This window comes from Bos indicus x Bos taurus, chromosome 17, assembly GCF_003369695.1.
Source record: "Bos indicus x Bos taurus breed Angus x Brahman F1 hybrid chromosome 17, Bos_hybrid_MaternalHap_v2.0, whole genome shotgun sequence".
Taxonomy (NCBI): domain Eukaryota; kingdom Metazoa; phylum Chordata; class Mammalia; order Artiodactyla; family Bovidae; genus Bos; species Bos indicus x Bos taurus.
The window spans coordinates 28,611,834-28,683,478 of record NC_040092.1 but is presented as its reverse complement, the minus strand read 5'-3'; the positions used below and the strand labels follow the sequence as shown (position 1 = coordinate 28,683,478).

Sequence of the window (71,645 nt, the reverse complement as noted above, 5' to 3'; positions counted from 1 at the left end):
CTGCTGGAGTCAGGAATAGTTGTTAGGCTTCTATTTGTGAACCGGTTCTTTGTTTCTTTGAATGCAAGCATTTGGCTTTGGAGGTGACACTTGTGTTTGGTTCTTGTTGTCTTGGTAAAATGCCCTCTGGAGTACATTTTGGGGAAATGATTTTATTATAGCTATCAGTTCAGTTCAGTTGCTCAGTCGTGTCCGACTCTTTGCAACCCCATGAATCACAGCACGCCAGGCCTCCCTGTCCATCAACAACTCCCAGAGTTCACCCAAACTCACGTCATCGAGTTGGTGATGCCATCCAGCCATCTCATCCTCTGTCGTCCCCTCCTCCTCCTGACCCCAATCCCTCCCAGCATCAGAGTCTTTTCCAATGAGTCAACTCTTCGCGTGAGGTGGCCAAAGTACTGGAGTTTCAGCTTTAGCATCATTCCTTCCAAAGAACACCCAGGGCTGATCTCCTTTAGAATGGACTGGTTGGATCTCCTTGCAGTCCAAGGGACTCTCAAGAATCTTCTCCAACACCACAGTTCAAAAGCATCAATTCTTTGGCACTCAGCTTTCTTCACAGTCTAACTCTTGCATCCATACATGACCACTGAAAAAACCATAGCCTTGACTAGATGGACCTTTGTTGGCAAAGTAATGTCTCTGCTTTTGAATATGCTATCTAGGTTGGACATAACTTTGCTTCCAAGGAGTAAGCGTCTTTTAATTTCATGGCTGCAGTCACCATCTGCAGTAATTTTGCAGTGATTATAGCTATGAACCTATTTTATTATAGGTATGGGGGCTTCCCTCATAGCTCAGCTGGTAAAGAATCTGCCTGCAATGTGGGAGACCTAGGTTCGATCCCTGGGTTGGGAAGATCCCCTGGAGAAGGGAAAGGCTACCCACTCCAGTATTCTGGCCTGGAGAATTCCATGGACTATACAGTCCATGGGGTTGCAAAGAGTCGGACACGACTGAATGTCTTTCACTTTCACTATGAACCTATGACTAAGGAAAAGAATGACTTAACCCTCTCTTCAGGCTCCAGAGAAAATTAGTTAAGATGAAACTATTTTGAAATCCCCAAATTGGTTTTTTGTTTATATATATGAAGTTAGAGAAAGCTGACTTGATAAAATATTTTTTCAGAATTCTGGCTCCAAAAGAACAAACACACTTCTAGGACAAAGTTTGAAGTTAACTCTTATCATATATTTGAAATATAAAAACAGCCCACTTTGCTTGAGACTTCAGCCTTGGGTTAATTAATAGAACTTCAAACCAAAGGCGTGGGGAAGGGTGCGGGATGGAAAAGAGGCTTTTTAAAACTCAAATAAGTAAATTTATTTTTGGTTTTACATTTGCCAGGTGAATTACCATTACATACGAGGTCATGATTCCTTGTCTTTCTGCTTGCCTGTTGTGTTGTTTAAAAGAGGGATCCTCGTGTGGAAAAATTTAGGAAAAAACTGTTGGACTTCACCCTTTGGATTTTGTCCTGCAGGAATGCAATTCTGTTCTTTGTGTGTATGTTTGCATTTGTCTTGTGTGTAAGTGTGCTGGCTGTGGGAAACTCAAATGGTTTCCTGAATGCAGCCGCTTGAGGTGCATTCTCCACAACTGAACTACTTTTAGTTACAAGCCAATGAAATATAAAAAGTTGATTTTCCTTTGTAATACAGCTTGGTTAAAATACTCCCAAGATTCAAAGTCGTCCATTAATGGATCCCTAAATTATGCATCCATGGTGCAATTAGAGCTGTTTTACAATAGAGAGAGGATAAAAGATAAAAATTATAAATTAATTGGGAACTTACCTGGTGGTCCAGTGCTTAAGAACGTACCTTGCAATACAATCCCTGGTGGGGGAATTAAGATCCCACATGCCTAGGGGCAAATAATCCATGCTCCACAACTACTGAGCCCCACCTGTGCTGTGACTGGAGTCCATGAGCCAATCCGTGCACTGCAATGAAAGATCCTACATGATGCAATAAAGATTCGAGTGCCACAACTAAGAGCCAACACAGCCAATAAATATTTTTTAATTATAAATGAATATGTTTTGTATTTAAATAACTGACTCAGGAATAAGTTTTAAAATAGGCTATGAGGCCTCTGTGTGTCTGGATATAAGTATGTCTAATGATTGTGTCTTTGTCTTTGGAAAATATTCTGAGGTTATTTTGTAAATGAGCTCTATTTACCTGGCTTAAAGAAAAGTAAATGTTTACAAATCAAACATTTTAAAATGCAATAGAGAATAACCCAAATGAATTTCATGTTCACTTGATCTGGGAAATATTCAGTATTAAATTAATAATCTGATATTACAGTTAGTTTAAGTTTGTTGATTAATACAGACATGTCTTTAGAATCATCAAATTCTAGGTACTTTTATTGTACCTAGATTTGCTAAAAGTCAATAAATTCATACTATATCTATTGCAAATTTGTCAACAAGAAAATTAACTTGGTATGATGATACTATCACAAGTAATACAATAGAAATGGTATAGGAGCTTTCAGGTGAACTCTGTAGAAATAATTATATTTTAGTTTTTCCAGATTCTTACTAAACTTCAAATGTTAGAATTTCACTAAATTAACCTAAATGATAAAAATTCATTGGAGGTCTAGGTCATATTTAATTAGAATAAAATACTACATCATTGATTGCTATAGAAGCCTAAGTTTATGTATTTTTTCCTTTTGGTAGGAGAAAAAAAACTAAGATGCTTGGGCTTATTAGTCACATATCTTACACCACATTAAAAAGAGAAATTATGCTATGAAAAAATGTATGTTTTTAGAAGTTATGTAATATTTTCTTAATGTAATGTAATACTTAGAAAAAAAACTAAGATGCTTGGGCTTATTAGCCACATATCTTACACCACATTAAAAAGAGAAATTATGCTATGAAAAAATGTATGTTTTTAGAAGTTATGTAATATTTTCTTAAGTTTTCTAATCAGGAAATACTGATATAATAAACAGTACACAATTGTTTGCTTCTTGATTTTCATTAGAGATTAAGGTTTTTTAAGGGTTAAAAATTGCAATGTAACTAAAGCTACTAAAATAATAAGAGAAACATTTCAGTCTGTAAATAAATCAGGATTTATGTTGTCAGTGGTAGAAGATACAAAGACTGGAAATACATTTGTTGGGCAAAAAAGAATAATTTTGTCCTAGAATTGCTTGTTTATGAAATGGAAAAATAAGGGACAAACTAATATGGATCTAGAAAATGATAAAATAGTTTGTGGAAAAGGATCCTTGAGAAAATCATTTTGTACATTGTCAACATTAATATTATATTAAATTCCATTAAATAAAATGAATTTTATTATTAACAGTAAGCTGGAATTTGTTTTTCTCTCTGTGTTAGAACAAAATTTTCCTGATATATTGAGCTGCCTTTGATAACAGATTGTAATCTTCTTTCTCTAGCTAACTTTCAGTATTCCAAAGGGCCCCTGAGGCATCTCAGAAAAATGTTTAAGTAGGGTTATTTGGTAGATTAAATTACAGAAGTGTTGTAAAATAAAACATAACATTAAACCTTCTTTATATCTATAAAAATGTACATTTTAAGTGTTCCAAAAATCATAGGAAATTCCTGGAAATCATATATATCCTGACATAAAATATTATCTGTCATCAAAATTGAAGCTCACAAAGACTGAACCTGAGAATTAGGGAAATGCCCTAATGGATTTTCATGTAAAGGCAAACACAGAATCTGTAAAGCCTGTGGCACATGTAGATAAAGTCCATTCTGTTCCCACAAAAAAATTAACCCTTCATTGTCAGACTTTTGCCACCCTGATGTCCTAACAGCATGGCAAAAATCTGCTCATAAATCAGAGAAATTAAGATTGTTAACAATAGTTGTGAATTTAAACAACTGGGCTATGGGAAGCACAAGACAGCTCCTTGACTCTTCCTAGCTCCCTGGCAAATCTCATTTTTTATTTGATGGGTTAAAATCTTCCCTTGTTGCAAGGCTGATACACTCAAAATGAAAAAAGAAATGGTTATAAAATCCATTTTTCACTTGGGGTATGCTTCTACAGTCTCTAGTGATCAAGGTACCTACTTCAACTGGGCAAATCATATGAGCCTTAACAAAATCTCACATACTTCTTGAGATCACCACTGTCACTATTATCCTGGGTCATTAGGTAAAGTACACAAAATTCATGGGAAAAAATGAACTCAAGCAGGACAAAAATGAAGTACATGGGATTGAATGAACTGATAAATATAATGTTATGCCTTTCTTATGACTTTTCTATTTTTATGATTTTATTTTGTCTGACACAATTGGTTTTTAATCTTTGTCTCTGAGATATAAGGAAACATTTCCTTTTAAGCTGATTATACTTTATAACAACTTGATAAATTATACCATTGTAAATGGAATTGAAATATACATCTTTTATATCTACCTGACCCCTCCAGAAATTAGAATCTCTCAGGTTCCCAGAAGCTTTATCAAATGAATAAGGAAGGTAATCTCTTAACAACTGAAGAATCTCAAAATATTTTGTGGACCTTGAGAGAGAAGAATTCACCTAAATCTACAGATGGAATCTGTGACAAAGCCTTGCTGTGGCTTTCCTGGCCTTGAGAGGCCTTTTAAAAATTCAGTCTGAGATTTCTGAATAAAAGTTACAGCACGGTCAATTTTAAAAAGCCTTTGTGTTTGGTGTATGTGCTTGACTGAGAAGCCAAGGGGACGAAGCTACTATCTGTGGGATTATGACTGAAGGCCTCTAAGTCAGAATCCTGCCCAAGTGAAACAATATGGCAGTGCCACCAGAGCCTCCACTGGCCTCGGATAGCCGGTCTTCTGCTGTCCCCGCCAGCGGGCTGCCACCCATGTCCCTCCAAGCATGGCCCACCCCGCCTTGCGTCGGGACCAGGTCGGGTGAGGAGAGCCCTTGTCCTGGGAAACGGGGTGCATCTGGAAAGGTGACCGCCCCCTTGCCCATCACTCACTGCACGTTCGTGAGGAACCTGGTGCTAATCTAAACCTTTCCTAGGCGACCTGCTTCTGGGTCAGGGTTTTCCTATGTATCAGAGCGGCTCCCTTGCTGCAATCTACCCAAAGTCAGCTCTCAACACAAGGGTTTGAAAAAAAAACAAAAATTGACAACAACAAAATGATAAAGGAGAAGAAAAAAACAAAGAAAAAAAAAGCCTTGTGAATAATTAACCAGACATTTTGCAAGCAAATTGATCTTAATTTGGCTATATTTGGTAAAAATGAAGGTAATTTAGAAAGAAAAATATTATGTTGTAATAGATACTAAATTCTAGTTTTGTTAACTGAGGTCAATTTTTACTGTTTAAAACTTACTTCCCAAAAAGAACTTTGTTGCTATGCTACATTATTGAAAAGTCTGAGTTACTAAGAAGATACTCTAAACTTGTTTCTGAAGATCACTGTAATCTATCTTTAGATGAAAATCAGATGCTCCCTGACCTATAAACAGGGGATTATGCATACTAGAAAAAGCATTATTTAAAGGGCTGTCTCCAACCTAGATGAAAGAATACTCTTGCCAGGTATTCTTAAGTACCCCATGCACAAAGAAACTGAAGGGAATTAACTCAAATTCTTATTTCCCATTTAAGAAGGGCCTCCGCATTGGACTAGTCTACAGAAAGGACTGCTGACTTGCTGACCTCAAACAACATTCATACAAAGATAAAAAGACAACAGCAATGGTAGGCAGCAGACCCAAGAATCCAAATCAGGCCTGTAAGACCAGTCACACTACTTTAATTGAGATATTTACTCAATGTTTATCTCCCTATCAATGGTTAAAGTTATTCTTTTACTTTTAACCACATTGTTGTCCTGCATAGCATAGAAAAAGGATTTCCTAATGGAGTTTTCACAGAGCATAACTACTCATGATGTGTAGCACTATTAAAAGTCTACTGATGAAAGAACATGTACAATGCTTCTGTGACAACTGGGTATGGATGACAAAATGCCTAGCCTATGAAATGTTTCCCTGTTAGCATAACTTCTGACCTTAGTCACAATATCTGATTAGTTTCCCCTAATGTGGAAATTACTGGAAAAACCATAGCTTTGACTAGATGGACCTCTGTTGGCAAAGTAATGTCTCTACTTTTAAATATGCTGTCTAGGTTGGTCACAACTTTTCTTTCAAGGAGCAAGCATCTTTTAATTTCATGGCTGCAGTCACCATCTGCAGTGATTTTGGAGCCCCAAAAAATAAAGTCTGACACTGTTTCCATTGTTTTCCCAATGCAAAACATTGTTTCCCCATTGTTTCCCTATAAAGAAAGCTGACCTCTGAAGAATTGATGCTTTTGAACTGTGGTGTTGGAGAAGACTCTTGAGAGTCCCTTGGACTGCAAGGAGATCCAACCAATCCATCCTAAAGGAAATCAGTCCTGAATATTCATTGGAAGGACTGATGCTGAAGCTGAAACTCCAATACTTTGGCTACATGATTCAAAGAACTGACTCACTGGAAAAGACCCTGATGCTGGGAAAGATTGAAGGCGGGAGGAGAAGGGGATGACAGAGGACAAGATGGTTGGATGGCATTACCAACTCGATGGACATGAGTTTGAGTAAGCTCCAGGAGCTGGTGATGGACAGGGAACCATGGGGTCGCAAAGAGTCAGACACGCCTGAGCGACTAACACACAGCACCAAGGGAGACGATCAGCATCTGGGACAGGCAGCTGACCCACCATGGTATAGAGTGATAGATATGTTGATTATATCAATGCTTTCTATTGAAAGATTTGCAATCAAAAGGGGAAAATGATGGAAAATTTTTTCACATGTTGAGGTATGGGAAAGTGACTCTGGCTTATACATGATTTAATTTGAACTTTAGGCTAAACAAAACCATCTATTTGTGGCCTAAACATGCACTGAATATCTGCTTTAGCCAGTAAGGAAAAATGCATTTAAAAATCAGAATGAAGTAACTGTGATTCATACATCCAAAATGGAGCTGGGTGGCCATTATGGATGTAGGTTCAGACACAATCCTATATTACTAAGAACTTGAGTTAGCTAAACTTTATCAGACTTAAGGACATCATCAGCCATTTTATCAAAACATTAAAACAAAACATTTAACAAAACATCAAAACATTAAAGTCTACTGATGAAAGAACATGTACAATGCTTCTGTGACAACTGAGTATGGATGACAAAATGCCTAGCCTATGAAATGTTTCCCTGTTAGCATAACTTCTGACCTTAGTCACAATATCTGAAATAAAATATCAAAAGCTATTATATCTGTTAGCAGCTGCCAATCAGAACCTCATGGTCTTAATGTCTCCTCACAACTATGAAATCTTTCTCCTACTTAAGAAATAGTAGTGGCAAAAGAGCTCAAGCTATAGCCTGTCAGCAAAAGGCAGAATTGTATTCATTAATAAAATGTCTTTAAATTATATTTTGGCAAAAAAGAAAAACACTCCAAAACTTATTTTCCCAGTTGCCATATAAAATAGGAGGGTTCTTTTCAGGAATACTACAAGGGTGCATTTTAGTCATTATCCTTATTGTAATTGTCTAATTGTCAAATGTTTGTCCAGGTGCTATAACAAAACAATCAAAGAGAGAAGTAATGTATTCATAATACAAAATGTTGATGCTAAGCTTGGGAAGTAGACTATTTCCAACTTTGTGTCCAATTTCCCCAAATTGAGGCAGGACTACAGGGCACTTTAGTAGGAAATAGCCACAGTGGCTGTTTCACATTTGCTCAAAGAGTTGGGGAAAATTAAAACAGAAATGGAAACTAAAACTGAGCTCCTCTGCCAAGTTTCAAATTAACCTCTCAATCCTAAACTTTATCCCCTCTCTTATTCCACACCTGTTCCCCCTCAAGACTGAGGAGTATCCAAGAAAAGCAGTAAAATGTTAACAGAGCAGGACCCTATAGGGCCTTCCCAGAATAACTTCCCCCACCACCCCTCATCCTGTTCATGCATTCAGAAATGTAGGAAAACTTTAGCCTCCTAGGCCTTCCTCAAGTTCCAAAGAACAAATTTAATCAGAGAAGTGAGAAAATGCAGAAAGGAAAACAGTCAAGCAAGAAAAAATAATAGATTAGCCATTAAACAAAGTCAAAGACCTTTAGTTTCTCAAGGGCTATAAATAACATGCTAATAAGCCTCTTCCTTTGAGCTGTTTTGCAGATACCGAAACCCTCACCAGGTTGAAGAGGTTAACTGTAAGGTGCCCGCTAGTACTAGACCCCAGACCAGTTAGACACAGAAGGTTGGCGATCAGTTCAGTTCAGTTCAGTCGCTGAGTCATGTCCGACTCTTTGCGACCCCATGAATCGCAGCACGCCAGGCTTCCCTGTCCATCACCAACTCCCGGAGTTCACTGAGACTCACGTCCATCGAGTCAGTGATGCCATCCAGTCATCTCATCCTCTGTCGTCCCCTTCTCCTCCTGCCCCCAATCCCTCCCAGCATCAGGGTCTTTTCCAATGAGTCAGCTCTTCTCATGAGGTGGCCAAAGTACTGGAGTTTCAGCTTTAGCATCATTCCTTCCAGAGAAATCCCAGGGCTGATCTCCTTCAGAATGGGCTGGTTGGATCTCCTTGCAGTCCAAGGGACTCAAGAGTCTTCTCCAACACTACAGTTCAAAAGCATTAACTCTTCGGTGCTCAGCCTTCTTCACAGTCCAACTCTCACAACCATACATGACCACGGGAAAAACCATAGCCTTGACCAGACGGACCTTTGTTGGCAAAGTAATGTCTCTGCTTACTCCTCAGCTAGCTAAGGAGTAAGCGTCTTTTAATTTCATGGCTGCAGTCACCATCTGCAGTGATTTTGGAGCCCAAAAAAATAAAGTCTGACACTGTTTCCACTGTTTCCCCATCTATTTCCCATGAAGTGATGGGACCGGATGCCATGATGCTGCTGACTCCCAATTACCTCACCGCCAGCAAATCAGAATGTCCACAACCTGATGCACCCCACAAACCCTCTGTCTCATCGTGTCCTTAAAAACTTACTGAAAACCCTCAGGGAGTTCGAGTCTTTTTTTTTTTTTTTTTTAACTTTACAATATTGTATTAGTTTTGCCAAACATCAAAATGAATCCGCCACAGGTATACCCGTGCTCCCCATCCTGAACCCTCCTCCCTCCTCCCTCCCCATACCCTCCCTCTGGGTCGTCCCAGTGCACCAGCCCCAAGCATCCAGTATCGTGCATCGAACCTGGACTGGCGACTCGTTTCATACATGATATTATACATGTTTCAATGCCATTCTCCCAAATCTCCCCAGAGTCTTTTAAGCACCACTTTCTGTCACCACAAACCTGTTTCCGTGGATTGGTTGTACTGTGGATGGCTGAGCCAATCCAAGTTTAGTTTGCTAACAGATCATTTTTCTTTCTTGTCTCTAATCTTTTTTCATAAACTGTTCAGCTCTACCTAGCATAAGGTTCCCTGATTCAGTGGGCCTAATCTCTCCTAACCTTCCCATCTCAATACAAAGCTTCTCGCCCTACCTCCCATCCCCTCAGCTCGGAACTCTGTCAGAGCTTAGTCCTCTGTGTGTGCTCGGGACCGAGCTGTCAGCACGGGGAGGAACAGAGCTCTCGGGGGCTCCCTCTGGAGCTTCAGGGTGGAAGCCCGGCTGCCGCCTCTGCTCACGCGGACAGCTCGCCAATCTGGGCTCGGCTTGGGGACGATCGCCGATGGCCGCCCCGACCGCGGTGGTTGAGCTGCCACACCGGACTCCAGGGTCTGGGAGTCAGAGTCCCTCGGGTAGGAGGGTCCTGCCACTGCCGCCGTCTGGACTGTAAGTCTTGGAAGCAAAGGCAAGGGCTGCAGTCGACTCTGGGAACAGTAGTCCAAGCGTGGATGGCTTGGACTGAGGCTGAAGCCGCAGTGGACCCTGGGAAGTGTAGTTGTTTGAGGCCCCGTTCACCTTGTGGGCGCGGGGCTTACTGGGAGTTGTCGTGTGGGGGGCTCTCTGCCCGCGAGGCGCGGAGGCCGCGGTGGGTGCTGGGAAGCAGAGCTGTCTGAGGCCGCGGCCTGGTCGCGGTCGGTGGCTGAGGCTCCGGAAGGGGCAGTTTGCGGGACTCTGGCTCGGGGTCCCCGTTGCAGAGACAAGAACTGTCCTGTACTGACCGAGGTAGGAGAAGGGTCCGCCCTGCCCGAGCTGGCCCCCGCCGGGGCTGAGGTGACCAAGGGCGGTGGCCTCATCCCGAGCTCTGGAAGTCGTGGCTGCCCAGCCGGCAGCGCGGAGGAGATGCCCCAGCTGCGGCCCCGTTAAAGGCTGCGGCGCTGCGGCCTCGGGTCCGGCCCAGGCTGGGTGCCCCTGCCGCGGCGAGGAGGGAGCTGTCGTGGACGCCCCTGATCCTGCGTGACGAGGGCGGTGGTTGCGGAGCGACTGGCCCCCAGCCCGGCCCGGTTCGCCCGCACGGCGCCGCGGGCAGTGCCTCAGTTTCTTTCTCTCCCCTCCAGCTCTGCCCTCCACGCTACGTTCTCAGCCGGCCCTACCCTGAGCCATGTCGCAGGTAAATTGTGTTTCCTTTCTTCTAAATGCAGATGTTTACACAGGCTTTCCTTCTCCTGTAACCCCTACCCTTGTACCTGCCCTGCCTCCCTCTCTCGTGCTTGAGAGGACGTGAGAGGGTTCGCTGGGGGCTCGGCGCTGGGGGCGCTGTCCCGATGTGGGCGGGGTCTGAACGTAGACCTGGCTGTCCCGTTCTCCTTTTGCCAAACAAATTGGGTGGAATGAGGAGTGCTTTAGGCTTCTCTCTCCCGCTGCCGTTCTTTCACTTATTCGTCCTGTTTTTATTGATTATTTTATTATTATTATTTTATTGATTGTTTTAGTTGAGGCTAAATGCTTGGCAGGCAGTTGTGCTCCACAGAGGTGGGGGACAAGAAGGCCAGCCAGTCCAAATTATTCCGTCTGGATGCAGTTTCATTTCTCTGTCCTGCTTTTTTTTCATGCTTGTCTCCAAATCCAGAGGCTCTCCAACTTTTGCTGGGAGTCCAGTTTCCTTCTGTACTGCAGATCCCAGTGCAGTATATTATATTAGGAAACAGCTTCCTTTATTAGCCAATAATCTATAACAAGTTATAGCGACTTGAATTTTTGTTTTTAACTGTAAAATATAACTCTGTCATACCTCTGGAACTGTTACTAGTTTGGGACTTTTAAAAATCCCCTTCATGCCTAATGGCTATGTGGATCACTCCAGTGCTGCAAAGCAAGGGCTTATTATTCCCCCAACCCTGAGGGAAAAAGCTTTAGGTTCCACCCTGGAATGTCCTTATACTTTAGTCTTTATTCTCTTGTTCCATGACTTTGCTGAAATTGTCTCCAAGTTTCACAGCTATTTCTCAGAAATGGGGATGCCTGGGATAAACCTGGGTGTGTGTCCCTTAAACAGGTGCTGCTGCTGTATGCTACAGCCAGTAGTGACTATGAAGAAATTCTTGTCAAATCATTTTAAAATGTTGTTGTTGGTTTAGTCACTAATGCATATCCAACTCTATGCAACCCCATGACTGTAGCCTCCCAGGCTCCTCTGTCCATGGGATTTCCCCAGGCAAGATCAGTGGAGTGGATTGTCATTTCCTTCTCCAGGGGATCCTCCCGACCTAGGGACCGAAGCCATGTGGCCTGTGCCTCCCACATTGGCAGGCGGATTCTTTACTGCTGAGCCATCAGGGAAGCCCCCGCTAAAGTAGGCTGGTATTAAGGAAAATATACATCCCTTATTAAACATAAAGGGATTGTCTTCATTATTCATAAAGTGTTGTGAGATCTTAAGAATGTTTACATGTTGTTCACATGTACAGTCACAAAATTATAAATTATCTCAGGACAAAGCATATTTTTTTTCTTCAACTACACAATAAAACAAAACAGCTAAGCTCTTACTTATATTCTTAATAATAACTCAGAATACTGAAAACTGTCATTGCACTACTTACGTACACTGTCCACCCTCCACAGTGGACTCATTTCACTCCTTGATCAGGGCCTTTGGGAGCATAGATGCTGGTTGTACAGATGTATGTATGTCATTTCAGGAGTCAGTGACATTCAGAGATGTGTCCATAGACTTCTCCCGGGAGGAGTGGGAATGGCTCCAGCCTGCTCAGAGAGATTTGTACAGACATGTAATGTTGGAGAACTATGGCCACCTGGTGTCACTGGGTAGGTATTTCCTCTCATCTCCTCTCATGCAGAACTTGACCTTTAGGATGACTGTTGTGAATCTTGATTATCTGACTGAATATTCCCAAGGAAGGAAAGTTTTTTTTGTTTTTTTTTTTCTTTCAAGAGGAAGATTATAACTTCAACTAGTGTTTTGACATCTTTCATATTTATATCTGGCATTTCTAATAATGGCCTCTTTTTTGGTAAGGATTCAAGGACTAATTTTGAATGTATTTCATTTTCCACAAGCAGGTCTTAACATGTCTAAGCCAGATGTGGTTTCCTTATTGGAACAAGGGAAAGAGCCCTGGCTGGGGAATGGAGATGTAAGCAGAGAGCTGTTTCCAGGTGAGTGAGTGAGAAGCTGGTAATGAAGTTTTTTAAAATAACAACCCAACCAGTCAGTGAGAAAGCAGTACTTTTTTTATATGTTGGATAGAAAGTTTTCCTTGAAAGGTACCAGAGATACGGGAGGGAACTGTGAGGTCTTGCCCATGCAAGGGGATCACTTCACACCTACCTACCTGTCTGCCTTCAGTTCTCTTCTCATCCTTTTTCTCACTTTATTTCTCTTCTCTTTCTTTCAAAAATTGACATATGTGCTTTTATTGTCTTAAGTTAAAAGGTGTATATTTTTTCCTTTATATTGCTGTTCTAACCCTCTTAAGTGATTCATTAGGCTTTGGTTAATTAATGGGTTTATTCCTTCACTAATATATTAACAATATTTATTTTTTAATCTCATTAAGACTTTCTTTTAGGTAGTATGCCTCAGAGAGTAGAAGGCATGGCATAGTGAGATAGTGGGTCTGTAAATAACTTGGTTAGAGGTCCTCAAGTTGGCAGTTCAACAATGAGAAGAAAGGAATTTCCAGTTGGTGTTAAAAACCTGGGTAATTGAAATAGGGATAGTAATAACAGAAATAGAAAAGACAGAAAAAGGGTCAGTTTTTGAGAAAATGTGGTGAATTAGTTTGAGATATACATGGTGTGAGTAGAGGACGGTATTTCCAAGTAGAGAGGTGCAACAGACTACTGGAATATGTCTTAGAAAAGAATTCAAATTAGGAATGTAAAAGTGGGAATCTTGTATTAAGAAGGAAAAAATAGAAGCAATGAGATTGATTGAGAAGGGCTTTGAAAGCCTTCTTCATGTTAGGTTGAAATAAAATTGCTGGTGAAGCTCTTTAAAAATCAATATGGCCATGCTCCGCCATTTAAGATTCTGACATAGACGACCTTTGGAGCCTAAATTGTATGTATTTATGACAATTTGCATAGGTTCTGTAGTTGATTCTGAAGCCAACCTCTGTTGGAAATATACTGGCCTTTAGAGAGTGGTCCTCTGGAGATAACAGGTGAACATTTACATTTAAAGAGAAGAAGCTAATGGAAGGACTAGTGACAGGACAGAAGATGCCTTGAAAACAGAGTTCTGACTTTGAGAGCAAGACTTTCAGGAATAAGGACATGGAAAGAGAGTCCCGTATGGCTGAAAGTCACAAGGTGGGACAAGTGCCCAGAAACTTCCTCATCAAAGAATGAGTTGAATAAAAAGCCTCGAATACCACTACTTTAATATAGCTCTTGAAATTTTTGTGTGCTCCTTCCAGTACCCCCTTTTTTTGGCGAGTTAAATTTTATTTGGGGCAAAATGAGCACTGCAGCCCGGGAGACAGCACCTCAGATAGTTCTGAGGAACTGTTCCCCCATAACTTTTTTGAAAGGTGAAATAGCTCACAGAAATAAGGCATAAAACATAAACATGCAGCTTAAATTATTATAAGACACCCATGTAACTACCACTCAGGTCAGTAAACACAGAAGTCCTGAGTCCCTAAGAGCTCTTTGGGTGCTCATCCCAGTCACCCCCCACTGCACCCCCTGCAAAGGTAATTAATTTTCTTTAATGATAGTAACTTCCTTGGTTTTCTTTATAGTTTTTTCAACTGTTTGTGTCTCTAGTCACTTGTTTACATCTGTATGTTTGTGAACTTTTTATACAGATAATCATAATATGTATGTTCTAATTTACTTCTCTCAAAATTATTATAGTATTCAGGTATTTTGCATATTGATCTACGAGTTTGTTTCATTGTACAAGTAGATACAACCCAGTTTATCCATTCTGTTATTGACAGGTTCTTGGGTTATTTGCAGTTTAGGGCTGTTGTAAGTAACATTGCTGTTGTCCTTGGGTCCTGGCACATCCTGGCACAGGGTTCCTATGGTTTATATCTAGAACTGGGATTGCTGAGCCAGAGGATGATGTGCCTCTTTCACATCATTAGATGATGCCAAAATGTTTTCCAAAGTGTTTTTACTGACTTTGCACTCCACAGACACCATAAGTGAGTTCCTCTTGCTCCCCATGTTTACCAAAACCATGTACTATTAGATATCATAATCTTCACACCTGTCAGGAGATAGCACACCTGTCAGGAGTGTGTGCAGTGGGAGCTTAATATAGTTTAAATGTGCATTCTACAATTACTGATGAAGTTGAGCACCTTTTCATATGTTTATTGAGTATTTTTATAAATTTATAAAATAAATATAAAGTTATAAAATAATTTATAAATTAAAATTTTTATAAATTTACCCTCATTTATGAAGTGCCTCTTAGTTTTTGCTGAGTGTGTGCAGTGGGAGCTTAGTGTGTGCAGTGGGAGCTTAATATAGTTTAAATGTGCATTCTACAATTACTGATGAAGTTGAGCACCTTTTCATATGTTTATTGAGTATTTTTATAAATTTATAAAATAAGTATAAAATTATAAAATAATTTATAAATTAAAATTTTTATAAATTTACCCTCATTTATGAAGTGCCTCTTAGTTTTTGCTCATTTATTGTATTCCTTTCTTGTTTTGTAGGAGTTACAAATTTTGGATACAAATCCTTTGCAATTCTGTTCACTTCAAATATCTTCTCTTACATGTGACTTACTTTTCCCCTTAAAACCTCTTTTAATGAACAGAAATCTTAATTCTAGTGTGGTCAGATTCATCAGTCTTTCCCTTTATGAGGTTTTTTTTTTTTTTGGATGTGTTTAAGAAATATTTCCCTACCATGAGGTCATGATGATGTTTTCCTAGATTTTCTTTTTTAAAAGCCTAGTCGTTTTGCCATTCACATTTAGATCCATGGTTCACTTTGGATTTATTTTTGTGTATCACATGACTTAGTGGTCAATTTTGGTGTCTTCTTTGTTGTCTTCCATTTCTCAAGGTACCATTTACTGATATGTCTGTCCTTTCCTTCACTGGTTACTCATAAATTAAGTTTTTGTGTCCTGGGTAGGAAGAATCAATATTGTGAAAATGACTATACTACCAAATGCAATCTGCAGATTTGATGCAATCCCTATCAAATTACCAATGGCATTTTTCACAGAACTAGAACAAAAAATTTCACAATTCATATGGAAACACAAAAGACCCCGAATAGCCAAAACAGTCTTCAGAAAGTTAAGTTTTTGTGTATGTTTCTGGGTTCCCTATTTTTTTTCTATTTTTCTATCTTTGCATAAATCAATACAGTCAGTTATGGATTTAATACTGGATAACATTTGATTGTATTTGCCTCACCTCATTCCTTTTTTTGCTGAATAATGTCATTTACAGACATCTTGACACTTCACTATATAGTACTTCATTATCATGTATAAAGTATAGGGATATTTTCTATACAATTGGAATATTTTCACATCAGAATAACAGTTTTCCCTAATTTTGTTTTAATGCACTATCCATATATAAATGACTCATAAATGTGTTTATAACTGGATTATCTTTTCCTTGTGGGATGATGAAATATTCCTCTATGTCCTGTAACTCTGAGTTGTAACTTTTTTTTAAATATTAAGACTTTTGGTCTTATTTAAATCCTGTTGAGATATTAACTTTATTTAAGCAGGCTGTCAATATGGATAAGTTCTAACCTGTTTTCTCTGTACATGGTTCCAACGACAGTCTGGTTTTCAAAGCCTTTGCAGGTCTATTTTATTTGTCCCCATAAGCACCTCTTAGTGGCCTTTCTGGAACTTAGACAGTGGGTTCAGCTTTAGGTGTGCTATTTAGGGTCAGATCCATGCATGCACAGTTCAAGGATGAGCCCAGAATTTCATACACAACTTTATGCGATCACTTTCTTGAGCTCCTTTTTTCACAATCTCCCCTTTCCTTTTTGGCTCGCAGGGCCCCCTCTTTCAGGTCTTCTGGATAGAAAGGTAGACCTTTAGGTTCCTCTTTGCACTTCTGTAACTTTGTCTGCCTCTGTAGCCATGCAACAAGGGGACGGAGAGAAAAAACAGGGTGAGGGGTATTACCCCTGTACTCTTAGGACCATAGGTTTTTCTGCTGAGGGAGGAAATGTTACCCTGCCTTGGAGTGTTAATTGCCTATATGGCCATCCCTGCTGCAGCGTGCTTTGAGTTTGAGCAGAAGAGAATGGGAAATGAACAAACAAGATTTCTCTGTATGGACCCCTTTCCCATTTATAAGACAGAAATAGAGGCTTCTCTTGGAGCTCTTTACCTATTGCCCAGTTCTTGCTTTCAGATTGCATTTAACTTTAGGCCTGGAGAGAGTGGAGATGGGAAAAAATACAAGAAACTCACCACCAGTTGTGTTACTTTGTGTTCTGACTTCCTTCTGCAGTCAGCTTGCTACCATTTACCTTTTTAGAGTGCTCAGCTAGCTCCTTTATGCACTGTTCATGGTTTTCACTTGTACTTAGTGGGAGAGCAGCCAGAGTGTACTTACTCCATCTGTACACGCTGGGAGCCATTCATATTTTATAAGTGAAGGGAAAAAAAAAACCTCAGAGTTACAGCATGCATAAAGATCATGCTAATAAAGTGAGAGGATGAGGTTCAGTTTAGACTGAGCAAAAGTATAAAGTGTAGGAGGAAAATGGTGAGAATTAAGGATGGTTCTGGAAAGCACTGACTGGTCAGATCATACAGGTATTTTACAGGCCGTATTAATGAACTTAGAGTTCATCCCTAGGCTAATAGGAAGTCATCCAAAGATGTTAGGCTGGCGAGCACTTTAGTGACATCCTTCTGGCTGAAGTTTGGGAAACAGATTTATTGGAAGCAAGCCTAGGAAACAGGATAGCCATTTAAGAGTTATTTCCATAAGGTAATCTAGATGTAATCATCACCTGAACCATGGAGGTGTCCAGGGAATGGAAGAAGGTATACAAATGGCAACAAAGTAAGGACGTGAACTCAGAAAGACCTGGTGATTGACTAGATAAATGACATGACGATGACTGAGGAATTGTGATTGACATCACTTTTTTTGCTGGTGGTATTATTTCTTGGAAGAAAAAAAGGATGAGCAAGTTTGAAAAAAGAAAGATTATATCAATTTGTAACTTACTAAATTTTGGATCTTTGGGATACTCAAGTATATAAATTCAGTAGGCAACTGAATATTCTAGATCTTGAGAGAGATCACAGTGCTTCTCAAATTTTAGTCCTCTGGATTGTTTTAAAACATACTTCCAGGCCCCTCTCCAGAAATTTTGAGTGATTAGGTGTGGAGTAGAACTCAAGAATTTACATTTTTAACAAGCCCCCGTGATACTGATGCTGAGTTAAAGTACACTTTTAGGAGTTACCTGTACAGCTTCTCAAGATTTTGAATTTTCTTTGTAAAATCTCTGTACCCCTGTTGTTGAGTTTATTCTTAAGCAACTTTTTAAAGTTTCTTTTCTAAGAAGTTATATTGCTTTTCTATAGGAATGCTAATGACTTTGTATATTTATCTCTCTCAGTCTTTAGCATTTTAATAATATCTTAAACCTTCCCTGCAAATAATATAATGATTTTTCTATTAATTAATAAACTATTTTTTTAAAAAGCAGCTTAGGTTCACAGCAAAACTGAGTGGAAAGTACAGAGTTCCCCTGCCCATTCCCACCCTTGCTTGGTCTTCCTGACAACATCCACAGTATTACATTTTTCACAACTGATGAACATACCTTGACATATCAGTATCACCCTAAGTCCATAGTTTACCTTAAAGGTTCTTTCTTGGTGTTGTACATTCTGTGCATTTTGACAAATGTTTAATGACATGTATCCATATGTTAGTATGATACAGAATAGTTTTACTGCCCTAAACATTCTTATTCTCTGCCTATTCATCACTCTCTTCCCCCAACCCCTGGCAACCATGGATCTTTTTACTGTTTCCATAGTTTTTCCTTTTCCAGAGTATCATATAGTTGAATTCATAGTATTTAGCTTTTTCAGATTGGCTTTTTTCACTTAATATTATGCATTTAAGGCTTATTCCTTTATACCTTTTCATGGTTTGATAGCTCATTTCTTTTTAGTGCTGAGAAATATCCCATAGTCTGGCTGTATCATGGTTTTCCATTCTCTTACTGAAAGACATCTTGTTTCTAAGTTTTGACAGTTATTAATAAAGCTGCTGTAAACTTCCATGTGTAGGTTTTTGTGTGGACATGTTTTAATTATTTATGTAAATACCAAGGAATGTGATTGCTGAATTGTATGATAAGAGGATGTTCTGTTTTATAGGAAACTGACAAACTGTTTTTCAAAGTGGCTGTACCATTTTTCATTCCCACCAGCAATGAATAAGAGTTCCTGTTGTTCCACATCCTTCCAGCATATGTTGTTAGAGAATCGAATTTTGGCTATTTTGATAGGTGTGTAGTGGTATATCATTTTAATTTACAATTTCCTAATGACATATGATGTTGAGTATCTTTTTATATTCTTACTTGCCACCTATATATCTTCTTTGGTGAGGTGTCTGTTCATGTCTTTTGCCTATTTTTAAATTGGGTTGTTCATTTTCTTATTGTTGAGTTTTAAGAGTTCTTTGTATATTTTGGGTAGTAACTTTTGTCAGATATGTATTTTTGCAAATATTTTCTCTCAGTCTTTTCATCCTGTCTTCTTACTCCCTTGACATTGGCTATTTCAGAACAGAGGTTTTTAATTTTAGTGATGTCCACCTTATCAATTACTTCTTTCATGGATTGTGCCTTTGATGTTATATCTAAAAAGTCATCAATATAACTAACATCATCTAGGTTTTCTCCTTTGTTATCTTCTAGAAGTTTTATAGTTTTGTATTTTACATTTAGTTCTGTGATCCATTTTGAGTTAATTTTTGTTAACAATGTAATCTGTGTCTAGGTTCATTTTTATGCATATGGATGTCTAGTTGTTCCAGTACCATTTTTTGAGAAGGCTGTATTTGCTTCTTATGTTGTCCTTGCTCCTTTGTCAAATATCAGTTGACTTTAATCATGCAGATCTGTTCTGCACTCTCTGCTCTGTTCCGTTTATCTCCTTGTCTAGTCTTGCACCAGTGCTGCTCTATACTGATTACTATAGCATTACAGAAGTCTTGAAGTCAAGAGTCAGTCCTTTGACTCTTGTTCAGTGTTATGTTAAGTATTCTAGGTCATTTTCTTTTTTGTATAAACTTTAAAGTCAGTTTGTTGAGATCTGTGAAATAACTTGCTGGGATTTTGATTCGAATTTTGTTGAATCTGTATACCAAGTTGGAAATAATTTTAAACTTCCAGAGTTGCAAATGCAGTTGTCATTTTCAAGTCATTCTGACAGCAAATAAAGTTTAAATAGAGGTGAGGATGATTAACCACCTATCCTTTATAATTATTTATCTTCCTAATAGTTTTGTTTTTCCCTCACCTTCAATTACTTATTTTTAGTCTCCTAATTCACCTACCTCTCTCTTATTTAATGTCTTCTGAATTTCTGGATTTCTGGATATACTGCTCAGATTTCAAAGACATGACAACTATAAAAGTCATGCAATGCTAAGATATGTTTTTCAATGTAATTCTCATTTTAAAATGGAAGAATGACATTTATGTTACTCAATACAAAAAATAAAAAAAATATTTGCTTTGTTTTTTCAGCTTCAAAGTCAAATGGTGAGATCAAAGAGTTTTCTCCAAAAAATGTCATATTTGAAGATGATTCATCCCAGTATTTGATAATGGAAAGATTTCTAAGCCAAGGCTCTGAGTATTCCAGTTTTAAAGAAGGCTGGAAATGTGAGGGTGATACTGAGATGCTGCAGGGAAATCAGGGATGCATCAGGCAAGTGACAGCTTCACATCAAGAAGCCCTGTCTCAGCATGTGAATGTCAGTGCTGTGGAGAGACCCTATGGATGCCATGAATGTGGAAAAACTTTCAGTCGGCGCTTTTCCCTTGTGTTACATCAGAGAACTCATACTGGAGAGAAACCATATGTATGTAAGGAATGTGGGAAAACCTTTAGCCAGATCTCAAACCTCGTAAAACATCAGATGATACATACAGGAAAGAAACCCCATGAGTGTAAAGACTGTAATAAAACATTCAGTTACCTTTCTTTCCTCATTGAACACCAGAGAACACATACTGGGGAGAAACCCTATGAGTGTACTGAATGTGGAAAGGCCTTTAGTCGTGCCTCAAACCTCACTCGACATCAGAGAATTCACATAGGAAAGAAACAGTATGTATGCAGGAAATGTGGGAAGGCCTTTAGCAGTGGCTCTGAACTCATTCGTCACCAGATTACACACACTGGAGAGAAACCTTATGAATGCATTGAGTGTGGAAAGGCATTTCGCCGTTCTTCACATCTTACCCGACATCAGAGTGTCCATACCTCCAAAACCCCCTATGAATGTAATGAATGCAGTAAAGCCTTCCGTTGCCACTCCTTCCTTATCAAACATCAGAGAATTCATGCTGGAGAAAAGCTATATGAATGTGATGAATGTGGTAAAGTTTTCACATGGCATGCATCCCTTGCACAACATATGAAAATTCATACTGGAGAAAAACCCTACGCATGTACTGAATGTGACAAAACCTTTAGTAGGAGCTTTTCCCTCATTCTACATCAGATAACTCATACTGGGGAGAAGCCCTATGTATGTAAGGTATGCAATAAATCCTTCAGCTGGAGCTCAAACCTTGCTAAACATGAGAGAACACACACTCTAGAGAACCCCTATGAATATGAAAATTCATTTAATTACCACTCATTCCTTACTGAACACCAGGGAATTCACACAATAGAAAAAACCTAAGAATGTATAGGTTAAAAAAAAAAAAGTAGTTAATGCCTTACTTTGACTTCAGTGAACTCTTGAAAAGAAGCCTTATGTGAATATGTTGTGATTAAAATGTGGTCTATGCTGTAGTCAGTATTCTGGAGAAAACCCCCAGGAATATTTGGGAAAGCCATTAATAGCTGCTCATTCTCTTTTGTAACAATAGAAGATGAAATCAATCAGTATTGAGAAGATTCTTCATCTGGTGATGGTGGTGGTGGTGGTGGTTTAGTCACTAAGTCGTGTCCAGCTCGACCCCGTGGACTGTAGCCTGCCAGGCTCCTCTGTCCGTGAGATTTCCCAGGCAAGACCACTGGAATGCTTTGCCATTTCCTTCTCCAGGGGATCTTCCTGACCCAGGGATCAACCCTGCATCTCCTGCATTGCAGGCAGATTCTTTACTGCTGAGTCACCAGGGAAGCCTGTACTTTTTCCTGGAGATTAGAAAATTCATAATGAAGAAAAGTCAAACACAATGAGAAATTTTAAAATACTCTTCCTAAGGGGGGAAAAGCAACCCTATAAATGAACTTAACACAGGGTGACTTTCTTCAGTATTTCAAACCTACTGAATTATACTGGGGAAAAACCACCATTGTAATGAGTGTGGCAAAATCTTAAGAGTTCTAAGAAGTTATACTGGACAAAATTGATGTGGGAGTTTTCTGTTTTTTTTTTTTTTTTTTAATGGGAATGTTTTGGCTTTTTTAAAAAGCAAATTCATAAAAGCTATGAATAAATCTTTTGATTTATAGTAAATTAAATGTGGTACTGGCTGAGTTTGTTTCTTCACAGCAAATGTGATTCTTAAACTGCAACTATCATAATATTGATATCAAGAGTAGCGTGCTTTTGTAAACATAAAGATACAGAAGCATTTTTAGATATTTTATGGTTTTAACTTTGAGTCACAGTTTGGACCTAAGGTTATGATAATTCATGTTTACACTTGAATCTGACTAGTTGTCTTAATCAATCTGAAATAACTGTAAATAAGGTACATCACAGGAAAATGCCAAGGTTGTTTTCCTCTTTTGCTCAAGAACATTTCTTTTGTAATCACATATTTGTCAAATCAATTATGTTTTCATCTCCACATATACCTGCCCATTCTTTATTCTCCCATTTTAAAGATTGTCTTATCTTTGAGGCATCTGACTGCTCCTTTTAAAGAACTTCTCTTGCATTTAGTACACGAAATACATGATTTAGCACTTGGATAAGTGCTTCATTCGGAGAAGGCGATGGCACCCCACTCCAATACTCTTGCCTGGAAAATCCCATGGACAGAGGAGCCTGGTAGGCTGCAGTCCATGGGGTCGCGAAGAGTCTGACACGACTGAACAACTTCACTTTCATTTTTCACTTTCATGCATTGGAGAAGGAAATGGCAACCCACTCCAGTGTTCTTGCCTGGAGAATCCCAGGGACGGGGGAGCCTGGTAGGCTGCTGTCTATGGGGTCGCACAGAGTCGGACACGACTGAAGCGACCTAGCAGCAGTAAGTGCTTCATTAATGCATATTTTTTCATGTTCTTTCACAAGGTGAAAGCTAACATATTTCTTTTCCACTCAATGTAACAACAAAACACATAGCAGCTAATATTTACTTTTCTAGAACCATTCAAAGCCTCAAACTATTAGAACAGCTCCACTCTATAAACCCCATTTTCCTATAGTGGTGGCCACTATGATTAATTTCCCTTGCATCCTGTGGCAATCTTTGATGAACAAGAATATATTTATCATCTCAAATATATTTGTTACATTCAGAGGTATGACCATAAACTTCTCCCAGGAGGAATGAGGCTGATTAAACTCTGCCCCAAATTTTTGTATGGGAATGTAATGATGGAGGACTATAGGAATCTGGTCTAAGGTGGGTACTATTCCTCCAAATTCAGAATCTGAATTTAGGAATCTGCCTTCTCCATAGGAAATATCAGGACGTAAGCTCCAAGTTGCCTGGCTGAATTTGTAGTCCATGTTCTTGAAGTAATGTTTTAAATTGGTACAAGTTGGAAGTGGCATGCATTCTGCTTTGGTTCTTCTACTGCTTCTCTTCCCTAGGATCTAGGAAAAACATAATATTTTGAATTATCTGTTTTCTCCTTATAAGCAGGACTTTCTATTTCTAAACCAAATGTGGTCTCCTTATTGGAGCAAGGGAGAATGAAGAATGATGGAAAAAATGGGAACAGGCCTATGCTCAGGTGAGTGAGGGGCACTCAGGAACAGAGTGTCTTTGCAGGCCACCACAAAGTCAGTTCACCAGATATGTTGCTTGAATAATTTTATAAAAAATAAGAACTTTCCCCTAAAATTTACTTCATGCAGCATCATTCTGAACTACATAATTCACCCAAAGTTCCTCTTGTTCGTTTGTGGTAAAATACTTCAGAAAATAAGAACTATGTTGTTGTTTTTCATTTAATTAAAGTACAGATAATGCATCAAATACATTAAAATATAGTTAATTCCTAAATTATACAATAAAAGATACGTCAAAACACTGAAAAGAGTGAAAGTTTGGATATTTTCATTTATACAGTATGCTTTCTTTGTCATAGCAGTGCAGTGCTGGCAATTTTGCTTTCACTCAATTTTAGTACAGAAATCTGTATTACATCTTTCCATGGTTAACATAACAGTTTTTTTAAATAAGCTATTGCAGAGGTAGCAGAAGACTAAAAGAAAAGCTTCTTGTTTTTCAAGATGAAATTCAGTAACAATGGCCAGCCAAATACAAGATAGAAAAGAAAATGGCAGAAATAAAGTATATGATGTACTTTAAATTACTCGTATATTATTTCAGTTCCAATTTGTTTGACAAAGAAACAATAGTGACATATAGTGTGACCATCTCAATACATGTGAAAGGGTAAACATCCAATATGAACATTTTAATCTATGTAGTATAAGGAGTTTGTATTTCAGATATACAAGTATTTTAGGTTTGCATACTCAAAAGATGTGAAACACCAGAAGGAAACCATTGTAGCTCTGAAAGAGTTGCAATATTTTTATGACTCTGTTGTCATGATTATCCAATTATCCATACTAAAACAGAGACAGAGGAGAGAGAAGGGAAAAAAGATGAGTGTAAGGCACAGACATTTAGGACAAACTCAAAAGTTCTAACGTGTAGTTACAGTCTTTTAAGAAGAGAGAATGACAGAAGAAATAGTTGAGGAATTCACTCAAGAATCTTAGAAATGATGCAAGATAATCTACAGATTCAAAAAGCTGAGCAAATTCCAAGCAGGCACATTGTAATAAAAAGTAAAACCTGGTTATCTAAAACTGGTATGGGATAGGAGAGATTACCTTCAAAGGAGCAACAATAAGACTGAAAACTTCCTGCTCAAATGAAATGATGGAAGTCAGATGATAATGAAACAATGCCTTTAAAGTGCTGACAAGGAAAAAAACCAGAGATCAAATTGCCAACATTAGTTGGATCATAGAAAAAGCAAAAGAGTTCCAGAAAAACATCTGCTTTATTGATTATGCCAAAGCCTTTGACTGTGTGGATCACAACAAACTGTGGAAAATTCAAGAGATGGGAATACCAGACCACCTGACCTGCCTCCTGAGAAATCTGTATGCAGGTCAAGAAGCAACAGTTAGAAATGTGCATAGAACAACAGAAAGGAGTATGTCAAGGCTGTATATTGTCACCTTGATTATTTAACTTATATGCAAAGTACCTCATGTGAAATGCCAGGTTGGATGAAGCACAAGCTGGAATCAAAATTGCCGGGAGAAATACCAATAACCTCAAATACACAGATGATACCACCCTTATGGCAGAAAGCAAAGAAGAACTAAAGAGCCTCTTGATGAAAGTGAATGAGGAGAGTGAAAAAGTAGGCTTAAAACTCAACATTCATAAAACTAAGACCATGGCATCCGGTCCCATTGCTTCATGGCAAATAGATGGGGAAACAGTGGAAACAGTGAGAGACTTTATTTGGTGGGGGGGGCGGGGGGCTCCAAAATCACTGCAGATGGTGCCTGCAGCCATGAAATTAAAAGATGCGTGCTCCTTGGAAGAAAAGCTATGACCAACCTAGACAGCATATTAAAAAGCAGAGACATTACTTTGCCAACAAAGGTCCATCTAGTCAAGGCTATGGTTTTTCCAGTGGTTATGTATGGATGTGAGAATTGGACTGTGAAGAAAGCTGAGCACTGAAGAATTGATGCTTTTGAACTGTGGTGTTGGAGAAGACTCTTGAGAGGCTGTTGGACTGCAAGGAGATTCAACCAGTCAATCCTAAGGGAAGTCAGTTCTGAATATTCATTGGAAGAACTGATGCTGAAGGTGAAGCTCCAATACTTTGGCCACCTGATGTGAAGAACTGACTCACTGGAAAAGACCCTGTTGCTGGGAAAGAATAAGGGCAGGAGGAGAAGGGGATGACAGAGGATGGCATCACTGACTCTATGGACATGAGTTTGAGTAAGCTCCAGGAGTTGGTGATGGACAGGGAAGCCTGGCATGCTGCAGTCCATGGGGTCACAAAGAGTTAGACACAACTGAGTTACTGAACTGATACTGATACCAATCTAGATTTCTATACCAACTAAAAAATCCTTCAACGTTGAAATAAGGATGTTTCAGATAAACAAAAACAGAGGGAATTTGTGTAGCACAGCTATGACTAAAAGAAATAATACAATGAGCTCTTCAGGCAGTATGAACTGATCCTAGATGGAAACTCGCAATACAGAAGTATTGGGAAACTAAGGCCTATGGGCCAAATCAAGGCCAGTGAGCTAACAATGGATAATATTTTAAATGGTTGCTTTAAAAGATGAATATGCAAGAAATATAAATGAATTTGACACAGTAGTTTGTGGTAGTTTAAAATATACATGAAACTAGAGAAGCATGATAATTAATACATGGTAAGAGGGGATGGATGGATGGAGCCAGCATTGGGAAAGTGGTAAAAGTACTTGTTTGGCTCTCTCTTGATCTAGGGGCCAATTAATTAGTATATTCTATTTGAGAAAATTCACTAAGCTATACACATTTCTCTATTATGTTTCAGTAAAAAAAAAAAAGAGTTTTTATAAGTCTCCCCCAAAATTATTAAGCTTCAACTTTAAAACAAGAAGTTACTACCAGAATTCCATATTGTCTTAGAAAGCAGCAACCAATGCTTCACGGGACTTAAGATACCCACACAGAGTTAAGGCTGGATCAAGTTTTGTTACTGAGAAATGACTTCAAATAATTTTCTATTGAACATTATACAGTACGTCTCAGGACAGGAAACTTGTTCAGTCCTTCAAAGAAATTTCAAAGCAAAAAGGCAGCAGACCTTGGAGACTGGGTGTTAATGACTTGGGAGAAAGAGAGCAAGTCTTCAGTAACACTTTCAAAAAGTCTACCTTTAAAGGGTAGGAGAGAGGAAAGGTAGTAAACAAATTTGTTATACTTTTAAAACTTTTTAAAAATTAATTTTTAAAGTATTACATTCTGTATCACCAATACTCTCAATATCACAGAGGAAAACATTATATATAAAAATGGAAATTGATCAGAAAATAGAAATTTCAGATTCAATGTGAAATTTTGCTGACTGGTGAAAAATGTAACTTTACCTGTTTGCTATGCCTTTCTTAAATTATAGGGCAGTTTATGTCATTACATTTATTAGTCTGTGAATTTCCTACTGATGTTAAATATGTTAATTACTGTCTTAACAGAACTCTTTATGCTAAGTAAATGACAATTTTCTGTAATTCAAATTTCACACAAGAACTGCTACAGTAGACTCCTAGTTTCCCAGGATTTTTACAATAGCCAGTGTAATTTTTAAAAAAGCAATAATTTCAACCTCTGAGGAAAGATTTCTAAAGAACTTCTGATAGCTCTTCAAATAAAATATACACTCATGCTGGAGCTGGTATGTGGCCTACATTCCAACCCAGTCTCATATATTCTTCTCTTTACCCCCTTGCCTGTCCATGTTCCACTGACCTATGATTTATTTAAAGAAACAAACGAGGACTTTTGTTCTTGTTATTCTACTTACAAAGCTATTCTGTCCCTCCACCTCTCCAATTCCCCATGGATGACTCCTTTCTTTTCCTTCAGGTTTCAGCTTGAATGTCACCATCTCATGGAAGCCTTTCCTGACTGCCTTATCTAACATATGTTTCCTTATTATTACATCTCATTTGTTTCCCTTATATTATGAATTTTGCCTAGAGGTCAGTTTAGATGAAGTCTAAAAAGAGCCCAGGCCCTTTAGCAACATTTTCAAAACATGCCTTTAAAAAACTGTAGACAGAAAAGCTGGCTTAAAATATGTTTTTAAAAAATTATCTGATATTTTTAAATGGCTAGAATTTATATATTCAACAATAGCCTGAGAAAATATATTTATAACTTTGAAGATATTAAAATCATGCTTTTGAAAATTATCTAACTAGTTTATGTTGGAATTGTTTACTATTTTAAAAAAAATACACAACTTAGCTCCATTTACTACATAACCTAGAAACTTTGACAACAAAGAAGTAAAACAAAAAAATTTATGACTCAGAAATAACCACTGATAATATTTTGGAATATATTCTTCTAGGATAGTTCAATGCACATATATACATACATATTTACAATATATATTTTAACAAAAACATGGTTATACTCAACTTAAATGTGAAATGCCAGGCTGGATGACTCACAAGCTGGAATCAAGATTACCATTAGAAATAGCAACAATCTCAGATACACAGAAGATACCACTCTCATGACAGACAGTGAAAACTTTTCACCCTATTAATGAGGGTGAAAGAGGAGAATGAAAAAGCTGGCTTGAAACTCAACATTAAAAAAACTAAGATCATGGCATCCAGTCCCATCACTTTATGGCAAACAGAATGGGAAAAAGTGCAAACAGTGACATTTTATTTTCTTCAGCTCCAAAATCATTGAGAATGGTGACTGCAGCCATGAAATTAAAAGATGCTTGAATGCTCCTTGAAAGGAAAGCTATGGCAAACCTTGACAGTGTGTTAAAGAGCAGAGACTTCACTTTGCTGTATAGTCAAAGCTACAGTTTTTCCAGTAGCCATGTACGGATGTAAGAGTTGTACCATAAAGAAGGCTGAGCACCAAAGAATTGCTGCTTTATGGTGCTGGAGAAGACTCTTGGGAGTCCCTTGGACTGCAAGGAGAACAAACCAATCAATCCTAAAAGAAATCAACCCTGAATATTCATTAGAAGGACTGATGCTGAAGCTGAAGCTCCAATACTTTGGCCCCCTGATACTGGGAAAGACTGAAAGCAAAAGAAGAAGGGGGCAGCAGAGGATGAGATGGTAGATAGCTGCACTCACACAATGGTAATAAATTTGAGGAAACTCTGGGAGAGAGCAGAGGACAGAGGAACCTGGCATCCTGCAGTCCATAGGGTTGCAAAGAATTGGACATGACTTAGCAACTGAACAACAGCAACAATTTAAAAATCAAAATACAATATATTCCCAGCTGTCAATAAACACAGAACATTCTAATGAGCATATTATATTCCATTTTATGGAAATACATAATTTTAAAAAAACAATTAGCTGTTAGAGGGAATTTAAGAATTTTAGTTTTTCACTACAGTATGAAACTCAGGTGACTGTTGTTACTTATATGTCGGGAGCCACATTAGGCATTACTGACAAAATGGAGGCACAGCCCCAACTCCCTCTCCTTGTTCCACAGGCACGGACCTGGGATGAAGGAGTTAGGCCTTGTGATTCTGACTTGTTTTTTCCTCTCCTTGGCTGAGTTGACTGACAAGAATATTAAGGTGCTTATTGGTCTTGAGAGGAACATGAGAAGGCACAAAGCCTTCTGCAGCTGTGCTCAGAGAATAATTCATAGGGTTAATCATTGACATTTGTTCAAGGACCTTTACAGAAGAGTGTTCCAGGATGAGCACGTAGGCAGCAGCTTGAGGCCATGGGAGGGATTGCTATCTGAAACCTATATGTGAGGGAAATGTTTATGGCAAAGGAGTTTGCTGAATTTACGGCTTCAGATCAGATCAGTCGCTCGGTCGTGTCCGACTCTTTGTGACCCCATGAATCGCAGCACGCCAGGCCTCCCTGTCCATCACCAACTCCTGGAGTTCACTCAGACTCACGTCCATCGAGTAGGTGATGCCATCCAGCCATCTCATCCTCTGTCGTCCCCTTCTCCTCTTGCCCCCAGTCCCTCCCAGCATCAGAGTCTTTTCTAATGAGTCAGTTCTTCGCATGAGGTGGCCAAAGTAGGAATAATTAAAATAGAAGCTAAAGATTTAAGGAATGTTGTGATTTTAGCATATTTTACTATAGCTTCTAGAGATTAGGAATTTTGGAGATATTAGTGGTTAGAAGCCTTTTAGAGAAAGTGAGCTCAGGATACTAGGGGCAAACAGGATTTAGAAAGATAAGAAATAAACTGAGGAATGTGGTATGCAGCCCAGACATTAGCATAAGTTACTATGTATTCACAAGGACACATGAGAAGAAGTAGATAAGAGAATCGCTGAGGCGGGAACTCCTTTTGAGGGGCAACAATGATTTATGGAGACAACAAATCTGGGTCAGGGGGAACTGAAAATGCCAAACCTCTGACCTAATGCTTTTGTAAAAGTATAAAAGAGAATCTTAAGCTTAAATAAATATTCAGTCCAAGAAAAATGAGAGGCTGCATCGTTACTCGGTGACACCGCCCATCTCTTCAGGTTGATTCCCTGGCTGCTGGAGCTGGTCTCCAGCACTTATACATGTTTGAATGAAGGATTCTTCTATAAAAGCTAAGAAAAAATTGCTAGGTTAAAGGCTAGGAATATTCTCACTCTGCACATATACTGCTTACGTGTCTCCCAGAAAGGTTTTATGAATTTTTGCTTCCATCAGTAGCCTAAAGAACACAGCACCGTCACAAGTATTTGGGTCATTTCACTCCTTTTCTATGAACAGTGACCAAAGTATACGAATTTGAGGATGTAGGAGGCAGGGGGAGGGAACATGAATAATTAAACTGCAGTTCTCTTAACAGTCTTAGTTTCTGCATGCCTGTCAATTGTTGGAATATCTTGCTATCCTGACTGTGACTCTGATGCTTAAAGAGAAAAGACATTTTGATTCCACGCAATTTTTGCCTTATACAATCACTTAAAACCCAATTCTTATTTTAAATTCATCCTCCACTGAAACACTAAGTAAACAAAAGACACATAATTTGGGGCGGGGGGTGGGGGGGTGGAAATACAAATATTTAAATGAGTACCTATTATGGGCCAAGTACTAGGAATAAAACAATTAACAAGTTAGAGTTCCCATCTTACCAAAGCTTAAAGTTTAGATGGTAAGATACATAATTAAATAGGAAATACTGTGAAAGTTTGAAAAGTATGTTAGAGCAGATACAGGATACAATACCTAAAGGATGAACAGGCCAGGTTAAGGTCCAGAGAGAATGAAGAGATGGAGTAGCAAGGGATGTGGCCTGAAAAGACAGGTAAAAGTTTGAGCATAAAAGGTCTTGTAAAACATTTAAAAGGAGGGAAAAGACAGTGGAGGATTTAAAAGTGAAAAGTAATACAATCATATTAGTGCCTTACACTAATCACCCTGGGAGCAGTGTGGAGCACAGATGAAAGGAAAGCAAAATATACTAACAATCTTATTCATGCAGTATTGGTTGTTATTACAAAATATCTGGAAGAGAAAATGGATTAAATGTACATTATAATATATCCACATAGTCAAATACTAAGCTATTTGGATGAAATCAATGAAAGAATGAAACAGCATGCACTGACATAGAAAGATATGCTTTTTAAAAAGATACAGAATGAAAGCTATGACTCAATCTTTATAAAAAGGAAAAACCAAGGTGAAATATGCTGGGTGAGACTGGGCCTGAGTCCACAGCTTCTGGTGTATCAAGTTATTGATAAGCCAAAACTAGTACATAAATTCCAACCCCCATTTAAGCAGACCACAACTCCTTTGCTGAACATCATTTAAGATGATCTCCTCATGCAAGGACCACATGCATTTTGGGATCCTTTTCTAACTGCTGCCTGCTACTGCTATACCCTGGAGGGCTGCAAACACCTAATGAACAAAAGGAATATTTGGAGCCATAGCATGGATGCAGGTGCTCCTTTCCAGGAGCACCTAGAAAGGTTACGTAGGAAGTTAAGCATGAGCAAGCAACAAGCGATGGCCTAGCCAAAAAGGATGCAAGCTGATTTCTAAACCCCACCCCAGGCATGGCAAGGAGAACTCACAGATATGCTACAGAAATAAACCGCAGTGACATGTGGCAGAGGCACATGGCGGATGCAAACTAACCACAGGGGCTTCTCCAACTCCTGCACATGGCAGCTGTGTCCTCAAGTAACCTTAGGCAGCAGCTGCTGCTCCTGCTGCTGCTACGTAGCTTCAGTCGTATCCGATTCTGTGCGACCCCATAGACGGCAGCCCACCAGGCTCCCCCGTCCCTGGGATTCTCCAGGCAAGAACACTGGAGTGGGTTGCCATTTCCTTCTCCAATGCATGAAAGTGAAAAGTGAAAGTGAAGTTGCTCAGTGGTTTCCAACTCTTCGTGACCCCATGGACTGCACCCTACGAGGCTCCTCCATCCATGGGATTTTTCCAGGCAAGAGTACTGGAGTGGGGTGCCATTGCCTTCTCCGATTAAGGATTCATAAATATCCTAAATATTCATACATCTGATTATAGCAGACTGAGTTAAGGGAAAGATATGCACAATAGAGTCTGTTGTTATGTAACTTGCAACTGTCAGTTGGCCTTGAGTGTATGCCCATTTGCATTCCCTTTCCTGACTGGTGGCGGATATAAACCCTATTTTGTACAGGGCAGAATCAAGATGAGATGTGGAGAATAAAAAGGGAAGTCAAGAGGGCTTGTGGCCAATCCTTCGGGGCTGGCCTGTTCTCACATCTAGGGAGTGTACTATCCTCTGTCTGTTAAATAAAAGATCTGTCTGCTTGAGCTGTAACCAGTCTGTTGTCTCAAATCCTTGCTATGATGAGATAGGAGCCGAGAAATCCTGCCTGAGCTATAATTAGTCCGACATTCCAAATCTTTGTTATGATGAGACAAGAACCGAAGGAGAGAAATAAATGGACCTGACATTTCCAAGCTACGTGTGAATCCTATTAGAATATCCCTCATCTTAGAACCTGCTGGGATTTAATCTAGGCCCCTCTAAATTTTGTTTTCACTGGTCACAGCCCAGTATCAGCCTACCCTCAGCTCTGATATTTTCTGTCTGTATAGCCATCATGACAATCTTCTGTATTCCTCATGCCACAGTCATAAACTCCAAATTCATACCCTTCTGGAAACTTTCCATGGTGCCCTCTGAGATCTCCCTGAGTGATAAAGAAACTCCTTTATTCCTCAATAACTTCCCTACAAATTCCCTTCATTTCTTTGTATTAACAAACTTGGCTACCCCATGACAAAAACTCTGTGTGCAGGCTAAGTTGCTTCAGTGGTGTCTGACTCTTTGAGACCCATGGATTGTGGCCCACCAGGCTCCTCTGTCCATGGGATATTCTCCAGGCAAGAATAATGAAGTGGGTTGCCATACCCTCTTCCGGGGTATATTCCTGACCCAGGGATCAAACCCACATCTCTTACATCTCCTGCATTGGCATTGGCAGGCAGGTTCTTTACCACTGAGCCACCAGGGAAGCTTGGAAAAAACTTACTCAACAACATTCACACGAAAGGGCTATTTATTCCCATGCACTCCGTATCTATAGGCTGTTCTAATCAATTGCTACCTCTTGTAAAAAAAACAAAAACAAAAACGCCCAAAACGAAAAAACTATTTGAGACTCATACCAGCTAGTTACAACTTTCTCTCTTCTTTGTTGTTACCTTCTATTCAACTGGACTCTCATCATTCACTTAGACTTTCCTATTTGTTTTACTGTCTTCTCCAGAGGAGGCCTATTAGTAACTGGAGCACGGTGAGGTGTCAGGGGGAGAGGAAGGGCGGGGGGTCACTTTCACATACATAGTCTTCTTCTCTAAAGCCTCTGACCAGTCTTTCATTCATTTCACTCTTGGTAGATTATCTTGGCATGAAATCTATAGTCTCATTTCTATATTCTTTCTGCTGGCCAAGAACAGGGGGAATGACTCATCTTGGCCATGCAACCTGCCTGGGATAAGGAATTTTGTAGCTGGACACATGTTCTCTAAGCAAAACTGGGGTACTGTTAGTAAAAGAGAAGGAGGAAACATAGCAATTAGCAGTTATCTGCTGCACTGGGCCAGAGAGTAGTTCTTAAGAAACCAAACAAGCTGTATTGTACAGCTCAGACACTCTTAAGACAGCTCTTGCTGCTGCTGCTGCTGCTGCTGCTGCTGCTAAGTCGCTTCAGTCGTGTCTGACTCTTGAGAGTCCCTTGGACTGCAAGGAGATCCAACCAGTCCATTCTGAAGGAGATCAGCCCTAGGATTTCTTTGGAAGGAATGATGCCAAAGCTGAAACTCCAGTGCTTTGGCCACCTCATGCAAAGAGTTGACTCATTGGAAAAGACTCTGATGCTGGGAGGGATTGGGGGCAGGAGGAGAAGGGGATGACAGAGGATGAGATGGCTGGATGGCATCACCTACTCGATGGACGTGAGTCTGAGTGAACTCAGGGAGTTGGTGATGGACAGGGAGGCCTGGCATGCTGTGATTCATGGGGTCGCAAAGAGTCGGACACGACTGAGCGACTGAACTGAACTGAACTGACTGATCCACACTGTCCTTCTGACTGAGTTTGCTTCCTGGAGCGTTTGGCTATAACATTTCATGCATTGGCTGGGAAGCTCCTCACTATGAGGAGACAAGTCCTATTTGGGGCTACTCTGAGACTTTGCGACTCAGATCTTCTAGAGGGGGGAAGGCACCTCTCCCTTCTGGAAAGAGTCCATTTCCCGAGGCCTGGATCTTTCATATTAGTGGGTAGTGAACAGCAGCAGGGGAGTTGAGCACTTGGGTAAGGAGGTTCCCACCCAGCAGGGTGGAAGAGGGGGCCTGATCAAACCCCTGGGAGGGAATGGGGAAGACACTGACTGTGACTGTTATAAAGGAGGTGCTGTCCGCATTGTCTTGAGGTAAATTATTACCAGGCGATTGTGAGAGGGCTTTTGAAGGAAAAACTTGGGTGAATGTCACAAAGAAGGTGGTGTCCACGTCGTCTTGGGGTGAATTATTACCAGGCAATTGTGAGAGAGATTTTGGGGAAAGAAACTTGGTCTTTGTGTGCTCATATTCTGCCCTCCTCGAGAAGGTGTCCCATCTGTTGTGAAATTCTTGATCCCCTCAGAATTGTCAGGCTAGAAGGAGGGGGATACATAAGTGAGTATGAATTGGCTTTTCCGGAGATGGCCTGGAACATGGGATATTTAACCCATCTGTGTTTTCATCTGCACCTGATCAAGCCCACCAAGGTAGAACAGACTTAGACCATGTGGTGTTCTGGTTGGGCCATCCAACCAGCAGGTGAAGACACGCTGATCCCCCTTCTCCCTCTGGGATCCGGCAGGTAAGGCTCTTCTCACCCCAATGGCAATTTAAGTGTTTCATTGAGTGGAAACAGCAGAAGTACATAGGGTACTGAGAACTTTGTACACAGAACAAAAAGAAAAGGAAGAAGAAGGTCCAAGAAGGTAAGCAAGATGGGGGGAAGTGAATCTAAAGCAACTGTATTGGAGTGCATGATTAAAATTTTAAGAAGGGATTTGGAGGAGACTCTGGGGTGAATGAAACGGCAACCCACTCCAGTGTTCTTACCTGGAGAATCCCAGGGACAGGGGAGCCTGGTGGGCTGCCGTCTATGGGGTCGCACAGAGTCGGACACGACTGAAGTGACTTAGCAGCAGCAGCAGCAGCAGCAAAACACCACTTCCTGTTTTAGATGTGTAGCGCTAGTAGGATGGAGAAGGCAATGGCACCCCACTCCAGTACTCTTGCCTGGAAAATCCCATGGATGCAGGAGCCTGGTAGGCTGCAGTCCATGGGATCGCTAAGAGTCGGACGTGACTGAGCGACTTCACTTTCACTTTTAACTTTCATGCATTGGAGAAGGAAACGGCAACCCACTGCAGTACTCTTGCCTGGAAAATCCCATGGATGGAGGAGCCTGGAGGGCTGCAGTCCGTGGGGTCGCTAAGAGTCAGACACGACTGAGCGACTTCACTTTCACTATGGGGTAAAGATGGTGCCTAACCACCTCCGCATACTCTGAGGTCGAATGGCCCACTATGGGGTAGGAATGGCCACCAGAGGGCACCATGTACTTCAAAATAGTGGAAGCAGTCTATACAGTAGTCACAGGAGAGCCAGGACACTCGGATCAATATCCATATATTGACTCGTAGCTATGGTTGACTCGAGATCCTCCTCCTTGGGCAAGGCTCTACATTCAGAAAGGGAAAGGGAAAATATTAATGGTACAAAAATTGATGACAAAAAAGAAATTTTGCAGGATCCAGACAGGGACGATTTGCACCTTCCCCCATAATGGATGACCCACTGCCGTCCAATTCTCCATCTGGACCGGAGGCCACCTTGCCCAATCCAGGGCCTGCTGGGGCTCCCGCAGCTGCCCTCCCACCAGCTCCCCCAGAGATCATAGAGCTGCCATCTTGGCAAGCTCCAATCCCAGCAAAGGAGCTTCTAGTCAACACCCACAGGATTCAGCCCCAGAGAACCTCCTAAACTATACCCACCTCTCCCAGTGAGTACTGACAGGGAAGGGGGAAGGAAACACTGGAGGCTGCACTCCGCCAAGGAGCAAGGGGAAAGGGCTCCACTACAAATGCCCCTCAGAGAGCTTCAGCAGCCCCAGTTCAGGGAGCAGACGGACATTACCACCAACCTCCTGTAGCTTGTCATTACCAACCGTTTTCCTCTATGGACATATTAAATTGGCAGAAACACACTCCACCGTACTCGGAGGAGCCACATGGCATAATCAGGCTGATGGAGACTATTTTTCCAACCCACTGTCCTACATGAGATGGCATAATTCAGTTGCTACTCTCCCTCTTCAGCACTGAAGAAAGACACAGGATCCATACTGAGACTAGAAAATTGCTATGAGAAATGGTCCCTGAGGGTATCATGAACCCACAGTGGTGGGCAGAATTAGCCACCCCTGATGAAAGGCCTGATTAGGACTATAACATAGAGGGAAGGAAGGGGTGGCTATTTTGCAATGTCTCAAGAGGGGGGCCCGAAAGCTTGTTAATATGGCAAAACCTAACCGAAGTAGTCCAAAAGGAAACTGAAAACACCTACTGAGTTTTATGAAACACTATGCAAGACCTGTAGACTTTCAGTTTAGTTCAGTTCACTTGCTCAGTCATGTCCAACTCTTTGCGACCCCATGGATTGCAGCACGCCAGGCCTCCCTGTCCATCACCAACTCACGCAGTTTACCCAAACTCATGTCCATTGAGTCAGTGATGCCATCCAACCATCTTATCCTCTGTCATCCCCTTCTCCTCCTGCCTTCAATCTTTCCCAGCATCAGGATCTTTTCAAATGAGTCAGCTCTTCGCATCACGTGGCCAAAATATTGGAGCTTCAGCTTCAACATCAGTCCTTCCAATGAACACTGAGGACTGATCTCCTTTAGGATGGACTGGTTAGATCTCCTTGCAGTTCAAGGTACTCTCAAAGAGTCTTCTAAAACACCATACTTCAAAAGCATCAATTCTTCGGAGCTCAGCTTTATTCACAGTCCAACTCTCACATCCATACATGACTACTGGAAAAACCATAGACTTGACTAGACGGACCTTTGTTGGAAAAGTAATGTCTCTGCTTTTGAACATGCTGTCTAGGTTGGTCATAACTTTCTTGCCAAGGAGTAAGTGTCTTTTAATTTCATGGCTGCAGTCACCATCAACAGTGATTTTGGAGCCCCCAAAAATAAAGTCAGCCAATGTTTCCACTGTTTACCTTTCTATTTGCATGAAGTGATAGGACCAAATGCCATGGTCTTAGTTTTCTGAATGTTGAGATTTAAGCCAATTTTTTCACTCTCCTCTTTCACTTTCATCAAAAGGCTCTTTAGTTCTTCACTTTCTGCCATAAAGGTGGTGTCATCTGCATATCTGAGGTTATTTATATTTCTCTCAGCAATTTTGATTCCAGCTTGTGCTTCATCCAGCCCAGCATTTCTCATGATGTACTCTGCATAGAAGTTAAATAAGCAGGGTGACAATATACAGCCTTGACATATTCCTTTTCCTATTTGGAACCAGTCCACTGTTCCATGTCTATTTCTAACTGTTGCTTCCTAACCTGCATACAGATTTCTCAAGAGGCAGGTCAGGTGGTCTGGTATTCCCATCTCTTGAAGAATTTCCCACAGTTTATTGTGATCCACACAAAGGCTTTGGCATAGTCAATAAAGCAGAAATAGATGCTCTTCTGGAACTCTCTTGTTTTTTCCATGATCCAGCGGATGTTGGCAATTTGATCTCTGGTTCCTCTGCCTTTTCTAAAACCAGCTTGAACATCTGGAAGTTTACGATTCACGTATTGCTGAAGCCTGGCTTGCAGAATTTTGAGCATTACTTTACTAGCGTGTGAGATGAGTGCAATTGTGCAGTAGTTTGAGCATTCTTTGGCATTGCCTTTCTTTGGGATTGGAATGAAAACTGACCTTTTCCAGTCCTGTGGCCACTGCTGAGTTTTCCAAATTTGCTGGCATATTGAGTGCAGCACTTTCCCAGCATCATCTTTCAGGATTTGAAATAGCTCAACTGGAATTCCATCCCCTATGTAGTCAATCACTTTTGTAATCTTTACGGCACCTATTGATGTAAACTACAATGTATAACCAGCTGACCTTTTAAATTATGAATCATGACTGTAACATGATTGTATCTCTCTTTAACATTTCCCAGGCTAGGCTTAAGGAATTTGGGGATGTGGGTTTGAGCATGTACACTTAAGGTATATAAGATTTTCACAAAAGTCGGTCGAGGTCCCTGGCTAAAGAGGAAATCTGTCTCGGACCCACTGGTGTAATAAACTGCACTCCACTATCCATGTTGTCCTTCTGAGTGAGTTTGCTTCTCGGAGTGTTTGGCCACAACACAGCATTTGTATCTCAAGCCTACCCTGATATCAGACAAACTCCAAAAGGCAAATGGAGTATTAGCCATGACCAGCTCACAAATAATTGAGATTGCTGATAAGGTATTCAGAAACAGAGATGTGGAGGCAGAAAAGGAGGCTGATAAAGAACAGAGAGAAGGTAACAAGAGAGCCGACCAGAGGACCATGGTACTGGCCACAGCCTTGGGAAGACCCCTCCCTGGGCCTTCCCCCAAACCTCCACCCTCTCTAAATTGGGGTTGTTCTCCTGGCAAGCCTCCTGCAAGGAAGCCCAGGACAGCCCTGCAACCAAACCAATGTGCCTGATGCTAGGGCTTTGGTCACTGGAAAAATTAATGCCCCCAGAATAACAGAGGAAACGAACTGGTATCGGCTGTTATAGGGCTGGCTAGACTAGAGACTGAATAGGGGTGCCAGGGCTCAAAGACACAAGGTCCCTTATGAAGAACCCGTGGTAAAACTAAAAGTGGGGGACCAAATTATTGACTTTATGGTGGATACTGGAGCAGAAATGTCAGTGGTGACCAAACTGGTGGCACCCCTCTCAGAAAAGGCCAATGCTATAGAAGAGGTAACTGGGGAAAAGCTGATCAGATCATTTAAATGTTTACCCTGGAAATGCCAGATGGGGGGACATCAAGTGACTCATGAATTCCTGAATGCCCAGTACCTCTGCTGGGAGAGACTTGTTGTCTAAATTGGGGGTACAAGTGACCTTTTCCCCCAAGACAGGCCCACTCTCCGGGTGGGCTCAACCACCTATTTACTCTCCCTCTCAAAAACCCCTAAAGATGAATGGAGGTTGTATGACCCTCTGGAAGGGAAACCAGATGGGCTAAACAATCATGAGAGAGAGAGCTGATCTGACAATTCCCTGAGGTTTGGGCAGAATATACCCCGCCCCACCCCCCGCCCTGGCAGGGCTCACCCAATATCAAGTTCCGGTGGTAGGAGAATTCAAACCCAATGCCATATCAGTCAGGAAACGTCAGTACCTGCTACCTCTGGAGGCCCGAGTTGGCATCTTGCCACATATTAATAAGCTATGACAGGCGGGCATCCTGATTGAATGCCAGTCAGCCTGGAACACACCAATCCTACCTGTAAAGAAGGAAGGGGTCTAGATTACAAGCCTGTGCAGGACCTCAGACTGGTCAAACAAGCAGCTGTAACCCTATACCCCACTGTTTCTAACCCCTATAACTTGCTCAGCCTCCTCTCACCTAGTGCTAAGATCTATACTTGCCTGGATCTAAAAGACGCATTTTTTTTTTTTTTTTTTGGATCTGCATTGCTCCAGTATCTCAGCCCATTTTTGCCTTTGAATGGGAAGATCTAGCAGGGGGCACCAAATGACTATTTACTTGGACTCGCCTCCTGCAAGGATTTAAGAATTCTCCAACCATTTTCAGGGAAGCCTTGGCTTCCAACCTGGACTCATTTCACCCAGAAAGGTTTAGATGCTGGCTATAATAGTACGCAGACGACCTGCTGTTGGTTGCAGAGAATAAACAGGCCACCCCGCAATGGCGGGGGAAACCAACTGGCAGATAGAGCCGCAAAACAAGTGGCTGAGGAATTTGTAGGTGCTGGGGGTGGGACTGTTAAGATTCTTGTGCCCTCGAGAATGCCAATGCCGGAGTTAACTTCAACTCTCCCACAGTATACCCTGCCCCAAGACCAGCTGGCTGAAACAGAAAGGGCCACCAAAAATGAAAAGAGTTTGTGGGAACTGCTGGATCACAGGCTGCTAGTTCCCGAGGCATTAGCCCCTTCATTAGTGTCTCAGGTACACCAGACTACCCACTTGGGATGTGACAAAATGTAAAAATTAATTTGGAAATATTTCTTAATACCACGGCTTTCTTCCCTGTGTAAAATGGAATCCCAGAACTGTTCTGCTTGCTCAGAGGTCAATGCTGCCCCGGACATAAGCAGAAATCTCCAGGAATACAGTTAAAGGACACTGTGACCTTTGAACATTTAGAAGTGGGCTTTACTGAGATGAAACCCTGCCAACATGATTGTTATTTACTGGTCATGGTATGTACCTTCTCAGGATGGGTGGAGGCCTTCCCCACCTGAACTGAAAAAGCAAATGAAGTGGCTTGCTGTCTGCCTCAGGAAATAATCCCCAGATTCACGTTCCCACCAAGTATATGATCAGACAATGGCCCTGCTTTCACAGCTGATTTAATTCAACCGGTATATAAAGCTCTAAATGTCAAATGGAAATTACATACAGCATATAAGCCCAAGTTCCAGAATGGTGCAAAGAACTAACTGAACCCTTAAAGAAACACTTTCAAAATGGATTATAAAGACTGATTATTCATGGATGGACTTACTTCCAGTGGCCTTGCTCAAATTAAGAGTGACCCCGCATTCCCATGGTTATTCTCCTTATGAAACTGTCTATGGGAAACACACTCCCATAGTAAGACAGGTATTAGCAAATTTGCCACAGGTAAGAGGGGATGGGATTTCACAGCAAATGGAACAATTAAGTAAGGTAATAAACCAGGTAACTAAGTTTGTCCAAGAAAGGGTGCCATTCCCCCTTGGGGAACAGATTCATGAATTTGTGCCCAGTGATCAAGTGTGGGTCAAGGACTAGAAGTATGATTCCTTGGCCCCACACTGGAAGGGTCCATACACTGTTGTTCTAACTACACCTATAGCAGTTAAAATCGCAGGTGTCACTCCCTGGATCCATCACACAAGGGTGAAGAGGACATACCACGCAGACCTGGAGGATGCTGAGTGGACTGCACAGAAGGACCCCACTGATCCCCATGAAACCAAGATCATCTTAAAAATAAAAAAGTAAAAATGAAGCTCTGCAATCAACTCCTGCTACATGGACTTTCCTGTATCATCTTGGGACTAACCATAATTTCAACACAAAACATTTTTATCTCATGGCACATTCCTATGCGAACTTCCATAACACTTCTAACTGTTGGGTTTGTGGGGCAATGCCTTTGTCAGTAATAGATAGATTCCCTTGGTGGGTGTCTCCCCTCCATAGAGAGGACTTTAGCCCCCTCTGTTCCTTTTTGAGACAACAAAGAAACAACAATCTCTTTGGTAACTCACCATCTGTCACTTCTTTCTTGGTATAAACTGAAATCTAATCAGATTGATCAAGGCCATGGGGTGACATCTGAAGTAAATGCAAGCTTTACAGAAGTGACAAAAGCCTATAGTTTTTACTTAAAAAAATAGTAAAGATAAGAACTCTATGGCCAATAAAAGGGGCCAATCCATCAGGTACTTTGAACAATTTTACCAGATATGGGGTGAATATTTTTGGATGACTCCAGAAAAAGCCCAGCCTATTGTCCCTATCCCTATCTGCTGGGAACAAAGGGAGCAAAAGATTGGATTTGGTGACTATCCCATAGATCCAAAAGAATTGAAATACATGGGATACTTATCTTCTGAGCAATGTAACCAAATATTAGAGGTCACCTATTGCCAAGATTTACCAGCTCGCTGGCCTGGCTCAGACTGGAAAAACAACCCTGGGATCCGATGGGTGGCCCCTAACAACATTCAATGGCTGTGCGGGTCAAATTTATGGTCTTGGCTTCCAGTTGGTTGGGTCGGCCGCTGCACTTTAGGATTTGCCTTTGCTCATGGAAGTATTAAGCCATCCTTATAACAAGCCCCAGTAAATTTGCTGTATTTACATGTGTGGTGGGCAAGGTATGTATTTCAATGGTATGATTATCTAGCTGCCTTGTTCATACCATCTATAGGAACAACAGATATTATAATTAAAGTAGAAGCTCTAACTAACTTCAAGAAACAGGCCCTCCTGGACAACACAAAGGCTATCCAAGCTTTAAATGAAGAACAAATACAAATAAGAAGGGAAGTGATTCAAAATTGGATGGCTTTAGACATACTTACCGGAGAAGGCAATGGCACCCCACTCCAGTACTCTTGCCTGGAAAACCCCATGGATGGAGGAGCCTGGTAGGCTGCAGTCCAAGGGGTCGCTGAGAGTCAGACACGACTGAGCGACTTCACTTTCACTTTTCACTTTCATGCATTGGAGAAGGAAATGGCAACCCACTCCAGTGATCTTGCCTGAAGAATCCCAGGGACGGGGGAGCCTGGTGGGCTGACGTCTATGGGGTCGCACAGAGTCGGACACGACTGAAGCGACTTAGCAGCAGACATACTTACAGCCACCCAAGGAGGGACCTGTGCTATAATTAAAATTGAATGTTGTGTGTATATTCCTGATTTATCTGGCAATGTATCAGCTGCTCTAGATAACATGAAAAAACAGGTAAAATCTATGTTTAATGATAACCCTCCTTTTTGGACTTCTGTTTGGCCATGGATAAAGGGCAATTGGTGGAAGGCTATGTTAATCTTGTTGTAGTTGCTCTGTTAATTTTGTTATGTGGACCTTGTATTCTCCAGTATATTGTCTGGTTGGTGTCGCTGAGATTGGCTGCATTCACCCAAATATATGCCAAAAGAGCTAATGTACAATACATCCCTACGAGTGATGCTCATACTAGAAGTTGAGAGCATCAAGAAGGGGGAATGAAAAAGCAAAAGAGCAGGTTGCCCTGACTGGATAAAAACCAGGCCAAGCAGACCCTGTAGCTAGACCTCCTGGAGCCAGAAGGAATGCAACATCCACCACGTAATCTTAATAATACTTATTGATGTAGACCAAATTGTATGTCCAGATAGCTTTAGAATGTAAATTCATGGCTGTAACCTGACTGTATCTCTTACTAACATTGTCCAGAGTGGACTTTGGAGAATCTGAGGATGTGGGCTTGGACATGTACACTTTGGGTATAAAAGGTTGTCACAAAAATCAGTTGGGGTCCTTGGCTAAGGAGGAAACTCTGTCTCGGACCCACTGGTGTAATAAACTGCACTTCAGGGGACTTCCCTGGTGGTCCTGTGGCTAAGCCCCCAAGCTCCCAATGCAGGGGGTCTGGGTTCAATCCCTGGTCAGGGAACTAGATTCCACATTCCACAACGAAGAGTTCACATGCTGTAACTAAAGATCCCACATGCCGCAATTATAAGATCCTGAGTGCTGCAACTAAGAGCTGGGGCAGCCAAAATTAATGAAGTTAAAAAAAATAAATAAATACATAAACTGCACTCCACTATCCACACTGTCCTTCTGACTGAGTTTTCTTTTTGGAATGTTTGGCTATAACACCTTGACCAAATCCCTTTTCAGCAACTTCCCTATGTTTCTCCTACTATCCAAATTTGTCCATGTTTATTCTTTACTTCCTCATCCTTTATCATTAAACTCATCCCAATCTACCACCCATCCTCAATATACCATTCAGTATTTACACCTAGTTCAGTTCAATTCAGTCGCTCAGTTGTGTCCGACTCTTTGCGACCCCATGAATCGCAGCACGCCAGGCCTCCCTGTCCATCACCAACTCCTGGAGTTCACTCAAACTCATGTCCATCGAGTCGGTGATGCCATCCAACCATCTCATCCTCTGTCATCCCCTTTTCCTCCTGCCCTCAATCCCTCCCAGCATCAGGGTCTTTTCCAATGAGTCAACTCTTCAAGGTGGCCAAAGTATTGGAGTTTCAGCTTCAGCATCAGTCCTTCCAATGAACACCCAGGACTAATCTCCTTTAGGATGGACTGGTTGGATCTCCTTGCAGTCCAAGGGACTCTCAAGAGTCTTCTCCAACACCACAGTTCAAAAGCATCAATTCTTTGGTGCTCAGCTTTCTTCACAGTCCAACTCTCACATTCATACATGACCACTGGAAAAACCATAGCCTTGACTAGACAGACATTTGTTGGCAAAGTAATGTCTCTGCTTTTCAATATACTATCTAGGTTGGTCATAACTTTCCTTCCAAGGAGTAAGCGTCCTTTAATTTCATGGCTGCAATCACCATCTGCAGTGATTTTGGAGCCCCCAAAAATAAAGCCTGACATTGTTTCCACTGTTTCCCCATCTATTTCCCATGAAGTGATGGGACCAGATGCCATGATCTTAGTTTAACCTCATAGTAGCATTTAAACAACTGATTTTACCTTCCTTCTTCAAACACTAATTTGTTCTGGTTTAGTAAAATTCTAGTTTTACTTACTTTAGATATAGGTCTCCTTGGTCAGTGGTAGACATTCTCTTTTCACACTATCCATTTTCCCTGTGCAATTTTAGTAACCTCCACAAAACCCATTACCCAGTCTATCTCCTGATGTTGCTAAAATTGTATCTCCATCCTAGACATCTCCTCAGGTCCAGATCAACATATAAGCCTGCTCATCTAATGTCTCATATAACATGAGTAAGACAAATTGTAACTACTGCTTTTTACTTCCATCATAAGTTCCTCTTTCTGTATTTTGTTTCTTAATAAATTAGAGCTACTCTGGTCAGTATCTGTAACACCAAGTAGCAAATCTCAAGGGTTCACTCAGCATTTAAAATCAGTAACTTCCCCTTTACTTGAAGACTCACTGGTTTTCTCATGCTGAAATGTTGGGATTTCCTTCCTGCTTCTCTGACACCTGCTTTCAATGACCTCAGCTCCATCCACTCTACACTAAGCCCAAAAGTTCTATCAACATATCATTTCCATTCCTCCCTTTTCTATGGTATTATCCAAATTTGTACAGTCAGCATAAAATATTTAACTACAAACCTTGTGACCTTTGTCTTTAAAAAAAAAAAAAAAAGACAGTAAGATTACTGTATTGACTCTATTCCAATAAGCTTATTTTTCTCATATAAAAATATGCCCAAATATAGGCAGTGTAGTGCTGGTACAACCATTTGAAGATATCTTTGTGAAACCAGGATCTCTCTGACATCATCCTTATTTAGGCCATGCTTGTCATCCTCCTGGTCACAAGATGACTCATTCAGCTTTATGAGTGCAATATCCAAAGGGAAGATAGAATGACAAAGTGCAAAAGGCAAAGAGAAAACACTAGATAGATCTGTCCCCAGTAATACTGTCTATATTTGATTCATCAGGAATGAGGGGAATGGCTCCGCATGGCAGCAAAGCTGCTGAAAAGAGTTCTATAATTAGACGTGTTGATATAAGCTAAAATAGGATTGCCAGTAGGGAGGGATGAAGTGAATATTCATTTGGCTACTAGCAGTATCTGTCACACCAGGCCAGAAAGCAACTCTCAAGAAAATGCTAGTAAAGTAGTATCATATAGTTCAGATACTTTGAACTTAATACAATTAACTTAAAAAATCAATAAGGTAACTGCAAACATATTAAAAATACATGATTTTAAACACTCATGGATCAAAAAAGACTTAATGTCATAGTGGATATTAGACAACACTTAGATTTAAAACAAAACAAATTATCATAGACCAAAATGTGTTATATAGCTAAAGGTGTGTTTATAGGACTATTGATAGCCTCAAATGCTTATTTTAGAGAACAAACACTGAAACAATGGCCATGAAATCCACCTTAAGACAATGAAAAAGGCAGCCTCACATTCTTAACTGTTACAGGGTTTCTCTTCCAGTGTGAATTCTCTTATGTATAATAAGTGAAGAACTCTGACTGAAGGTTTTTCCACATTGAATACATTCATAGGGTTTCTCTCCAGTGTGAGTTCTCACATGTCTTCTAAGAGAAGAAGAAACACTGAAGGTTTTCCTACATTCCTTACATTCATAGGGTTTCTCCCCTGTATGAGTTCTCACATGCATTTTAAGAGATGAGAGACCACTAAAAACCTTCCCACAGCCAGTGCATTCATAAAGATTCTCTCCAGTGTGTATTTTCTTGTGAACTTTAAGGTGAGAGCTTGTGTTGAAGGCTTTTCCACAGTCATCACATTCATAGCGTTTCTCCCCACTGTGTATTCTCTTGTGCACTATAAGGTAAGAACTTGTGCCAAAGGATTTTCCACAATGATTACACTCATAAGGTTTCTCTCCAGTGTGAGTTCTCACATGAACCTTAAGAGATGTTTTTTGACTGAAAGCTTTTCCACACTGATTACATTCATAAGGTTTCTCACCAGTGTGAGTTCTTACATGTCTCCTTAGGGTTGAGGAATCATTGAAGACTTTCCCACATTCTTTACATTCATATTGTTTCTCACTCATGTGACTTCCCTTGTGCAAAATAAGATTAGAAATCCTTTTGAAAGTTTTTCCACACTGATTACATTCATGTTTCTCGTCAGTAGGAGTTTGCTCCTGTTGCTCAAGGGATGAATGATGACAAAAGATTTTGTTTTTATTACATTCATAGGAATTCTCCACCATGAGAAAATTGTTGCATATAGGAAGCATATTATTATGTTTGAAGTGTGTATCACATTTGCAATATGTGTACACTCTCTGTGCTATTTGAGTTCTTTCAAGATGCCACAGAGTTCTGTCAAATTCATGACTTTCACAGAGCCTCTCACTTACAGAGATATTTTCAAAATTGTTTAGGATTGGATTATGCTTCAAACACTCAATATTTAAGTAACATTTATGGCAATGTTTACTGGTAGAAACTCTCCTTGAAAAAACAAGTGTTGATCTAAGTTTAGAGTTTTCCTCTAATTCATGATAGTCAAACAATCTCTCCTGAGATGTTGTCTTCTTTTGAGTAAATGTCACTTGCCTCAAAATTCCCTCTGGGATCTTATGTTGTTTTCTGATTCTACCACATTCCCAGTCTTCTTTTAATGTAGAAGACCAATCATCCATTGTGAATCTTATTATTTTCATGCCACCAGATGATTTTTCACCCAAAATATTCTGATTATAAGTTGACTCTTTGGTTTTGAATTGAATCTCCCAGTCTGGACAGGTGCCTTGGCGAATTCTGCTTTTCACAGTTCTTATGTCTTCTTGACCCGACAGGGAGATCACAGGCTTGCATAATTGATATTCCACTAAGGTGAGATTTATATAGTTTTCCAACATCACATCTCTGTACATACTTCTCTGAGCAGAGTCCAGCATCATCCACTCCTCCTGGGTGAACTCCACAGCCACATCTTTAAAAGACATTGGTCCCTGTAACCAAGTTGCTGGGAATCCTGGCACTATCCTTTCCCCCTTAGTATTTCTCATATAGAAACAGGCAGAGTCCTGTGCAGGCAGAGCCCATATTGAGGATAGGTCAGTGGCCGCCATCTTGAGCGTTTGAATGTGACATCCACCTGTACAACAGGGCTGAGAGATCTGGATACTTTTTTTTGTTTCTCTGGTCCAATCAGGTCAGGAATGCATTTCACTGGGTGTCCTCCCTGTAGCCAAAGAGGCAGGTTCGGGTAAAAGAAGAAAGGTAAAAACAGGGTTCCATGGGAGGCAAGGTAAAAAAAACAAACAATTGTAGACCCTCCCCTGTACCTTCCAGCAAGGTCTCATCAATTTAAAACATTTATTGGGATTTGTATTGATATGCAACATAGTCATCTTTGGCCCCCTTCTAGAACTACTGCCTTGGTTATTTATACTGGCTTCTCCTGTAGACTACTACTGAGCTCTGGGTAGAAAAACAAGATTTTTAAAAATTGAAGTCAAAGAGAATCAGTTTAAAAAAGGCACATTTTCTTGAATTTCATGCATACCTTACTACTTTTTCAGTTCACTTTTTAAAATAAAAAATAATTTTCCTGCTAATCACAACTGTTTTAGGTAAATTTATTTATTGTATATGTAACTAGGTATTTACCTAAACAACCTCACATGTAATTAATAGGACTAATGATTTGGCTGCTACCCTACTTAGAATTTTATTGGAGTTGTTAAAGGTAAACGTGACTTTGAAACAAATGTTCATTTGATTACCTTCAATTTAATCTCTGTCCCCAAAGTCCATATTTCCTTATGATAATTCATTCTATCTAAAACTTGAATGGGATTAACAAAGAGGCATGAACTATGTTCTAAGTTTTGAGACTGAGGCCTTTAAATTTCAGATGGTACAATACTTCCTGAATAATTTTTATAATATAAATATTGAAACAACTGACACATTGTGTGAATAGAAATGAGGAATGCTTGGAAACTTTAAGGATCACAACAAATCATGCAATAATATATTACGCTAATATTTTTACAAATCTCACTTTTTTAAGGTTAGTTGATAACTTTCAAATATAAGACTTCTATCTCAGTATTATACTCTAATAGAGTTCAAGTTTAATGGACAAAATTAGAGAACTCACATTTTTATTTAGACAAAGATCTTCAACAGGTAGATTTTATGTACCTAATCCAGAAGTGTACATAAGACTGTCATTTTAATGTAAATCATATAGAAATATACATCTGATTTGTTCCTTGCAGGTATCCTGAGTATCCAGAACACTCCCCATCATACATGCCCAGAACTGACTCAATTAACAACTACAAACTGAAATTAATCACTACCATTTAAAATTGAAACAGAAGTCCAGTATCTATCCCAAAAGATTTTGAGCCCAAAACTTTCAAGGGAAAAATCATTTTACCAAATAGAAGAAAAAAATCTGTGCTTCTCGAATTACTCATGAGACTAGTAAAATCTTGCAAGGATAGTACAAAAAAAGATTAAAGTGCAATCTTAATTATGAACATTGAAAAAGTTCTAAGTAAAATATTAGTTAATTGAATATGGCAGTGTATTAAAGTAATAATACAATGTCACATTCAAGCAGGGTTTAACCAGGAATGCAGGAATGGCTGAAAAGCAGAAAAACTATTATTGTTATTATAATGTCAGGTTATAATGAACACTCTTGTATCCATCACTCTTGTTTTGAAGCAGATCTGTCTGGGAATGATGTATTACTCATAAATATTTCAGAATTTATCTCTGAAATTAAAAACTCCTAACCAAGATATTATTATCACACCTATAAAACTAGTAATAATTCCTTAATGTCAAATACACCAGGCAGTCTTAAAAATTTTCTGTTACCTCATAAATGTTTAACTCCACTCCCACCTTGTTTCTTTGACTCATGGTTGAAATAACGTTCATACAATCTTACATTCTTTAATTTAAAGTTTGCCACAGAGAAACGATATCTCATTACTGTGATACAGCTCAGTAACAGATTAAGGTGTGCGGACAAAGGATGTCACAACAAAGGATGTTGTGGCTTTCAAGCCATCCAGCCACTACAGCCACCCTAGACTATGTATCCTGAGGGGATTCAGCATGGAGAAACACAGGATACTGACCCTAGATAGATAAGGCGCATAGCAAAGGAATAATTACAATAAACTCGGACTCTTGCATCTTCCCATACACAAAAAGTGCTAAATTCATTAACCTGAGATATCTAGTTTTCTTTAATTAACAGTATTTTTTTGATGTTCCGACTACCAGTTCTTTCTTATAAAAACTCCTATATATCCTGGCTCCTCCCTTCTCTTTGGAGCAATCTCTCAAAGCTATTAAGAAAATTCACAGAATAAAATATAATTCTCAACTTTCAGGTTGTGTATTTTTTTTCAGTTAACAGTTCTGGCAACCAACTAAGGGACCCAGAGTTGACTTCTCTCCTTCACATGAACTCTACAATGAGCCAGAGTCTTAGTACAGGCCTCCTGTGCCCATCTGCCTCTTCAAAGAGTTCAAATGAATATGGTGAATCTCTCTTGCTTCTCCTGGTTCTCCCAACTACTTGCTGATGATACCGCATTTTATTTGAGGGTGTACAACAGGTACTTGGCTCACCAGGTGAAAGATACTAGGGGCGCTTGGTTGACAGACACTATAAAAAAGTTACCACTGCCACCACCCTACTTCACATACACAGTTGGAAGATCCTGGGGGACCCAGGATGAAAGACAGCAGGATTTGTTCAATTGAAAGACACTTTAAAAACTAAGAAAGACACTGAGTAATCTGGGCTGAGTGGTTAGGTAGGAGGTTGACCTGATGTTTTTCCTCAAAAGGCTACCTTAGCAAGAATTTGTCAGAATAAAAGTGAAAACATTACAATAGCTTTCAGCTCTGAAGAAGGGACATCTCAGGGCCAGCAATGGCTTTCTCAGGCAACTGAGAAACTTGCAGGAATGCTAAAGGCAAATCTTCATAGTGTCCAGCTATCCCTATAGGGAAATCCATTCAAGTTAACTTTAAAAACTTACTCTCCTGGGGACAGAAATAAGAACTAGACACTATGTGATCAAAGCACCATGATGGTCTTCTACTACCAGAGGGATAACTGAAACACATTAGAGGAGCAGAGAAGACTCTAGGGTAAAAACCTAGAGGAATTAAGCTCATAAGCAGCACACTGGTCCACCACATAATTTCACTGGCAAATTTTATCCTCAACAAATTCAATTTTAAAATGGGAAATAGATTCTCTCAGGTAAGCTAGGGGAATCAGAAAGCCAACCTCCAACTAACACCCTAGCTAGATTTATGTACATACAGAGCTCATACTTGCAAGAACCTACCTAATTGGGGATTAAAGGAAATCTCACCCTGAAAATGACTATGATGGGGCCCTTTTTCTGCATACACAGTCAAGTTAGAGAAAGTTAGCTTGATAAAACATCTTTTCAGAATTCTGACCTTAAAGATAAAAGCCCTTCTATGGTGAACCTGCATTTCTCTTTCCTGTGTCTTTGAGACTAAATGTTCTACCTGTTCTTATGTGGTATATGTGTGTGTGACTTGAGAACTTGGTCTCTGCCATCCAAAAGGCACACATATCATGTTCATTTGATGACAAATATCTGTCTGACTGTACCAACTGTTTGGGGCTTTTTGCCATCTTAACCTTCATTGTGTCAGTCTGTACAATGAAGACCTTCACTTTCTTAAACTCTTTTTGGGAGTAAACCTTCTGGGTCTTGCTTAGGTGGCATCCTTTACACTGTCTTGTAGGGAAGCCTCTTGCATCTTATTAGTTTGGGTCACTACTATCATATATTTCATTAATGGCCAGATGATGGAGCCATCAAATGGAAGAAACTTCTAAACTGGTAAATTTTTAGAGAGCTCTCATTATAAACAGTTGTTTTCTTGGTACTTATGGGGGGAAATAAACCACATTAAATGATGGAAAAATTATAAAATTATTTATACGCACACACACACATAAAATAATTAACCTAAGAACTCTTTTAATTTAAAACAAAAAAAAAAAACACCAGTTTGCGAAGTCTTATTTGTGGCCTCTGCTTCCCCTCAATGGATCTTACAGATGCTAATAAAAACAAATTAATGTTAATTAGGTAAGTCAACAGGAAATTTTAAAAAACTGAAGGAAAGTCTACAAACTTTTTCCTAACAAGGGGAAATTTTAAAGTAACTCATCCCCACAAAGATAAATCTCTCAATGGTTATTAAGAAATGGGATAAATAAAAAAGACATTAAGGGAATTAAAACAAAAAGTTTTGATGCAATACTATCTCAGGTTGGATGGGCCAAAGGGACACCCATTGGTCCCCAACATTAAAGGGCCCCAAACAAGTCCACCTTATTTACCCTGAAGCAGGAGATAGATGGCCCTCAGGGCAAACAATTGGAGTTTCATTCTCTGTGGATCCATACTCCAAGATGAAAACAGCAGGACAACTGAGGAGGCTGGGCCTTGGCCAGACAAAAGATAAGTGACCACTTATTTTTCAGTCTTAAAGTCAGGAGGATTCCCCAACTACACAAACACAGAGAAGTTCCTTAGGGGACAAAAACGAGGGGGCGCCATCCCATAGTAAATGATGCTAACTACCCATAGGCCTCTGCTGTAACACCCATCTTGGCTAAGAGATGCATGGGAGGATCCTGAGACATACCAAATATGTACTCCAAATCAGGCAAATCAAAAAGGACTGACCAAAGGAAAATCAGAAGAAATGCCCCATGTAAGTGATTTAAACTGCCCCAAGGGTGCAACTCTCTGAGTCTACCCGTGTGTCTATACACAAGTAATGGATTCTTTTTCCTCCTAATAAACACTTTACTTGTTTCACTACTTTCCATCTTTGTGGCATTTATTTTCTGCAAAGCTGAAACGCCAGGGCCTTGCCACTGACCACTGGTCTAGTCCCTAGCATTCGGTGCTCTCAGTGCCACAACTCAACCTCAATCTCTGTCCAGGAACTGAAGCTGTTGCAGCCCAAGGCCACCGAGACCAAACCAAACACACACACACACACACACACACACACACACACATAAAGGGCTGGAAAAAATTACACTGAGATAGCTGACCAACAATTACTTGGGGCAACAGGCCAATTAACCAAGTTAAAAGATTGACAAAAAAAGGCCTGAGTCCCTTGGTTCAACCCTTTACTAGGGACCCCAGAGCATTTGACATAAAATAGATAAAAGGTCAGGGGATAAAAGAAGGCAAAGCTTCCATGACTCCTTGTAAGACCAAGACTTGTTGATAGGCTTCCTTTACTGTTGGGGACCAATTGGTACTATGTCCCCTGCTTGGTACTTTTATTATAAGACAGCATGTAGATATGCCCCTCAAGAAATCTTAATTAAACTTACTAAAGGAAACCAATAGAGTCATACAATATAAAGTAAAAACTGGGACCAATATTCAGGGGCTGCTGCTGCTGCTGCTAAGTCACTTCAGTCATGTCTGACTCTGTGCGACCCCATAGACAGCAGCCCACGAGGCTCCCGCGTCCCTAGGATTCTCCAGGCAAGAACACTGGAGTGGGCTGCCATTTCCTTCTCCAATGCATGAAAGTGAAAAGTGAAAGTGAAGTCACTCAGTCGTGTCCGACTCTTAGCGACACCACGGACTACAGCCCACCAGGCCCTCCGTCCATGGGATTTTCCAGGCAAGAGTACTGGAGTGGGGTGCCATTGCTAACAAAGTTAATAACAGATTTTGTTCTGGGTCTAATCTGTGCACTCAGAGGGCCTTTATTGAATGCCTTACTCAAGCTTTTGAAGACAGTGAACCCTAAAGTTCTATGAATAGTATACAGAACTCTTAATTTTCAGTTTATTTGGAAATCATCTCACCCCAAATCTGATTCATAGCCCACTTAAAGGTTTATTAAGGACAAATAGAAGTCTTAAAAAATTTTTCCACAAATAATAAAGCCTTAATCATCTAAGCAAGTAAATTTAATTTATTCCCACTGTTAATTATAAACTAAATTTATATTGTAATACCTGATTCAGAACTAAGTTTTTAAAGTGATGCTATGAGATCTCTAGACTGTCTGTTTATATGTGTGTGTACACATTATACATATAGATGTCTCTATCTTCAGAAAATATTATCAAAATTAAACTTATAAAGAGTTCTATTTAACTGGCTTATAAGTAAGCACTTACAAATTAAATATTTCAAAATATAAAAAAAAACTGGTCAGAATGAATTCCAGGCTCACATGATCTAGAGGAAATACTCAATATTAATTAACATTCAGTATTAAAGCTAGCTTATAAGCTTGCTGGTTTATTCAATATAGACAGGTCTTATTTTTATTGTACCTAGGTTTATTGAAGGTCAATATGTTCATGTTATTTCTGTTGCAGATTTGTCAGCAAAAAATTAACTTGGTAGGATGGTATTTTCATAACTTATAAAAGTAAATGAGGTAAGAGTTTTCAAGTGAACTCTTTAGGAATAATTATATATCTAAAATAGTTTCTCCTGATTTTTAGTAACTTGAATTTTTCTAAGTTAAGTTAAATGATGGGAATTCATTAAATAGCCAGGTCATTTCAGGTAAGATAAAACACGTGAACATTAATTGCTTAAACAGGTCTAAATTTACCTCCTTTTGTCTCCTTATGAGACAGAAACTAAAGATGTTTGGGATTTTTAGACACATGTCTTGTAAGACACTGAAGAAAGAAATCAGAAAATACATGCTACTAGGGGTTATGGAAAATTCCAAGTTTGCCAACCAGGAAATGCTGCAATGACAAACAGTTCACAACTGCATGCTGCACGCCCGCTTTCCCTAGAGATTAAGGTTTGAAGGGTTAAAACTGAAATATAATCAATAAATATTAAGGAAAGCATTTTAATGTGCAAGGGGATTAGAAGTTATGTTTTCGGTAAACGAAGGTATGAAGAATAGAAGTGAATTTGTTGGGTAAATAAGGGTGATTTTGTCCTGTAGTTGGTTATTTCTTGATAAAAAAAAATACGGGACAACCTAATGTGGATACAGAAAGTTTTGGAAAGTTCGTAGAAAAGGAGCCCCGAAAAAGTAATTTTGTATATGTCAAATTCTAACTAAAAAGAGTTCTTTTGACCTTTAGCCAACTCTGAGATGCTTCAAAGGAGCCCTGAGACATCTGACAGAAGAATATTAAACTAGGCTTACTTGGTATGTTGAATTACTTGAGAAGCATTGTCGGGTGACTGGAGATAAATCTTAGGTTATATTGTATCGGTAAATGTCATTAATACAGATATTCCAAAACTTATTTGGCATTTCTAAAAATATGGTATGTCCTGGTATAATGTTACCAGTCATAATTCTAGTTATTGAAATGCTTTATGTCACAGAAATATGCAAGTTTCTTGGCAACTGCCTTGTAATTAGACCTTTGACCATGTCATTCTAAGAATACTTTTGTAAACAAAGATAAAACATTTATCTTTTTCTCTCTACCTGATCCTTCCATAATTTGGCTTCTCCAGCTGACTGACTCCAGATGACTTGGCCTATTATGTCAAGATTACAACTAGTTATACTAATCATTGTTTTAATTTGCTCTCTCTCATTTTCAAATTATTTATGCCTTGTGTCTCTGTCTGCTATGGTATTAATGTTACCAGTTGCATTATATTCTGTTTTACAAGACTGTTGTCTCTTGCATTACACATTGTGTTACTAGGCCTCCAACAAAATTAATATCTCAAAACTGTTAATCATATATATAACTCTACACATAATTAATGTAATAGTACAACTCTAAATATGGTTAGAAGCAACAAGGGAAAACGTCTACTGGATCATAATAAACGAGTAATACAAGCAATCCAGAGAATTTCAGACGATCAACAGTGTCTAATCAAAAAAAAAACATAAAGTGAAAAAGTGAAAGTGTTAGTCGCTCGGTCCTGTCCCACTCTTTGCAACCCCATGGACTGTAGCCTGCTAGGCTCCTCTGTCCATGGAAGTCTCCAGGCAAGAATATTGGAGTGTGTTGCCATTCCCTTCTCCAGGGGATCTTCCCGACACAGGAATTGAACCTGGGTCTCCTGCATTGCAGGCAGATTCTTTACCATCTGAGCCACCAAGGACCAAACAAAAATCCTCAGCACATCAAATGGCCTATCAACAGAATCTTTTCCTGATTTAGGAATGAGAGCCTTCCCAGCACAGTGGACTAAATTGGTCATGCAGACTTCCCCAATGATCCAGTGATGAAGACTCTGCATTTCCACTTTAGGGGGCACAGGTTCTATGTCTGGTGTAGAAACTAAGATTCCACATGCCACGACATAGTAAAAAAAAAAAAAAAAATTTTCATGAAATGTTATGACCAAGAGGAGGCACTGTGTTACAAGAATGTCATTTGCCATATCAGCAAAGAATGCTGCAGCCTTCAGGTGATCTGGCCACTGCAGATCAGCACCCTGAAGGGATTCAGGATGGAGAAACATAGGATACTGTCCCTGGAGAGTGAAAATCCTTATCAGAGGAATGCTTTCAATAAGCCCAGACTCTTACATCTCCCCATACATAGAAATGTGCTAAAATCATTAACTTGATGTTTGGTTTTCTTTAACGTAATTTTGTTTTATGTTCTAACTACCTGGCTTTTGTCGCAAATCTCCTGTATATCCTGGCTCCCCCCTTACCTCTTGGGAAGGTTCCTCAAAGCTGAGAGGCTGCTCCCTGGCTTAATTGCTCAACAATACACCCCCTAAAAAAAAACATAATTCTCAACTTTTAGGTTATGCTTTTTTTTTTTTTTTTCCAACTGACAGGTGTTAAGACAGACTGAAAAAAAGCACCAGAATAAAGTAAGAAGTACAAGCTGGACACCTCTGCTCCTCTCACTCACGGAAGAAAGTCAGACTCTTCCCCAGCGCCTGGCGCTGCTCACCCCAAAACACCCACCCCGAGCCTGAGTCCGTCCCAGGAAACCCGGGCCGCAAGAACGCCGCCCCCTACCCACGGCCGACAGCCTGGAGAACCCGCCAGCCCCTTGTCCCCTCTCCCTACCGCATCTCCTTGACGTCCGTGAGCCTACGCGCTCACCTGTCCTCAGGGTTCACGGCCCTCGGGTCGGAACCACCAGGCCGCGGTGAAAAGGAAGCAGCGAGCACGAGGTGCAGGTAGCCGAACCGATGCTCTCAACCGAGAACAGCAGGGCAGAGGCGCGCGCTCGCCTGGCCGCGGAGCCAGGGCCAGGACTACATTTACCAGGAGCCCCCGCGCCACCCTGCGGAGCGTCTCTGGGTTTTGCGTTCGGATAACGCTTCTCGGCTGGTCGTGAGTGGACGTGGAGCGCGTGCGCGAGGGATTGGGGCGCGGCGTGGGCTGCTGGGGCTGGAGCAGAAGGCCGGGCGGGGCCCACGCTGCAGCCGCCTGTCCTGTGGACCCGCGAGGCGCGAGAGCCCGGCTGTGGGCTAGCTCGCCGAGCCGCTGCCTTTGTGACGGTTATTTTGCGCCTGCAGGTGCCGATCATAGGTATGCACGGGAGGGCTGGACGTGGTTTGCTTCCTAGCGGACCGGGCACCGCTGTTTGCTCACCTCTTCCCTGAGGTGGACGATCGTTTCACCAACAAGGGTTCTTCCCTATGGTCTTCCTGGGCTGAGCTATCCCCGGAGCCCCTTGGATTCGCGCGGTCGTGCTGGTGGGATTGGACCCTGATGCCCGCTGCGCCGGACGGTGCTGGGGAGTCCGAGCCACATAGTCTCACCCATGAGAAATAAGGATTCTTCTGTTCCTGTTTCCTTTTTCTTCCCAACTGAGGCCAGAGGTTTAAATTTTTGCATCTGGCCTTTCCAGCGTCTGCTAAACGTGATCTGATCATGCTCTTTTTTTGTTAGAGCAGGAAATGTCTTAACTGTGAATGTGTTAACGTTCATAAAAGAAATCCAACGTGGTTATACTGGTTTTGAAATATATATATATACACGACCGTATTCTAGTCGTGGATACTGTAAAAGTTATATGCTCCAAGCGTTGATAAAATAAGTTTCATTTAATAAGTTTTGTGGCAAAAAGAGCTGGACCGATTTCTATTTCTTACTCTGAAATATTCATTTAAAAACTTTTTACGTATTGAAATCATTTTATCATTTATCTTCTTCAGAATTGCGTGTCATATTAGTATTTTCAGTGTTTAAAATAGAACAAGTTTGTGTTGGTCTTTAAAAAAAAACAAAAACAAAAAAACTGCATCTCTAGCTCCTTCGGTGGTGGTTGCTGCTGCTGCTGCTGTTAAGTCGCTTCAGTTGTGTCCGACTCTGTGCGACCCCATAGATGGCAGCCCACCAGGCTCCCGCGTCCCTGGGATTCTCAAGGCAAAAACACTGGAGTGGGTTGCCATGTCCTTCTCCGGTGCATGAGAGTGAAAAGTGAAGTCGCTCAGTTGTGTCCGACTCTTCGCGACACCATGGACTGCAGCCTACCAGGCTCCTCCGTCCATGGAGTTTCCAGGCAAGAGTACTGGAGTGGGTTGCCATCGCCTTCTCCTCAGTTGTTGAGTTTTCTCTTTTTGTTGTTTGAATCAAATAGTTTAACTAGAAGTGTGTATGTGTTTAAACTAGCTTTATTTTTCAGACTCATCTCATAATTATATTTTTTGTTTTCTCTTGACACTAGAGCACTTAAAGCAATCAAATTTGTACATAATCTAACATCTGGTATGAATGTCAAAGAAGAGGTTGGCATTTCTCAAGAGGCTGACAAAAAGATTGACATCAAAATTATATAGATCCCACCCAAAGTATATGGAGAAGGTGACAAATATAAGTTCTATCTATACTTCATATACAGAATATACTGTTAAAGAAAAAAAAAGAAGAGGGAAGACAGATTGTCATCCGGAATGTGTGTGCATGCTCAGTCATGTTGTACTCTTTGTAGCCTGCCAGGCTCCTCTGTCCATGGAATTTTCCAGGCAAGAATACTGGAGTGGGTTGCTACTTCCTACTCCAGGGGATTTTCTGACCCAGGGATCAAACCCACATCTCTTATGTCTCCTGCATTGGCAGGCTAATTCATTACCCCTTCGCCACCTAAGAAAGCCCATCCAGAATGCTAGCTAAAAAAGTGTTAGTCACATTAGGGATGTTGACTATAGTTAACTGTCTACTAGGATGGTATATAATTTAAAAGATGGTATAACAAGTGTTGGCAAGCATGTGGGGAAGTTGCAACCCTTGTATGTTGCTTGTGTGAAAGTAAAATGATGTAGTCACTATGGAAAACAGATCAGTGAGTTCTCAAAAAGCTGAACATAAAGTTACCATATAAGCCAGCAGTTCCACTCTTAGGTATAAACATCAGCAGATGAATGAATAAAATGTGGTGGATCTATTCAGAGGAGTATTATTTAGCCATTAAAAAGAGAAATGTTGGTTCAGGCTACAACTTGTATGAACCAAAATGTCAACTTGAAAAAATGCACAACATGAAAGCTGTGAGTTAAGTTTTATTTGGGGCAAAATGAGGACTGGAGCCCGGGAGACAACATCTGAGATCACTCTGAGAAACTGTTCCAAAGAGGCAGGGGAGAAAGTCAGTATATTTGTGGTTTTGGTGAAGGGGGAATGCATACAATCAAGTACATATAATCCCAAAGGTTTCTGCTAGTCTGGTGAAGCTTTTGCTTGTTATGAGGAACAATCATCAACATGAAGGATTTCGGTGCTTTCTAGATATGAAGAGAAACAAGAATTGGGCTCCTTAAATCTGCTCCTGAAAAATATCTAACTGAAGATGTATCCTGTCAGTTTTTGCCCCCACCGAGCACAGAGTACCTCATTTCTGCTCTCCACCCTGAACTCCTTTCAGGGAGTGTTGAAGGTTAGCAGCTGCAGCAGCAGATGACTTAGTCCTTATAGAGGTAGATGACAAGTGCCAATTTGTAGTTGACAAAAATATTACACTGAACGAAATAAACCAGACACAGACATATGATTTGAATCAACTATAGTATGGTTTCCTTTTAACCTATAAGGGAAAAAAATCTGAAAAAGAATATGTGTGTGTGCATATAACTAAGTCACTTTGCTATACATCTGGAACTACCACAACATAGAAAATCAGCTATACTTGAATAATAAAAGAGATTTTTTTTAAAAAGAGAGAGGATTCAATATAGTATTAGAACCATTCAATTCCAGATAAAACTTAACACAGAAATCTAGATTGTGGAGGGGAGGCAGTCTTTGGAGCTCTTTTCTTCCTACTCCTGGGGATTTCAGTCTCTGTGCATGTATTTCTGGAACAGTCTGATGTCCTCTATGTGGGTGTGTAGGTACATGCAGCTGGTCTGAGGGAATCTAGGCTCATGATTAACAAGCCCCTGATCACAGCACCTCTCCTCAAGTTTCTTCCTTTCCCACAGCTTCACTTGCTCGATATCTCCTGCTTCTCAGGAAGTTCTGTCAGGAACAAGGAGGGCATGGAGGCTGAGTTGCTAACTGTCCGGTCCCACGTAAGTTGGGCTGCCTTCATTCTTTTTTGTTTTCCAACTGGGAATCCATTTTTGGTTAAGGGTTCTTAAGGGATCCATATGTCAGACACTTCCCCCTGAAGACTGGCACTATTTTGTTTGCTTTATTTATAGTTGTTTTATTTCCTTTCATATCAAAGAAACACAGCTTGAACAGAAATGTGTGGATTATCAAGGATTCTGATGAGATGCTGTTTGTCCATAGTGAGGAACTGAGCACACAGCAAGCTTTCTCCCTCAAAGATGATGACAGAACTGGGGATACTGGTGCCTTTTTGAGGGATTCTCTGGTCCCTGGTGGTCTTGGGTGTGGGGCTGGCTTGTTAGTTCCTGCCTGGGGACTGCCTGTTTGGAGAACCTTGGGGATACGTTGTGTAATTATCCAGGAGTAACTAAAATGAAGACAGGAAGAGCCTGGGGGAGGGTGGGTCCTCTGGGGACAGAGTGACTGGGTGGGGAACCCTTCTTCAGCCTCTCTCAGCTTCTCTCCTAGATGACCCCCTCATGCTTCATGTGTATTGAAAACCCTACCAGAGAACATAGCCTTTGCTTTGGGCTGTCCTACATATTTTGAAGGACTTAAGAAAAGTGATCTACAGTATTTATCTAGATATTCCCTTTTTTTTTTTTCTTTATTTGGCTACGCCACATGGCATGTGGGATCTTAGTTCCCTGGCTAGGGATGGAACCCACACCCTATGCATTGTAAGCCCAGGGTCTTAATCACTGGACCGTCAGGGAAGTCCCCAAATATTTGCTCTTTGTCTTTCTTATCTGTCATTCTTTAGATGTAAAGTTTCTCTCTTGAATTATTTTCCTTGCCTGAAGAATTCCCTTTAGCATACGTTTAGAGCTGGTCTGCTGGTAACAAATCCTGTTTAACTTTATTTGAGAATGTATTTTTCATCATTCCTGAAAGATATTTTCACCTAGTATTGAAATTCTTGCATGACAGTTCATTTCTTTCAACATTAAAAAAGCCCACTATTCTACTATCTTTTTATCTTCACAGATCTTTGATGAAAAACACCCAATCATTCAAATGGGTTTTTTTCCTTCTATGTGTCATCTACAGTTCTTTTTGATGTGGCTAATAAAAACCTTGCTTCTGTATCTGTTATTTTGTTACTATAAAATATAAGCTCTTCTCCATTTTTTAGTGCCTACCAATGTTTAAGAAAATTGTTTTAGAAATTATTTGAGGTCATGAAACATGGCTACATTCATCTCTTAAGCATTAATTTGTACTTGAATTGAAGACTGTTTTTCCCTTCTTTTCCTGCCTTGTATTAGGTTCTAATTATTTCACATACATGTAGATTAACTGATTCTCCTTGCTTTAGCTGTTTACGACTTACTTGATTTAAATGAGAGTGTTTCTGACAGTTTCTTAACCTAAAGTGTAACATGAAGCTGGTTTCTAGACAGTGCATACTTAATACCATTCCTTTTAGGGCTTGTCCAGAAGTCGACATAAATACTACTCATTCCTAGAATACATTATGTTCTATTCTCTTTCCCTACCCAAGGGCTATCTGCCTAGTCTTCTTGTTAATATTTGGGAAAGTGGGGGAGCAGAGATACACATCAGGCTCAAATTTGCTTCATGTTGTAGACACTGGTGACCTTCAAGGATATACTTGTGAACTTCACCAGGGAAGAGTGGAAACTGCTGGACACTGCTCAGCAGATCATGTACAAAGATGTGATGCTGGAAAACTACAGAAACCTGGTGTCTTTAGGTGAGACCGATCTCTCTTTGTGTGGTGGGTAGGGAATTGTTTTGATTTGTTAAATTTTAAGAAATTGTATATTTTGTATATAATTATATGTTGTATATTTTAAGAAGTGTATATTTTGCTGCCTCTGTAGCCCTACCTTGTCTATTCTTCAGAGCCCCCACAGGACTGTTGAAGGGTCAGGAGTTGGGCTTGAACTGGGATGTTTCTTTGTATCTAGGCTGGAGCTCCTAACCCTTGCCCAGTACTTTATCTTTCACTGTAAACAGGGCATCAGCTTCCCAAACCAGATGTGATCCTGCGGTTGGAGAAGGGGGAGGAGCCGTGGCTGGTGGAGAGAGAGATTCACCAAGAGACCCAACCAGGTAAGGACCAGATCCCCTGCTCAGAGAAGGAATCGCTGGTCACTAGTTTTCCACATTTCAAAGACAAAGACTGAGTTTATGTACCTTCTGTTTCCCCATTGCTCGGCTGTCTTCTTCAGTCTTGTCACACTTCAATTTGCATTCATGAAAATTATCTTTCTATGGATGTGCTTGGCTCCAGCCCTGTTCATAGTGCTTTCTTGATTCTTACCACTAGCTCTAGCGTGTGCACCCTCTTGTTTATCATAGAATTACTTCTCATCTTTGACTGTCCTTTCCCTATCTTGTGTCCCTTCCCATAGCATTCATTCTGCTGCTTTGTGTAAGCTCTGCTCTGGGACCTCATCACCCGCTCCTGCTCTGGGTTTGTTTTCTGCCAGGTAGAAGACTGCTACAAACAACTCACCAGTCCTTGTTGACGTAACTCTCCTTCCTTCCCAGAACTGCTGCTCTCAAAAACACCTGTTTTCTCACTGTCCTCTAGCTTTATTTAATGTTCTTTTTCAATTTACTCCTATTCATTTTAATCTTCACATCTCCAATTTTCAGATTGTTATGAGGATTCCTAGCATCATTCCTTTTCCTAACTTCCCTGTGTAGAGCAGATCAGCCTTCTGGGCTAAGAAATAGAAGGCAGTCCTCCATCTTCCTCCTCCTCTGTTCCCACTGAGTGATCATTTCCCTTACCTCTGTTTCTAAGCTCAGTGCCCTGACATCTTTCTCCTCAGGCCAGCCATCCTGATCTGGATCATGCTGCCAATGGCCAACTTCACATGGGGCAGAGAAGCCAGGATACGTGCCAGTGACCCCTGTACCCTTGTGGGCACCATGGCCCCCCAGGCCCAGTGCAGTCCAGGCATGCTGTAACCCTCCACAGCCGTTTCCCTCTGACACATCCACACATACCAGGCATTCCCTGCATTTCAGGCTTCCCGTGTGGTGTAACCAGAGTCTCAGTCATCCTAGAAGTTTCACCTCCTGTTCTTTGTGAAATCTTTTGACTTGTTAAGTACAGGTTCCTTAAGGTTTTCTGAGCTTTCATTTTGTTTATACCTTTAAAAAAATTATTTATTTATTTTTGGCTGTGCTGGGTCTTTGTTGCTGTGTTGGCACTAGTTGCAGCTAGTGGGGCTGTTCTCTAGTTGTGGTTCATGGGCATCTCATTGCAGTGACTTCTCGTTGTAGAGCATGGGCTTCAGGGCGCACAGGCTTCAGTAGTTGTGATGCATGGGCTTAGTTGCCCATGGCATCTAGCATCCTCCCAGATGAAAATTGGACCCATGTCTCCTGCATTGGCAGGCAGATTCTTATCCACTGTGCCACTAGGGAAATCCTGTTTCTACTCTTAAATGTCATAAATTGTTTAAGACCTTTTTACACTGGGCCTTGTAGGTGACTATATCAAATACCTGTCTCAGGGAAGGTCTCTTAGACACTGGAAAGTACTTGATCCCTCAGCTGCTTTGGAGCCATAGCACGAAAAACTGTTCTCCATTTCTCTTTTTTCCCTATTTTTTCCTGTCTGTATTTTTTCCATTCCTGTGTTGAGTTTAGCAAGCTTTCCTGGATGTCTATCTGTTGACAAGTATCCAAAAATAACTGTATAACCAACAGTTTACATTTTGGTGGAAAATTTATTGTCAAAGAAATACTAAAATTCCATATATGTGCTTAATCACCTGGAATTTGAGGGAATCTACAAGCCATGGGAACTTCATTATTAAAATGAAAAGTATTATGGGTGATGGCTTTAAAAACTCAGATGAGTTCATTAATGGGTGCTACAGATTTTGAAGACAACTCACGTGGGTTATCTCCCATGTTACAGAATATGTGGAATATTTTTAGGACTTTAATACATTTGTATTTTCTGTTGCTTTACTCAGACTTGTCCATCCATACCCAGCTCCACCCCTCATCATATGTGTTCATTTTAGAATTTTCCAGCTGGCATTTGTAGTTTGAAAAACTTATCCATGGGATTTTGATGCATGAAGTAGAGGAGAGGAAAAAGATGGCATGTACCTATCAAAACTCATCAGGGTAGAGGTATTTGTAAGTGTTCAGTTCAGTTCAGTTCAGTCGTTCAGTCGTGTCTGACTCTTTGCGACCCCATGAATCGCAGCACGCCAGGCCTCCCTGTCCATCACCAACTCTCGGAGTTCACTCAAACTCACATCAATCAAGTCGGTGATGCCATCCAGCCATCTCATCCTCTGTCGTCCCCTTTTCCTCCTGCTCCCAATCCCTCCCAGCATCGGAGTCTTTTCCAATGAGTCAACTCTTTGCATGAAGTGGCCAAAGTACTGGAGTTTCAGCTTTAGCATCAGTCCTTCCAAAGAAATCCCAGGGCTGATCTCCTTCAGAATGGACTGGTTGGATCTCCTTGCAGTCCAAGGGACTCTCAAGAGTCTTCTCCAACACCACAGTTCAAAAGCATCAATTCTTTGGCTCTCAGCTTTCTTCACAGTCCAACTCAATGGACTCTATTGCTGTTTATTGTTTAGTTGCTAGTCACGTCCAGCTCTTTTGCAACCTGATGGACTGTACCCTGCCAGACTCCTCTGTCCATGGGATTTTCCAGGCAAAAAGACTGGAGTGAGTTGCCATTTTCTTCTCCAGGTGGATCTTCCTGACCTGGGCTCAAACCCACATTTCCTGCATTGGCAGGCAGATTCTTAACCACTGAGCCACAGGGAAGCCCAATGAACTCTGTTGTTAAGCCTTTAAAAGGAAGTAAATAACTGCACTTTGCTATAACATGGATGAACTTTGAGGACAGTCTGCTGGGTGAAATAAATCAGTCACAAAAGGACAAATAGTGTATCATTCCACATATATAAGGCACTAGAAGTAGCCAAAATCATAAAGACACAAAATATACTGGTAATTGCTGAGCACTGGGTTGAGAGGAGATTGTAGCATTATTGTTTAACAGTATAGAGTTTCCATTTTACAAGATGAAAACAGCTGGTGGTGATGGCTGCACAAAAATGTGAAGATACTTAATACTTGAATCATGCACTTAAAAATGGTTAAGATGGTGCATTTAAAAAAATTTTTAATTGAAGGATAATTGCTTTACAGAATTTTGTGGTTTTCTCTCATACATCGACAAGAATCAGCCATAGGTACATTTTATGTTATATGTATTTTTTTTAATCACAATTTAAAAAAAAAAGAAATCAGAGTGGGGAAGAAACAAATGACTAACAAAGTTGTGAATGAAAATTAGGACTGGGAATGGGGATTGGGTTGTATAAAGAAGGCAGTTAGGAGCCTGGCACAGGGATTATTTGCCAGGTGTCTTAGTTTCCTGTGGCAACTAAAACTAGTTCCACAAATCAGATGGCTTAAATCAACACATTTATTTTCTCACAGTTCTAGAGGTCTGAAGTCAAGGTGTGGGCAGGGCTATGTGCCTTCTGAGGCTTCAGGGGAGGATCCTTCCTGCCTCTCCTAACTTTGGTGCCCCAGGTGCCCTTTGGCTTGTAGACACATCACCTCCATCTTCACATGGTCAGCTCCCCTGTGTGTCTGTCTCTGTGTCTCCTCTCCTTTCCTTGTAAGGACTCCAGTCAGATGGGATCAGGATCCTCCTACTCCAGTAATACTTCATCTTAACTAATTACATTTGCAATGATCCTATTTCCAGATAAGATCATAACCTGTAATGTTGGGGGTTAAGACTTCAACGTATCTTCTTTGGGGAACACAATTCACCCTGTATGTCAGGTAAGAATAGATATTGCCCCACTTATATAGGAAGAGGTGATATTGGGTAAATTGTGGCTTTTTTTCTAGATTTCAAAAACAAACATTTTTGCCAAAAGACATTGAGAAACAAATACAGGCTCTGAACTGGGGAAAGTAAGTTGCAGTAGTATGCATGTGTATAAGCAGAAGGGCGAAAAGTCCAGGAGAATGTGAATTAGGGTTCAGGTTCTGAGTTAATATCCTGTGTTAGTCCTGTCAATTTTAATAAAGTCTTGATGTCTCAGAACAAAGGAATCAAAGCAGAAGGCAGGAATGATGACAGCAGTGAGCAGTACAAACTGTACTGCTTTGGTGATGAACTCCCACCTTATATGATACTTAGGATAACCTTATAGGTCCTTAGATGACAGATAAGCAATATGATTTTTGAAAAGTTTAGCACTTTGTCTAAATTCACCACTAGTAGTGGCAAAGCTTAGGTTAGAAGCCATATCTGGGTAACTTAGGTGCAGTTGCTCTTCCAGCCTATCACACAGCCTTTCTGAAAGGTTCACTATGTCAGACACTTGGAATTATTCTGCACTGCTTTGGTGATATACATAAGAACCATTTCCTGATATAGAGCTGTGTTCATGGTTTAGGAATGTGAAGAATTCATGTCAGAGGAGGGCCTGGCAGCAAGTAGACCCATTAGGCTCTTATATCATCATTAGTTGAATTAGGTAATGACAATAGCCCCTTCTGTGGGTTTCCTAAACTGCCACCCCAGCACTGAATATCTTGATCCCACATGTCACAGCTAATCCTGTGGTTTCTCTTACTCTCTTTGCTCCTTTTATATGCATATTATAGCCCATCACATTTCCTGTCAATGAGTCTTCTATCCCTTTTTCTCTATCACAGTTACAAAGCCATATTTGAAAGCAACATTACAGTACTTAACATACTTTTTTCTACATCCATCCTACCATTCTGACCTTAATACTTCTTTTAGTTATAGAAGCTTTTCCATTTCTTTCAGATTTGGAAACTTCAGTTGAAATTAAATCAACTTCCCATAAGAGCATTTCTAATGATAAATACTCCTGTGATGTTAAAATGGAAAGAATGCCAAAGAGTGATCTCTGGTATTTGTCACTGGAAGAAATCTGGACTTGTGGCGGTCAGTTGGACAGGCCCCAGGACAGCCAGGAGAGACATCTGAGGCAAGTGGCATTCACCCAAAAGAAAGTACTTCCTCAGGAGAGAGTATGTGAAAATGGGAAGTACAGGGGAAACTGTTTTCTGCATTCTCAACTAGTACTGCAAGAGTATTTCTGTAAACATGACTCAAATCCTAAAGGTTTGAAACACAATTTGGTTTTCAGTGGCCATCAGGAAAGCTGTGCAAGCAACAGTAATGAATCCAGTCAAACTTTCTGTCAGAACATCCGCCTTATTCAATTTGCAAGAACTCAAGCAAGAGATAAATCATACAGATGCCCTGATAACAATTCTCTTACTCATGGTACATCCCTTGGTATATCAAAGGGTGTGCATAGAGAAAAACCCTATGAATGTAAGGAATGTGGAAAATTCTTCAGCTGGCGTTCTAATCTTACCAGGCACCGTCTTATTCATACTGGAGAAAAACCTTATGAATGTAAGGAATGTGGAAAATCTTTCAGCCGAAGTTCTCACCTCATAGGACATCAAAAGACTCATACTGGTGAAGAACCCTATGAGTGTAAAGAATGTGGAAAATCCTTCAGCTGGTTCTCTCACCTTGTTACCCATCAGAGAACTCATACAGGAGACAAACTGTACACATGTAATCAGTGTGGAAAGTCTTTTGTTCACAGCTCTAGGCTTATTAGGCACCAGAGAACTCACACTGGAGAGAAACCCTATGAATGTCCTGAATGTGGGAAATCTTTCAGACAGAGCACACATCTCATTCTGCATCAGAGAACTCATGTTAGAGTGAGGCCCTATGAATGCAGTGAATGTGGGAAGTCTTATAGCCAGAGATCTCACCTTGTTGTCCATCACAGAACTCACACTGGACTGAAACCCTTTGAGTGTAAAGACTGTGGAAAATGCTTCAGTCGAAGCTCTCACCTTTTCTCACATCAGAGAACCCATACTGGGGAGAAGCCATATGAATGCCATGACTGTGGAAAATCCTTCAGCCAGAGCTCTGCCCTCATTGTGCACCAGAGAATTCATACTGGAGAGAAACCATATGAGTGTTGTCAGTGTGGGAAAGCCTTCATTAGAAAGAATGACCTTATTAAGCATCAGAGGGTTCATGTTGGAGATGAGACCTATAAATGTAATCAGTGTGGAATCATCTTCAGCCAGAACTCTCCACTTATAGTGTATCAAATAGCTCATACTGGAGAGCAGTTCTTAACATGTAATCAGTGTGGGACAGCACTTGTTAATACCCCTAATGTTATTAGATACCAGACAAATATTAGGGAAAATGCATATTAAGGTCGTAAAGATGGACTACTTCCCAAAGAGCAATAACTTTATTTAGCACTTGAGAGCTCCTTTTGGAGAGAAGTTGCTTTCAGTCTTGTTCCTACACTTTTGTGCATTAGAGAATTGGTCCTGGAGGAGGAAAAACACAAAAGTTTTACCTTAGTACGTCAGATTGTCTTGTTTTTCCGAATTCCTACAAAAGTAATTGGTCTGGGAGCATTCATGGACAAACCTTAAATGCTGAAATCTGAGAAGGAACCATTAGGTAAGTGAGTTGTTGATAAATGATCCAGCTTTGTTTGCTTCAAAACAATGAGAGCGCTACCTCAAAAAGACAAATGAAAGCTGTTGCTGAGGAAAATAAAAAATGGGTGTAGTTATGGTAACAGACAATAGAAAATTATATTCCAGTGAGTTAATATCCCATTTTTCATGTGATCATCCCTTTCTCCTGGGACACTTTGTAGTGTTCAGTTAGTTTTATGCATCTGGTATAAACCACACTTTGGCTAGCAGCAGGGAAGATCTTATCATGAAAAATGGTGAAGGAAGAACACGTTTACTACCAGTACTACCCAGGTTAGATATATTTGCATGTGGGCAAGAACTGAAAACATGTATATGGATAAATGAACAAAATTGAGTTGTTAGATAATGGAGTTATGAATAAGTTTTATAGTCTAGCCAGTGCCACTGTAACAATTTGAAGATTGAAGACACTTTTAAATATTAAAAAAGGATATTGGTTTCTCTATTCCACTATTAGTGAAGCTTGAGAACCTCCTGCTAGCAAACTTTCCCATCACTTCTAAGTTGTTTGGAGTCATAAAGTTGTACTCCTTGGGACAAGCTGCCAAAGGCTCCTGGGAGCTTAAACACAATGCTTCTCTGGATGTTGGGACCTAAAAGAGTGGCAAATTTGGGCACACTAGAAAGGGTCTCCATTTGATCCAGAGCGGGTGCCTGGGCAATACCTAGCACAAGTATGCTCTTAAACAGTGCTGCCCAAGGCGACCCTTCTTCCAAAGTAGTCTCGTATCTTTACGAAGAAAGCAGTGGTCAAAAGTGTATATTTGAGCTGGACTCCCAAGTTGAAATCCCACCTCTGTCCATCACTTGCTGTGTAACCTTGGGCATGCTGCTTGGCCTCTCTCTGCCTGAATTACAGATGTCCTCCTCTGCAGATTAGGGATGACATCACTTACCTCATGGAATTGTGGTGAGTAGTAAACGAGTAACATACAAACAGTGCAGAATATGCCTGACATGTATGAAGTGCTTCATTACATTAGCTGTGATTATTAATATTACTTTATTGTCCCACTAAAGTGTCTGTCATTTACTTTAAACTGACTCAATTGCTGGCAAGAACTGGCTGAGTTCCCATTTCCCTTCCAGTCACACATATCTTCCCTTTTACCCACATTAGAACTTATCACCCAAGGAATCACTCACCCCTCAGTGGGTGTTTGGATATATTTATGAGGATCAGTAAACAACTTTTAATCTTGTGTGCAAAAGCAACCTCTTTTATACAGAGGTTTTCCCTTCAAGGGAGAGGATCCTAGTCTTCATATTTTCTGTTAAGTCCATGACCCAAAAAAGATTTAGAAAGAGAATCTGTTTTAATTCTCTTTCATTCTGGCTCTTTGTGTGTGTGTGTGTGTGTGTGTGTGTGTGTGTGTGTGTGTGTGTGTGTAGGGGGCCGAGGTGGGAGAAGGGGCTGATCATTATTTGCCATTTTCTAGCAAATGATACATATTGGTACATATAGTAGATGCTCAGTGATTGCTGAATGATATACTATTGAGAACAACAGGACGACGCCCTTGCTTTCTCTCCCAGGACAAATCTAGAAATGCTCCTTAGATTTGAGAGACCTGAGACCTGCATAAGTGAGAGGTCACAGCTCATTCCTCCTGGTGCAGTTGAGGAGAAGTGAGTTGGCCCAGGCCTCACATTTTGAGAACCTCCTGGCACCTCAGTTATGGCTGAGTAACTCCTCAGTGATTACACACCATTCATGTGTTTATTGTAGTCCTACCAGAAATGGTTTTGATTGCAAGCAGTAGTTCTTTGTGGGTGTAAGAGAGGAGCCCCTCAGCTGTGCCTCTTAGAATTTCTGATAACCCATGGCTCAATTTTCTTGAACTGTGTAGTGGAGATACTCCTGGTATCTACCTCTGAAGGTAGTTATGTGGATTAAGTGAAATAATGTGTAAAGTACTTGAAGCAGTGCCTGGCACATAGGAAGTACTGTACGTGTTTAGCTATTAATAATACTAATGTTACTATTATTAACACCCTAAGGAATGTACGTCTGTAGATGATCACTGAAGCATTACTTATAATAATGTAAAATTTGCAATATTAAAAATGGATAATAGAAAAGTTGTTATTTATAGACATTAAAGTTTCACAAACAGAAAGCTTGATAACATGAAAAATGTTGTGATGTTATGAAAAAAGCATGATAAATAATTGTCAATATAGAGTAAGCTCAGATATGTAAAATAAATTAACTTCAAACAACTGAAATGAATCTCACTCAAAACTTTCAGGAGATTTGTCAAAAGATAATAGCAGTTAACCTACATATTGGGAGAATTGGTGTTTGCTTTTCTCTTTTTTTGGTACTTTTCTTTCCAAAGTCTCTTCAAAGAATATATATTCCTTTTTAGGATCGGGAAAACAGTCTCTTCAGTGATGGAATGTTTTTTCTTCAAAAGTTCTTATGTACAAATAGTCTACTGGAACTTTTAAAACGGGGAATTGGCAATGTTGCAGGATACTAGATCAATATACAAAAATTGATTTGTATAAGCAGTGAACAGTTTGTAAATGAAATACCATCCTATTTGCAATGATACAAAAATGAAATATTTAGGTATATTTAATGAATGGAGCAAGATCTATACAATGAAAGTATAAAACATTGCTGAAAGACATTCAGGAACACAGAAAACACGTAATAAACACATTATAAGTGGAAAAATACACTGTGGTCAAGGATGGAAAAACTCAATATAGTAGGAGAGTAATTCTCCCCAGAGTGATCTTTAAGTTCAGAGGCATTTGTAGAAATTGACAAATTAGGGGACAGTCCTAAGATGGTGGAGGAATAGGATGGGGAGACCACTTTTCCCCCCACAAATTCATCAACGTTTGAACACTGAGTAAATTCCACAAAATAACTTCTGAATGCTGGCAGAGGACATCAGACACCCAGAAAAGCAGCCCATT

The 71,645-nt window shown here is 40.3% G+C and overlaps 3 protein-coding genes across 8 annotated transcripts; 2 read left to right on the top strand and 1 right to left on the bottom strand.

Moving 5' to 3' along the window:
• Positions 1-9,644: 9,644 nt before the first annotated feature.
• Positions 9,645-22,108, top strand: ZNF140 (zinc finger protein 140). Of its 4 annotated transcripts, none has more exons than XM_027567192.1 (5): positions 9,645-9,831; positions 10,500-10,552; positions 12,084-12,210; positions 12,463-12,561; positions 20,152-22,108. In XM_027567192.1, exons 2-5 carry the CDS (start codon positions 10,544-10,546, stop codon positions 21,318-21,320), a joined length of 1,404 nt encoding a protein of 467 aa, XP_027422993.1. In that variant the 5' UTR covers positions 9,645-9,831; positions 10,500-10,543; the 3' UTR covers positions 21,321-22,108. The 4 variants fall into 4 exon arrangements, with proteins under 4 accessions (XP_027422993.1, XP_027422996.1, XP_027422992.1 ...); XM_027567195.1 differs by lacking the exon at positions 9,645-9,831 and adding an exon at positions 9,879-10,167 and having other exon boundaries at positions 12,466-12,561; XM_027567191.1 differs by lacking the exon at positions 9,645-9,831 and adding an exon at positions 9,879-10,167.
• Positions 22,109-44,475: 22,367 nt separating this feature from the next.
• ZNF891 (zinc finger protein 891) lies at positions 44,476-56,836 on the bottom strand. 2 transcript variants are annotated; one of them, XM_027567189.1, is made up of 3 exons: positions 56,682-56,836; positions 56,279-56,343; positions 44,476-47,775 (listed from the first exon to the last, which is right to left on the bottom strand). In XM_027567189.1, exon 3 carries the CDS (start codon positions 47,660-47,662, stop codon positions 46,025-46,027), a length of 1,638 nt encoding a protein of 545 aa, XP_027422990.1. In that variant the 5' UTR covers positions 47,663-47,775; positions 56,279-56,343; positions 56,682-56,836; the 3' UTR covers positions 44,476-46,024. The 2 variants fall into 2 exon arrangements, with proteins under 2 accessions (XP_027422990.1, XP_027422991.1); XM_027567190.1 differs by lacking the exon at positions 56,279-56,343.
• Positions 56,837-56,898: 62 nt separating this feature from the next.
• ZNF10 (zinc finger protein 10) lies at positions 56,899-70,940 on the top strand. Of its 2 annotated transcripts, XM_027567188.1 has the most exons (5): positions 56,899-57,113; positions 60,005-60,094; positions 61,728-61,854; positions 62,121-62,216; positions 66,955-70,940. In XM_027567188.1, the coding sequence occupies exons 2-5, from the start codon at positions 60,062-60,064 to the stop codon at positions 68,409-68,411; spliced, it is 1,713 nt and encodes a 570-aa protein (XP_027422989.1). In that variant the 5' UTR covers positions 56,899-57,113; positions 60,005-60,061; the 3' UTR covers positions 68,412-70,940. The 2 variants fall into 2 exon arrangements, with proteins under 2 accessions (XP_027422989.1, XP_027422988.1); XM_027567187.1 differs by lacking the exon at positions 56,899-57,113 and having other exon boundaries at positions 58,577-60,094.
• The last annotated feature ends 705 nt before the right edge of the window (positions 70,941-71,645 follow it).

Excerpts from the sequence above, each read along its gene's own strand:
- ZNF140 (XM_027567192.1), top strand. Across the intron at positions 12,211-12,462 it reads TGGCCACCTGGTGTCACTGG|CAGGTCTTAACATGTCTAAG; the intron begins GTAGGTATTTCC and ends ATTTTCCACAAG. Across the intron at positions 12,562-20,151 it reads AAGCAGAGAGCTGTTTCCAG|CTTCAAAGTCAAATGGTGAG; the intron begins GTGAGTGAGTGA and ends TTGTTTTTTCAG.
- ZNF891 (XM_027567189.1), bottom strand. The coding sequence starts at position 47,662 with ATGGCGGCCACTGACCTATCCTCAATATGGGCTCTGCCTGCACAGGAC.
- ZNF10 (XM_027567187.1), top strand. The coding sequence starts at position 59,948 with ATGATTAACAAGCCCCTGATCACAGCACCTCTCCTCAAGTTTCTTCCT. Across the intron at positions 60,095-61,727 it reads TGCTAACTGTCCGGTCCCAC|ACACTGGTGACCTTCAAGGA; the intron begins GTAAGTTGGGCT and ends TTCATGTTGTAG. Across the intron at positions 62,217-66,954 it reads TCACCAAGAGACCCAACCAG|ATTTGGAAACTTCAGTTGAA; the intron begins GTAAGGACCAGA and ends CATTTCTTTCAG.